Genomic DNA, 72,089 nt, shown 5'->3' on the forward strand with positions numbered 1-72,089 from the left:
GCATGCCATACATTTTGAATGTAATTTGACAATGTTTATAATGTATAAAGCATTATCAAAGTTACATCCCCTTCCTCTTCTGATTGGTTTGTCCTCTTCATCCCCGGCCTCTCTCTAGCAGGGTACCAATTGTATCTAGTAACTGCCCAGTCATATTATCTACATGGACTAAATGTCCCACAATGCTTTGCAGTTAAATATTTTAATAACCCGAACAATAGAACAGGTACATGACAATCTGCAACATTTATAATCAATTGTCAGTGTGCCCCTAGTATTGTTGCACATATATAATGATATAGAATCAATTTTCATTTTTCAACACGTCACTTTGACCAGCACCTTTAACATATAATTTAAATTTGTGTAACAGTGTTGACATATGTTGTCACAGGTTACATATATGTAAACCTTTAACCAACATGTGTAACTTATTGAATACATGTTAGATTGTGTCATAACTGTGCAAAGTTTTTAGTATTATGGTGAATAGGTATTTCTTTAAAATTCAAGATTCATTAATATGTACATTCTTTTTGTTTCACAAAATTAATATTTCTCTTTTGGTTGGGTGTGAATGTAAAGCAGCAGTTGAAACAATATACTACATGTTTTTTTTGTTTTTTTAAACATCAGTTCTGTAGTAAGCGAAAATTCTTGTAGCATTTAAATAAATTTGTATTGTATTGTATTGTATGTCTTTATTTATATAGTGCCATTAATGTACATAGCGCTTCACAGCAGTAATACACGTGGTAATCAAATAAATAACAGATAATATAAATAACAGATCATGGGAATAAGTGCTTCAGACATAAAAGTAACATTAGGAAGAAGAGTCCCTGCCCCGAGGAGCTTACAGTCTAATTGGTAGGTAGGGAGAACGTACAGAGACATTAGTTTAGACGTACATTAATTTGTAATGTATTTAATGTATTAAGCATTTACAAAGTTACAGCCCCCTTCACCTTCTGATAGGCTGTGGCTCTTCAGCCCAACCGTCTCTCTAGCAGTGCAGAAATTGTATGTAGCACTGCCCACACAATCAGATTCAAGGACTACATTGCCCACAATGCTGTGCAACAATTTAATGTAATAACCCTGATCATGCGATCGATTAGAGGAGAACGGATCGATCTTGAGCTTAGCTAATTACTTGTTATTGTGCAGGTTGTATTCATGCACATAATGAATTAAAAAAATTAAATGTTGTTTCTTTTTAAAAAAAATTAGCTTGAAATGCAGCTTTACACGTCAACATGCTTCAATGATTTTGTACCAATTATCCTTAATCGAAAAAAATGCAACTCTGATTGCTGATTGTTGCGTATGTGACAATTATTGGCATTATAAAGATCTTTTTAACTTTGGCTAACCAAGGTATATGAAACTTTACATAACAAGTTATAAAATATCACGTTATAATGATTTGAATTGTTAATAAACACATATGAATTTTTTGTAGACACTTATGTTTTTTTTTTTAACACCTTTCATTTATTGAAGTCACATGCCATAATGACATACCTACTTAAAGGAAGCTAATTGAACACTTTGAGGTAGAGATGGCGGAGGGAGAGATGGAGATGGACATGGATACTGAAAACCTAGCTTGTTGGTGACCCTTGAGGAGTTGATGAACCCCTAGCTCACGTGACCTTGTAATGTCCTTGGAGCAGGGGAGACACAAATTGGTGTATGGTGCACAGCCAAGAGAGTAGGGGATCAAAGGATGATAAAGTGCAGTCGCGAGCGAAACGCGTAGGAGGGTGGCTACACCTCTGTTTTTTAACATATTCTGAACGTCGTACAATCGGGTCGTCAAGAAAATATTACCATTACAACATTAGCATACATAGTTACAGTGGTTAAAGAGGGCCCAGCTCCAAGGAAAAGGGTTTGTAGTGGTATATGCGCTCAAGCGCTGGATGGAACATAGAATATGTTATAAATGTGATAATAAAGTAATTTTTTATTCTAGTTCTTGACCCAGTCTCTTGGCTGTGCGCCATACTCCAATTTGTGTCTGTTCTGATCCAATTACTGTCAGCACGTCGAAACTGGAGGTACAGGACAGAGGTACATCACAAATGTGGGTATATTTATATATACAGTATGAAGTGTATCTCATATTTTAATAGTGGTCCAGGGACTATCCCAATGAGGTCTTGAGGGATGGGTTCATGTCCACTAGTTCATACCTTCAGGGTTACTGTGTCTCTTTATGGACCTTTTATACTTCTTGAGAGTTTACACCCGCTGTTTCTGTTGATGATATACCACTAGCCTCATGCCCTGTGTCTCTGTTAAAGCATGATATACTAAGTGCATTTACACGTTGATCCAGCGCTTGAGCGCATATACCACTACAAACCCTTTTCCTTGGAGCTGGGCCCTCTTTACCCACTGTAACTATGTATGCTAATGTTGTAATGGTAATATTTTCTTGACGACCCGATTGTACGACGTTCAGAATATGTTATAAATGTGATAATAACAGTAATGTAGTCGTTTTCAGTATCCTTGGCATTATGAATGTGACACAGAAGAACTTTATTCATGTCGTATTAAAGAGGTTTTTGCAGAAGGTTCAAAGACAAAAAGGGTGTGACGTTCCCTCTGCCCATGTACATAATCTCATTTGGGTATTTACATGTACAAGTTGCTAAAGACTGGAAGGTTTAAAGGACCAATGAGAAACGTCCTGTGATCAGAGATATGTCAAACTATTTGCTTAGAATTTGTATCCCCATTACATCTCCAGCTCTCTTAGGAAAATACATTTAAAATATGACTATTGTAGTGTTTATTTTCCAAAAATAGAACAAAATAATAACTACGCATATAAGCCAGCTGAAAATGTCGTCAAGATACAGTAGGCAGAGAAATGACCTAAATGAAGCCCATCGAAGCAACATTCTACCAGAAACATACAGTATGCACCATTACAAACAACAACACAAGTAATATGGCTCCTTTGTTGGTTACTGAACTCTCCCTTCAGACACGAGTCCTGTTTTCTCATGATTGCTGTCCCACACTTGAGTTAATAGAAAGTACCCACATGCTCGGTCTCCCGGCATTTAATGTGAATTCCATAATGTGATTTTAACTGCTACTTTAACCGAGACCTTGTCCACAGAACAGTTCTGAAGGCATCAACTTGTCCAGGTCTTACTGTATTTTTACAACAGTACAGCCCTTGAAGGGAACATCTCCAGCACGTTTATTCCCCCACATCTGTTACCCATCATTATGCCTGCTTTCATTTCAGCTTCATTTTATGAGCATTCCTCGTGTCTGGTTTAATGTGTTTACAGCGTTCTGTGTTCTGATCAAATGGTTCTATTTAGCAAAACCTAGGAAATCACTTTGCATAAAAGTTATATTGGCATCTGAGAGATAGAATTGAGAAAGATACGACCACATACCTGCGGGAAAACTATGTGTTAAGAGAAAGGTATGGAAAGTATTTTATTTTTCCTGTCGAATTCCATGGCTCACATGAAACAACACATGTTGGAGAGATTCAAAGCTTTGTCATTTCTTTTGAACAAAGTAAAAAGTATTTATAGCAAATATCAGAAATGTACTCACAAAAAAAAATGCATCCTGTTTCATTCATCTATAACCCCAAATATAAAACGGTGGTGTGTGCCGGATACCATGACTTGCAATGGTATCCCCGGGTTAAGCTTTAGAAAGTACTTGTTATCTTCTGCAGCATGTTATCCACGTGAAGGAGCCGTTCATGGTGAAGAATGAAGCAGGATTGTAAAATGTCGATGGTCCAGTCCTCAGGGGCCACCTACAGGTCAGGGTTCAGGATATCCCGGGTTCAGCACAGGTGGCTCAATCAGTGGCTCAGTCAACTACTGCACCACCTGTGCTGAAGCAGGCATATACTGAAAACCTGACCTGTTGGTGGCCCTTGAGGACTGGAGTTGGCCGCCCCATGTATAGGGCTTTGGCTGTATAAGTAATAGAACCACATACCATGCTTGGGGCGTCACACTGTGTCACGCTCACTTTCATGTACTTTTAACATGTTAAACACTTTCTTCTTCATGTTAATTAATTGACTTACGTTTGTTACACATCTAACAGCCAAAGAGGTTAATGCCATTTATAAAGGGGCTGATTTTTATTACCAAATTATTGTAACATGTAGAAAAAAACACAAAAATGTATTGAATGTAATTACACCCCATTGTAATGTGCCAAATAGCCCAATTAAACTATGGCCCTAATTGCTCATGGATGCATGAAGGGCAAAGTACTACATATAACATAATATAGAGCAGGGGTGCGCAAACCTTTTAGTCTGCGCCCACCTGCCTGCTCGTGCCGCCCCCCTCCCCCTTTCCTTGTCACTGGCGTTTCTGACGTGACAACGTCATGTGACTCCGTGGCATCATTTGACACCGTGTTGCCATGGCGATGCTTCATCAGAAGCCGCTGGACACCAGGTAAGGGAATTTACAGGGGTCTTGCACGCGAACCTCCGGCATTTCATTTAAATGCTTTGGGTAAGAGCGCGGAACCTTTGTAAGCGCCGCGCCCCCCTCATGAAATCTCACACACCCCAGTTTGCGCACCCCTGTTATACTGAACAGGACAATAGAATCAGTCTGAAGGCCTAGCCATGTCCTGGAGTTAGGGCTACATCAGCTTATTTGTACCTTGAGGGATAGACTTGTACAGAGAAACGGCGAGACATGCAGTGAGGCACGTTCATTTTGAAGGAGGGGAATGTCTTAATGTTTTAATACTATGATATATAAACTTGTGAAAGGCTTTGCTGGTTTTTCTAACAGTGCACAAGTTACATATGCTGACTAAGCATTGTAATTAAAAGGTTTGCCATTTCCTACAAATATGCATATATTAAGCATACTAACCATGAATAAAAATAACCTGTGATTGGTCTTACTATGCATGCTGTGTGTTTGACATGCCACAAAACAACTCCTTTCACTTTAAAATGTTGATTGATATGAGTACACGAAAGGTTTAAATTTAGCTTCATACTAAAATACTCTTCTAAATCCTATGCCTTCATTTTTTTCCAACAAATATTGCACAGACAAGTTCACCCTTATCTAAGACTAATGCCAGATGGTATTTAAATTCCAAAACAGCTAAAAGTTTTGAATGCCTTTGGCAAAAAAGGTGATCAGAAGATATAAGGCTGTAATTTTTCAGACAGTAGCTGTCAAGTGATCAGCTCACCTGGGAACACTGCATTTCATTCACTATACCCAGGAGAAACATTTTGTGGAAGGGGTGTAACTCGGGTTTGATGGGTACTCTTTGTATATATTTTTCTAGTCACTTTTCTGCTCCACGAGGCAACAATCCTAAAACTATTTAAGTTACAGTGACATTACGGTCTTACAAACTATGCTTTTATGAAGAACTATTTGGTAGCTAAGCACAATTGTCAAGCACTATTGATCAAAACTGATTGGCTTTTTGGGGGATCGGTTTACAAAATTGGTTATTTAATGGTATTATTCTAGTCCCAAAGCACAAGAACACATTAAAATCAATAGCTACACCCATTCTAGGTGTAGTAAAATATTAAACCTACTCTTTGCTGTGGAGTATTGTGCTGCTGTGACTTACAAATCCACTGTCAATGAAAGTGTTAATAAGGTATTTTCCCCCCAAATATGCTAGTCATTCTCCCCCCCTCCACCGATAGTCAAACTCCAATCTAAATCCTAATATATAAAGTGTCATTATAAGAGAGTATTTTTTTCCCTGGCCTTTACACGCCATTGGAAAGGTACTTGAAATTCCTTGAATTCCTTTCCATTTAACAGCATGTTTACTTTTAATCACTGAGTTATTAGGATTAGAACCAGTCATTGCTTCAAGCTCATTTTGTGAACACAAACTACCCCCTGCAGACTCACTAATTCAGGGGAGGCCAACTCCAGCCTTCAACTGAGCCACTGATTGAGCCACCTGTGCTGAAGCAGCGATATCCTGAAAACCTGGCCTGTTAATAGGCCTTGAGGCTGGGGCTGGCCACCGCCTCAGTAATACATTCTTTTCCACACAGTTCAATTTACAAGAACAAACGGCAGAAAGGAATCTTTACCTCAGTGGCGGCTATTACAGCATGCACACGTGTCAATCATCAAGAGAGTGGAAATTGTGCTGTTTCCAAATAGATTATGAAAAAATTACTTTGCATAAATACTATTTAGAGACCTCCATGTGACTTATGAATAACTTCCAGGTAAGAACTATTTCGTTTATTAAAAATGTGACTTGCCCCACAGTGAAAATGTCACCTACAAATCAAGGTGTTTTTTGTGGAGCTGTCATCAGACAAGCGGGTCCAGCGTGCTCATGATGTCAGCACTTTGTAAAATGACATCACCTCCACGAAGAACATCTTCAGCTTTCGGTTTCATTTTCACTGGGTGCCGACTGTGTGAAAAGTGACTTTAACAAGAAAGATTTAGTGTGTGTGTGTGTGTGTGTGTGTGTGTGTGTGTGTATATATATATATATATATATATATATATATATATATAATAAAAAAATAAATAGATGATACCGTTCTGTGGCTAACGAAATGCTTTTATTTGTGCGAGCTTTCGAGATACACTGATCTCCTCTTCTTCCGGCGATGTTACAATGAATGAAGCCATTTATATAAATAAAAATCCCTCTTGTGAGCAGATTTACATGTCTCAGACAGGTCTGTAGTCCTGCTTTTCACCATTAATTCTTTGCATGCAGTGCTTCCACTGCAGCCAGGGATTCTGGGAAATGACATGCAAATGAGCACATTGTCACATTTTGCTTCTTATCATTTTGACATGGAGCCCTATATGCTTATGCCTGTCGTATTAGTTTTTCAGCACAGCCAGGGTTAAAGAAGTGCATAGCCAGTAACCTGCTCACAGACAGCTGTTTCGACCTTTTGGGTCTCATCAGTGTGAGACTGGTTATACTGGCTTTGCAATGTGAAGCTGAAAGCGCTTTCAACTATATATATATATATATATATATATATATATATATATATATATATATACATACATACATACATACATACACACACACACGTGTATCCTGAATGAGGCGATTTACCGATACAATTTTCACTCGGTCACTTTTATTAAGTGAGCCCAACATAAAATGTTGTATTCTAGTTACAAGGGTAGTTCCTGTAAAACAACCATCTTCAATTAAATAGTTTGTGTTTTACAAGTCTCAAATTCCTAATCACCTATTTTCTTGGTTTATTGGGGGTTCTGCAGATCACTGGAGGGCAATGTACTGTCAGGCCATGGTGCTAATAAAGAGGCTAGGACAGTAATAATGTATCTTCCAGCATAGCACATGTAAGGTTATTTGTCCTTTGGATTATATTTCATTTATCAAAGTAACGACTACTAACTTGTTGTGTTTACTGCAATCAAACCCTGAACCCCATTGACAAGATAGTGTTGCAATATGTGTTATACACCCTTAAAAGGTTAAAGAACACCTTTATAAAAGGCTAAATAGTGCATGGCAACTAAGTATCTTTAAAAACAAAAACCATTGTAGTAGAAATAAATAGACAGAATGAAAAATAGGTATTTTTTCTAATTGATTAATTCCATAAATAAATTCTTTAATTCATTGAATATAAAATTAAAACCATTTACAATTTATTCCAGTATTACATTTGTCACAAAAAGCTACATTTTGATAAATAAAACACATTTAATTAAAAAAAAAAAAAACACAACTGAATTCTGTTTTCTAAAGAATTGCTGGATTGTAATAGCTGCCACAGGCGAGGGTGCTCCATCAGGAAGGAATGTAACTTTCAACTTGTTTTTGTACAAGTTTACAGCGTCTCGGTCTTTCACTGACAGTATGCAGAAACAACTCTTTAAAGGACCAGAAAATACTTAACAGATAATTTACAAACAGAAAACTGTATAATATTATTATTATTATATGCTCCAAAAAAGAAGCGATTGATTTGCTCCAGTATTATGAAGCACTAAAATGTTTCAGTCTGTTGTAATGAAGTCCAGATACAATGCATGTTGTAGGTTCCAAGTACCTCAATCAGTCCATAGAAGGCATTGCACGGTTTTCACAACAGTAAATTCCCCATTGTCTCAAGTTTAGGCAACTGTCCCTTTCTTTTATAGTTTAGAGTTAATCTCGGAATTTGTGGATATCGTTGAATAATCTGTAGTAAGGATATGCTTCATTCGAATGTGGACAATTGTAGGTGCATCTACAAGACTGGATCAACATGACATTCTTGGTGAAGGACTCTCCATCTTCACAACGGAATCTGATCTTGACAGTCCTTGTCTGTTGAGGAGTGCAGCATCTTCCATCTAGGCAAGATCCACAATACTTGGGACGATACTTCTTTACACTGGAACAGCCAGCGTATGTATATCTTACTGGTGCTTGAGATTTTTTGGTCTTTGTGCATTTCTTTCCCTTCTGGAAGAAACAAAGCAATACATGCATTCTATTAGTAACAGATCACAAATGATCTATTCATAGACTTCCTTCAGAAAACATGGCAATATTGGCATCATGTAACATATCTCACCTTTAAATTGGCATAGCTTGGTTGTCCGCATGGTCGAACCTCGCAGATTCTTGTTTCCCTCACTAATCTGCAGTTACTATTGTCATTGGTGACTCTTGTAGAGATACCAGTTCCACAGGTCTTTGAACACTGGGACCATAATGTCGTTTGAACAATGCACTTTGGGTTCTCAACAGCACGACTTTGTGGGTCAGATCCAAAAACTGGAAGGAGACAAAAACGAAATGCTTAATTTCTGCACATGAGTACATGCAGTGAAATAGTTTAACTATATACTGTATTTTTAGAGGTATGCTTTCCTCGTTGCCACAAAATATTACAACTGCATAGAAAACTATACACTAAAATACAAAAGTTGACATTTAAAAATATATACATACTATCCATTAACTTTCCATAAAAAAAGGGTTATATAGTTACACTACAAACAGCACCACCATGTGAATAAACGTACCAGGTAACATTTTCAGCCCTCCTTTTACAACAGCAATCAGTTCGTTTTTGCTGGTGAGTTCTCCTTCATTAGTATCCAGTCCAAATTCCTTGCTGAAAAAGTCGTCCAACTCATCCAACTTATCTTTGACTTCATCACACACCCACTCCTCACAACACTGCCCCGGGACTTTCACCAGCCTTGGATTTGCACAGCCCAGGTTAGGCAGGGGTAATTCTTGTGGGCACAAAGGAAGGCATTGAACAGCTCCATCTATGCATGTGCACTGGTGTTTGCAGTTTGTCTGGAAACTCTCTCCATTCTGGTAGATCCTGCTGTTGTATTCACAGGGTCTCCCTTCTGATATTGCTATAAAGGGGGGAAAAAAAGATGTTGGAATTCAAACGGACTTTCCATTCCCAATAACACATACACATGCTGTGAATTAGCTCTGTTGTACAGTTTCCTATCATTCCCCAGTGAGTTTAACTTAGAACAATAAGTCAGTCAGGAATGACTTTTCCTTATGCTCTTTTAGTTCAACCCAGACATTGAATTGCATTCCAGACAGCTGAAATCATATGCCTTTCTGCCAAGCTAGCATCAACAAAGCATAACCATACATGGGCTCAAATGTACTGAACTCCTGGCTATACTAGCGGCCAGGAAGAACCCGATTTCCGTGCAGTGCTAGGGGGGTCTTCCCTGCAATGCGCTGTTACCCTCAAACACTAAAGGGTTAAGTGAGAGAAAGACACCCCAATCTTACCTCTGCAGATGCCCTTGATAGCCCTGGAACTGGCACCGAAGTTGCACTCCAGCCCCTTGGTGTGATCACAAGGCAGAATTTTGCTGCAATCTTCATTGAGCTGTTTGGCGCAGACTTTGCAGCATCCACAGCTGTCCAGCAGCAAGCCAACCCCTGGGGCACATCTGGGCACCTCAATGGGACACTGGCACACATTGGGGCATGACACCGCCTGTGAAGGAAGAAACACGTGTGATCAGGACAGCTGGCATGCTGAGGCTTGGCTGTATTAACCCTTTCACTTGGGAGCAGCTACACATGCAGCACTAGCACCAACTTAGCGCCAATTTATGCTAAAACTGAGCATTTAAAAAAAAGGAGGTGGAAACATAGATCTTGGTTTTAAAGGGAGGACTTGCCATTAAAGAACCGAACAGATTGAGAGATACCCAGCAGACCCGGGGCAGATGCATCTACTTCCAGGTGCAGCAAAGCTAGTGTACTCACCAAATGCAATAACCCAGCGAGGGTGGCAGCAGCAAGAACAGCGCTCATCGCCAAGAGACTCATTGTCCTTCAAGTGCGTGCAAAAAATCAGCCCTCCAATAACCATCAAAGAGGAGCAAGAGCTGCGGACCGGTGCTAGGAGGCGCTGTGCCGGTGCTGGGAGGCGCTGTGCACGGGTAGTCGCGGTGCAGGTGCAGGTTCCCCGGAGCGGCGCGCGCTGTGCACTCTGAGCAGCCTGTGAGCAGTCTGAGCGGCTCAGCGCGCGCCCCGCTTATATATACCCGGCCGCCGCGTGCGGCTCCCGTGACGTCACCTCTGTCCGAGCGTTCCACAATTCTGCAAACATCTCAGGAATGTGCTGGCGCGAGGCTGCTCCAAGCCCCGCCCTGTCTCTGTGTCTCCCAGGCAGAGGGAGAGGGAGTGCAGCCAAGGAGGGGGAGTGCAGCCAAGGAGGGGGAGAGGGAGTGCACCCCAAGCAGGGGGAGAGGGAGTGCAGCCAAGGAGGGGGAGAGGGAGTGCACCCCAAGCAGGGGGGGAGGGGGTGCAGCCAAGGAGGGGGAGAGGGGGTGCAGCCAAGGAGGGGGAGTGCAGCCAAGGAGGGGGAGAGGGAGTGCAGCCAAGGAGGGGGAGTGCAGCCAAGGAGGGGGAGAGGGAGTGCACCCCAAGCAGGGGGAGAGGGAGTGCACCCCAAGCAGGGGGAGAGGGAGTGCAGCCCAGGAGGGGGAGAGGGGGTGCAGCCAAGGAGGGGGAGTGCAGCCAAGGAGGGGGAGAGGGAGTGCACCCCAAGCAGGGGGAGAGGGGGTGCAGCCAAGGAGGGGGGGAGAGGGGGTGCAGCCAAGAGGGGGGGAGAGGGGGTGCAGCCAAGGCGGGGGAGTGCAGCCAAGGAGGGGGAGAGGAAGTGCAGCCAAGGAGGGGGAGAGGAAGTGCAGCCAAGGAGGGGGAGAGGGGGAGAGGGGGTGCAGCCGAGGAGGGGGAGAGGGGGTGCAGCCAAGGAGAGGGAGAGGGAGTGCACCCCAAGCAGGGGGAGAGCAGCCAAGGAGGAGGAGAGGGAGTGCACCCCAAGCAGGGGGAGAGGGAGTGCAGCCAAGGAGGGGGAGAGGGAGTGCACCCCAAGCATGGGGAGGGGGTGTAGCCCAAGGAGGGGGGAGAGGGGGTGCAGCCAAGGAGGGGGAGAGGGAGGGCAGCCAAGGAGGGGGTGAGGGAGGGCAGCCCACTCACAGAGTACACACACACACTGAGACACACACACACACAGAGAGACACACACACACACACACACACACACACACACACACACTGAGACACACACACACACTGAGACACACACACACACACACTGAGACACACACACACACACACTGAGACACACACACACACACACACTGAGACACACACACACTGACACACACACACACACACACTGAGACACACACACACACCCTCAGTGTACTTTTAGAATTTGAGTACGCAATGTCTGTGTTTCCTTTCCTTTGCAGAATTGGAGAGAGGAGTTTCTGGCCTCGCCTGGCACAGGCCCTGCACAAGCTTTGTGGAAAACTCAAAAGTGTTAATGTTCAAAAGGCTGCTGGCATATTCCGCTGGGGAAGAGCGAGCTCTGTTTTATGGCTGGCGTTTAGCAAGCACAGTTTGCATCCATTTGTTTTTACTACATAAGCAATCTATGAAAGTACCACAACAACACAGCATTTAGTATATAAACCACTACATAAACCGCATATAACAGGAGAGGCAGACTCCAGTCCTCAAGGGCCTTCAGCAGGTCAGGTTTTCAGGATATCACACACACACACACACACACACACACACACACACACACACACACACACACACACACACACACACACACACACACACACACACACACACACACACACACACACACACACACACACACACACACACACACACACACACACACACACATTATCACAGCTTTAAGAAACATTAGCTAAAAATGTGTTGTGTTAAAATGGCCATGACAGCCCCATTACATAGAAGAATGTGCATAATAAATACAGGATTATATGGGCACACTATGTATCCTTTACCATCTTACCCTCACAATGTCAGAGCAATACCATTTAACCCGTGATTGTAATAATGTGATCAACCGCCCAAAATCATTACTTAAGTGCAGAGGGATCCTTTATGATATTAGTTTAGTTCAGACTGCATTCTTTACTGTGATTTGTTTCAGTAACCTGTGAAGAGACAGAAGTGCTGTCTATCACCAAGGTGTATTTGGAGTTGGGGTAAGATACAATATGTAGTAATTCAAAGTCAAATCTCATATATATCGGTAGACAAAGGAGCAACATATGTATTTTATTACACTTTGAAATAATGATACCAGCAATCAGCTCCTGGAAGAAAGAGGGTATTCCTTAGAAGATCAAAGTTAGCTGGCATTAGTGATAACATCTCTGATAAGCCCCTAATTACTCAGTTTACAGGTTCAGTGCATTATTACTGAGCTCAGTTTGACCTCTGCCACTGAGGTTGAGTGATGGCACAGCACAGTGGTGCTTGCTGATAGCACTGTGTTCCTTGTTGTTACTTTGACAGATCAGGTGTCTTCCTCTTCCCTCTCCCACTCTGAGCTGGAAAAACCTCTCTACTAGTGAACTGGTTAACACCTTCAGTACCTGCAGACCATATGTAGTTAAATAACTATTATAATTGTGTAGTGGATATAATAATTGCTAAGCATGTAATGTGTAATCACCGGTTTGATAACCCAAATATTTACCCTAGGAATATAGCCACATTTTTACCTTGTAAGTAGAAAGCCTTCTCTGACTTTTGATATTTTTAATGTGATATTCCATGAGCAAATGCCTCACATTTGTACCTAAATCTATATTCTGGAAGTATGATGATTTCATAACAATCATCATTGTTGCCATAATTCACCAAAAATTATATAAAGGCTTTCATCATAATAAGCACAACAGGGTTAATGGGCAGAAGCATTAAAATGCCACTCACATATTATATTATTTATATATGTTAAATTATACTATGCACAATGTATGTCACAAAAGTTCCAGTAAATCAGATTAATATAATTTGAATGAAAAATAAAAAATGAAAAATAATGCTAATTTACATATTTTTTTTTTTTTTAAATCCTCATTGTTATATGCACTTTTACCATTTTAAGTCAATTTTATTTCAAATAAAAACTGTTTTCTCAATGAATAGAAGTTGGGGTATTTAGACCCCGTCTTTACATCTGTGTAATTCCCAATGTCACACACAGAAGATGGGGTTTGGGGCGAGGTTTGGGGGCACACTGAGGATTGGGTCTGTTTGGTGCTGTTGCTGCTGCATGCAGTAACTGTTTCCAGATGGGGCAGACCCAGACGTGACACTATTTCCATATTTGGTATAGCAGTAGCCTGCGTTTTTCACATTTTTCTGCCCCTGTTATCCAACCACAAAACATTCTTGACAGCTTTAGATGCTGTTAAATATAGACTCGTCTTCTGTTCCAGGAGGAGGAAATTCGGAGGAATTCTTGTTTTTTTCACGCAATGTGTCTATAATGATTTATTTGAAAATAGACTTTAGACAATACAAGTGACCGTATGGGTGGGGGGGGGGGGGCGGGGGGGGGGAAGCCATGGGCTCAGGCTCGTGGCCCACAGCCTGAAATAAGTAACATACCGGAGATTTCTCAAAACCAGATTACAATTCAGGTTTCATCACCGATTGAATGTAGACTCATCGCCAGCTTACATGTTACCCAAACCTCCACCCATTAGCCACGAGGAGGAACCCACCACGGGCTGCAGTCCTGCTCCTGCCCCTGCGTGGGAAGCACCGGGCTGGGCTCACCAAGGACACGGGGGGAACCTGCCTGGTACCCACAGGGGAGCCCAGGGGAGCAGTGCCCAGCCTGGCACCCACAGGGGAGCAGCGCCCAGCCTGGCACCCACAGGGGAGCAGCGCCCAGCCTGGCACCCACAGGGGAGCAGCGCCCAGCCTCGTGCTGTCTCTTTCTACCTGGCGACACCTGAGCCCCCCGCCCTGTGCTGGAGCCTGGGAGGAGCACACCGGGGGCAAGGCGAGCCCCTGCCCCTGCACGGGAAGGGATCCCAGGTATTCTCCTCTCACTGACAGGTAACTAACCCGGGCTGTGCTGCTCTCTGTGTCACTTTGCTGAAGGCTGAGAATGCACCGGGAGGGGGGGGGGGGGGGGGCTGACCTTTATTGTTGCACTAGGAATGCAAAATAAGAGCCGTCAACTGTGTGAGCGGCGCAGGGCTGGGTAAGGGCAGGGTAATGGGGCAGTGCTGGGTAATAGGGCAGGATAATGGGGCAGTGCTGGGTAATAGGGCAGGGCAGGGAATGGGGCAGGGTAATGGGGCATGGCAGGGTAATGGGGCATGGCAGGGTAATGGGGCAGGGCATGGTAATGGGGCAGGGCAGGGTAATGGGGCAGGGCAGGGTAATGGAGCAGGGCAGGGTAATGGGGCAGGGTAATAGGGCAGGGCATGGTAATGGGGCAGGGCAGGGTAATGGGGCAGGGTAATAGGGCAGGGCAGGGTAATGGGACAGGGCATGGTAATTGGGCAGGGCTGGGTAATGGGGCATGGTAATGGGGCAGGGCTGGGTAATGGGGCATGGTAATGGGGCAGGGCAGGGTAATAGGGCAGGGCATGGTAATGGGGCAGGGCAGGGTAATGGGGCAGGGCATGGTAATGGGGCAGGGCTGGGTAATGGGGCATGGTAATGGGGCAGGGCAGGGTAATGGGGCAGGGCTGGGTAATGGGGCATGGTAATGGGGCAGGGCAGGGTAATAGGGCAGGGCATGGTAATGGGGCAGGGCAGGGTAATGGGGCAGGGCAGGGTAATGGGGCAGGGTAATAGGGCAGGGCAGGGTAATGGGGCAGGGCATGGTAATGGGGCAGGGCTGGGTAATGGGGCATGGTAATGGGGCAGGGCAGGGTAATGGGGCAGGGCTGGGTAATGGGGCAGGGCAGGGTAATGGGGCAGGGCATGGTAATGGGGCAGGGCTGGGTAATGGGGCATGGTATTGGGGCAGGGCAGGGTAATGGGGCAGGGCATGGTAATGGGGCAGGGCATGGTAATATGGGGCAGGGCTGGGTACTGGGGCAGGGCTGGTTAATATGGGGCAGGGCTGGGTAATGGGGCAGGGCTGGGTACTGGGGCAGGGCTGCGTAATAGGACAGTGTTGGTTACTGGGGCAGGGCTGGGTAATAGGGCAGTGTTGGGTACTGGGCAGTGCTGGGTAATAGGGTAGGGCTGAGTAATGCGGTATGTACAGTGATGCACTGGGTGCTTTTGCCACCTTACATAACCCTACCTACTAACACCCCACCGTACATAAGTAACTCACTGGAGGTATTTTCTTTGATGTGGTCTACAAGAACCCAGGCTCATAATACCCCTCGGACCCTGGGAGGGGGCCCTGCTTCGCAGAAGGACACAGTGTATCTTTGTGGGGTGCATGGAACCTTTCCTGCTGGCTGGGACCATATGGGGGGCTTTCCCATCCAGCCAATGGAAAGGGTGAGACATTGTGGACAAGGTGTGTATATGGAAGTTACATATAGGGTTAGGATGATGATCGCATGTATACAGAGGGTGGTCCTGGGTCTCGGCACATGGAGGGGCTGATCCTCTTCCTATCTCCGCCTTCCCACCCCCTCCTATAAGGTCACTTTAAGAACTTTCCCCCGTCTATGAGGATTAACCTCTTCCTTGCTGATCCCATGTGAGGCATGGAGTGGGCTGATCTATAATATCCCGGCCCCCATACTGGGATTTCTACTGGTAAACATACCTTTAACTCATTAAAGTGCTGTCAGTAAGAAGTAGCAAGTGGTCTGATTCTGCGGAATAAGGGGGGCAGCTCGATGACCTGTCACAAGTGTGTGCTCTTATTGCACTAAGGACAGAACAACAAAAAGCAGGAATAAATATTTACTGCGGAAACCATTACAGTTGCAAATAAAAAAGAAATAACCCGATAATCAGTGTTATCACACTGCTTGAACCCCTTCAGAGTTAGATTGTAAACTCTTTGCGACAGGGTCTCCTTTTGCCTTATTTTGTCATGTTGCACTTATTCCCATTGTTTGTCATCTATTTACCTTCTATTGTAATGTTGCAAAGCGCTGCTTACATTGTTGCCGCTATATCATTAAAATGATACACACCCCATTGCTGGCCTATACCCTGCCCTTCCGTGAATGGGGTTAAGTCAGAGGGCGAGTCCTTTGCATCATCCAGTGAATGGAACAATCCGCACACACCGCCACACTGCCATCCCGCCGCACACTGCCATCCCGCCGCACACTGCCATCCCGCCGCACACACTGCCACACTGTATCCCGCCGCACACACTGCCACACTGCCATCCCGCCACACACTGCCATCCCGCCGCACACTGCCATCCCGCCGCACACACTGCCACACTGCCATCCCGCCGCCAGACTGCCATCCAGACGCCAGACTGCCGTCCCGCCGCACACTTCCATCCTGCCGCACACTGCCATCCCGCCACCACACTGCCATTCCGCCGCACACTGCCATCCCGCCGCTCACACTGCCACACTGTATCCCGCTGCACACACTGCCACCCCGCCGCCAGACTGCCATCCCGCCGCACACTGCCATCCCGCCGCACACACTGCCACACTGTTTCCCGCTGCACACACTGCCACACTGCCATTCCGCCGCACACTGCCATCCCGCCGCACACTTCCATCCCGCCGCACACTGCCATCCCGCCGCCATGCTGACATTTCGTCGCACACTGCCGTCCCGCCGCACACTGCCATCCCGCTGCCATGCTGACATTTCGTCGCACACTGCCGTCCCGCCGCACACTGCCATCCCGCCGCCACGCTGCCATCCCGCCGCCACGCTGCCATCCCGCCGCCATCACGCTGCCATCATATGTATTATTTGTTTTACTCTGTGCCCAGGACATACGTGAAAACGAGAGGTAACTCTCAATGTATTACTTCCTGGTAACACATGTTATAAATAAATAAATAAATCCCGCCGCATCCTTATTCCAACAATGCTCCTTTTTTGGTGAAACCCTGGGACGCGTCACTGCTGCTGATGCAGTGGGATTCAGCTAAGGAGAAAAGGAAATGAGAGGTCAGCGACCCACATTCCAAACAGTACGGGTCATGGAGGAGAATCCGTGGGCCGTTCCTTCAATGTTGGTGTGTGGGGGCTGCGTGTTTGTGAATGGAAGGGGGGGGGGGGGGGAGTCCCATCTGAACGTGTGAGCTAACGAATTTTTTTTTTTGCTTTTTCTATTTTCAAATGGCATATACAGGACGGGCAAATAAGTTATATCAGGGTTGCGCAAACTGGGGTCCGCAAGATTTTCTGGGGGGGCACGCTGGTTACAGAGGCCCCGCACTTCTCCGGAGGCATTTAAATTAAATGCCGGGGATTGTGCAAGGCCTCTGTAACTTTGCTTGCCTTAACTTTCCAGCGACGCAACGTGAAGTCACATGACCCCCCACGCGTCATTTGACACAAGAGCCGAGCAGGGGGGGGGGGAGAGCGCGAACTGGGGGTGAGAGCAGGCAGGGGGGCGCAGGGAGAAGAGTATGCGCACCCCTGAGTTAGCTCATTGTTTAATAATTGAACCATGCTGCGGAATATGTTCGCGCTTTACAAATAAACAATAATAATGGTTGTACACCTATGGGGGGTCCCAGCGTTGGCGGGATAACCCCTCACAGGAACCGATACACAGTAGTAAGTAATACACCACACAATGTATATAACTAAGCTTTACTGTACACACACTAACAGAGATAACACACAATGTATATAACAAAGCTTTACTGTACACACACTAACACAGATAACACACAATGTATATAACTAAGCTTTACTGTACACACACTAACACAGATAACACACAATGTATATAACTAAGCTTTACTGTACACACACTAACACAGATAACATACAATAACTGTACCCACAGTATGAACCCAGTGACCCAACACGTGGTGTTTCCCCCAAAGTACTGAGGGTGCTGTAGCACCAATACCCCTGGTGTCCTGTCCCAGCAATTCCCACCCAAATGTGAGGTAGCGCTACCCCCTGCGGATGCAGGTGCACGTTGGGTACCTGCCTGGGTACTCCAGTACCCAGGTGCTGCTTGTCGCGATGGGTTGGAGCGGGTCCCACGTAGCGGGGCCTCCAACACAAAACCCCTCTCCCCTAAGGGTCCACAGCCTCCTCGTGAGGTGAGCTCCCTAGGTGGAGGGTCTCACCTGAATGTTCTGGGGTACTGTGGCCTGATCGCAGGTCGCAGAGCACCGCGTGGCCTTCCAGTGACCGGTGCAGAAATATCAGTAAAGAGTAGAGGCTTCCCTGCAACACTCCTCTACTATGGCTTGAGGCCTACGGGGTAAGATCTAGGCCTACGCCAGGGAGCACTGCTCCCTGGACACTAATTTCTTCTTTGTCTCCTCCGTCCAGACTGGCGCGCGTGCTCCTTGCACGCGGAGGATATCCTGTTCCCCCCTTGCTACAATCCTATTGGCTGGGCAGACTCATGTGGTACAGTCTCTCGGTCTAGGGATTCTGGGACTTGTAGTTCCGTGGCTGCATATGTGGAGCCATCCTAAGATGGCCACCTCGCTATTCTCGCAAAGCACTCCTGGGGGATTCTATTCTCTATGGGCTTTTGAAGCCATTTAAAGATGGCCACCGCTCCAGTCACAACTGCGCATGCGTGGCAGTCTGAAGCGGCCGCCGCCTCTCCCCTCTCCCGCGAAGCTCTGACGGGCAACCATGCAGTTCCCCCTCAGGTAAGGAGAGGGACTCTGCTACATATATAAGGTGCCAACATTGTCTGATGCACAGTACAATTAAGGTAAAAGGTAAATTACCATACACAAATAATGACAGCCATTTCCTCTAGAAGAGGACTGCACAACTCCAGTCCTCGAGGGCCGCAAACAGGCCAGGTTTTCAGGATATCCCTACTTCAGCACAGCTGGCTCAATTAGGGACTCAGTCATACTGAGCCACTAATTGAGCCAGCTGTGCTGAAGTAGGGATATCCTGAAAACCTAGCCTGTTTGCGGCTCTCGAGGACTGGAGTTGTGCAGGCCTGATTTCTAGAAGAAGTAATGCTTTGTAAGTTGTAAATGTTTTTTTTAATAGAAAGGTTAAAAGTAATTGAGAATGTTTTAAAAGCTGCTTCGATTTCTTGTGTGTTTTTTTGGGGAGGGGAATATATATATATATATATATATAAAATATATATATATATATATATATATATATATATATATATATATATATATATATATATATATAAGATATAGGTAGGAATAGCTATTTTAACCCTTCAATGCGAGAGCGCTCTGTGGGGGTGAGATGAGAAGACTGCCTCCATTCTTCTAGTTGAATTCCTGTAGGTGGCCAGCATTTCCGTGGGAATGTCTCCTGTCCTAGGAAGTAACTGCTTGGGCTGGGATGTGCGTCAGCCTCTAGGAATGTATCAGACACAGCAGAGACATTTTCAAAGATTCTTTGTACTGTTTCATGGCTAATATGAACCAGACATAGCCGCAGAATGCCACAGGAATTTGGAAGAGGTGACCATATAGTTTTGATAGAGTTACAGCTCGATCGGAAGCACAACAAGCATCACACAAACCAGGCCCTGTTTGAGTTTCATCTCGTAATATCGGTCCCCTGAGGGGATCTCACAGATGATTATTTGTCCTTCGGAGTGAGCTCTGACAGTGTTTAGTGAGAGGGCAGTAATCTTCCTTTATTTGCAGCTATGTACAGAACGTTCAGAGTTTTGTCGTTCTTCTGACAGGTCTCCGCTGTGCAAACACCTGCAGGGTTAGGTGCTCATTGTAGCAAACCCATTGAGTAGATAGTACTTACAGATGTATTCCTTATGTGTGCGTGCATATATATATATCTTTACTTTCTGTTTAGAGTTGCACATTTTATGGCTATATTATTTCGTTTAAATGCAGAAGCTAAATCTGCAAATGTACACGTAAAATATGCAATATAACCATAATCTTTTACAACTAAACGTGTGCAATTCATGGCTGTTTTGTCCCCATGTGTCTTAACGGTCCTTCCAGTAGTGGCAGCAGTGAAGGGGGTTCAGGATATATTTTACGTGTACTTTTTTGCATTTCATCTCAGATACTTACATTGAGTATGTTAAATGTAACATATTTGTGTGAGGTAAAATATTTTTTTGTGGTAGTTCGAGCATGTATGAACAATATCTATACACACACACACACGTGAATAATTTGCTATATTGATTGTCAGCTTAGTTAAGCACTATATTTGTATTTGATATTCTTTGTGTGTTGTTTTAAAGGTGTAGGTCAGTGTTTTTTTTTAACCTTTTTTTGTTTAAGGAAACCTATAATTATATTGTGAAATTCTGAGGAACCCCAACCCTCTCTAATAGCGTGTATAGCCCCCTTTCCCTATGCCTAAGGGAACTATGCGGGCAACTACTCATGCTGCTGTACCTGTTGCTCACAGGAGGCCTAAGCCTCAGCCTCTGGGAGCCTGGGGGGAGCTCTTTCTCCTTGCAGTGCAGCGCCTCCACCTCTGAGGGATCCCAGCGTTGGCGGGATAACCCCTCACAGGAACCGATACACAGTAGAAAGCAATATACCACACAATGTATATAACTAATCTTTACTGTACACAACACTAAACACACATAACACACAATACATAGGTACCAACAGTATAAGGCAGTAACCCCAAATGTGAGGTAGCGCTACCCCCTGTGGATGTAGGTGCACATTGAGTACCTGCCTGGGTACTCAGTAACCAGGTGCTGCCTTGCGCGATGGGTTGGAGAGGGTCCCATGTAGCGGGGCCTCCAACACAAATTCTCTCTCCCCTAAAAGGGTCAGGATCCTCCTAGCCGTGTGAGCTCCAGCCAGAGGGTCTCACAATATGCCAATGGGTCCTATGACCCGGCAGGGACCGCGTGTGCGTCCGGTCACCGGTGTAACTACACCTATGGTGCTAAAGAGGAAGAGTCCCTATCTGGGGCCTTCCCTGCAACACTCCGCTGGGGTAACTCAGGGCCTAGCTGGGGCCTAAGGGGCAAGGTCTAGGCCTAGCCCAAGGAAGCACTGCTCCCTGGACACTACCTTCTGTCTTGCAGCCCTCCATCCGACTGAGCACGCTGGCTCCTGTCATGGAGGATATCCTGTTCCTCTTGGCTGCAGTCCGTAAATGTGGTATCCCTCCCCCCGAGGATTCTGGGACTCGTAGTCCTGCTGTAGTCCTTGCAGAGCCACAACTAAAATGGCCACCACACTCCTGACTGCGCGTGCGCCTCGCTGCACTGCGCATGCGCCAATAACCATATGGCGGCCCCCACACTCCCTATACTGCGTGGAGCTCCGGCAGGCAACTCAGCAGTTCACCCTCACCGGAGGTAAGGAGGGGGACTCTGCTACACGTATCTGAGATCAGATGCGTTGTAAGGAACCCCAACCCTCTCTAATAGCGCGTCTGAGATCAGATGCATTGTAAGGAACCCCAACCCTCTCTAATAGCGCGTCTGAGATCAGATGCATTGTAAGGAACCCCAACCCTCTCTAATAGCGCGTCTGAGATCAGATGCATTGTTAATTCCTCAGTATTTGCTACTACTTTCAAATGACCTGAAAATTGCAGGGAACTCTTTTAGGGGATGCCCGGGGAACCCAAGGTTTCCTAGGAACCCCTGTTGAAAAACTGCTTTAGGTAGTGATAGTGATTTGTAATAACAAAAGAAACACATTTTTGCTTATGAGGCCTTTAATATCTTGCCATCTGGATAATTTATTTTATAATGTAGCTTTGCAGAGATATTTTCTTGTGTATCGTAAAACAGCAACAAAAAAACCTAAATAACCTCCCGGTACTGCCGATATACTCACCGGGGAAGTTACTGGCATTACTTCCTGCTTTTTAAAGCGGATTTAAATGGGCGTCCTGCTGGCCTGATATTTGGCAACGTTCGGCTGTCCTCCTCAGGGGCGACGCAGATGTAGGCTGAAGGGGTTCAGAATAAATCCAGCCGTGATTTGAGAGCCCTTTGTCCTCCTGGCTAAATAGCAATATGAGTCCATTTCGGTAGTAAATGTCCCACTGTTACTGTTTAGGAGGGTATCATGGGCAAGATTTAAAGGTCAGAAGTTGCAGGACAGGTTTATAGTAATGTTGTTTTGATCTTTGTTCTATCAGGAACAAGAAATGCCTTATAACTCAGTTCTTCTTACTTCAACTTGGAATTCACTACATCCTTCTTTACTTAAATAGGCCTATGACCTGAAGTAACCTCCAACACACTCCGTATGTACTGTATTTTCTGTACTATTTATTGTTTGTGGCTCAGTTTGACGTTCGGTTAGTTTGTCAAAGAAGTTAAACTTGTTAAATTCTTAACTGAGCAATTAAAATGGTTATATGGGTGAGTGCTTTCGCTTCCAGGCATCGCCAATATACAGTATGTTACTAAGTTGAGTATACTTTTAAGTGGAGAGTAACCGAAGACTGCGAAGCTGTAGGAAAAGGGGCGTATAACTGTAATTTATGTAAACATGTCGTGTGTCTTACAGCAGGGATAATATAATAAAGTGAAAACCTCTTCAGGGACAAGACATATACGGTAAATGTTGTGGATCCGCTACCAAGTAGAACCCGGGATTGTGGGTGACTAGACAATCTTTGTCCCGCCGCTCGTGATGATTGGCCGTCACGGGGACAGTATGCTCAGTAAACATGCAAAACATGCAAAATGTTTATTCAGGACATGGTAACGCGTACAAAAACAGGAAAGTCCTTCCACGCGTTTCACGCCAAGCGGCACTTTCTCACGGAGTTGAGAAACGCGTGGGAGGTTTTCCTGTTTTTGTACGTGTTAACATGTCCTGAATAAACATTTTGCATGTTTAGATCGATTGAGTTTCCATGAGATCTGTTGCTAGCTGTGACTATGAACGTCTTGGACTATTTGTCTATACCAGGGTCGTCAAACGCACAGCCCGGCCAACAAAGTATCGCCATGCGGCCCACAGCCACGCTACCGACAGACCCTGTGAGGAGAGCGGGGACATGAGTCCCTGCGCCTGCCGTGGGCCGCCCGGCACTGGAAGTTGCGTCATGATGCCTGACCTCTCCCTCCGCTGGTCCTCTCCCCCCGCTTGTTCTCCTCTGCCCTCGGCTGGGGTTTGTCGGGGTATTGTGAGGGTAGGGGTTTTTAAGGGGTGGGTGTTTTGTGGGTAAATTGTAGGGGAGGGCGGTTTTAGGGGGTTATTATGAGGGAGGGAGATCTTCGGGGGGGGGGGTATTGTGGGGGAGTGGGGTATTTGTGTGTGTGTTGGGGGGGGGGGGGTGTGGGTGGATTTGTGCAGGTTTTGTGGGGAAGGAGGAGTATTTATATTGTGAGGGAGGGGTTTTTGGGAGGGTATTTTGAGGAGGTTTTTTTGATGGGGTATTGTGGGGGAGTGGGGTATTGTGTGGGGGGAGTATTTATATTGTGAGGGAGGGTTTTTTGGGGGGGTATTGTGAGGAGGGTTTTTTGGAGGGGCATTGTGGGGGAGTGGGGTATTGTGGAGAGGGGTCTTGTGGGTGGGTTTGTGCAGGTTTTGTGGGGAAGGAGGAGTATTTATATTGTGGGGGAGGGGGGTATTTGGGGGGATTGGTATAAGGATAACAAGAAGTGGGGAAATGCATTGAAGCCAATGCTTGGCTTTGTGGAGCTTTATTGACTATATTTGGGGTATCTGTGCGGGTATGTGTATATATAGGGGTATAGAAATCAAGGTTCAGTGTTTGTGAGGAGAAAGCTGTGTGTGTGTCTGTTTGGAGGCGTACCTCTGTGTCATTCCATTTGGAGGGAGAGTAGGGTGACCAGAAGTCCCGGTTTAGCCGGGACAGTCCCGGTTTTTGAATGCCTGTCCCAGCTGCCCAACATTATTTAAAATGTCCAGTTTTTTGTGGCTGTCCCGGTTTTGACCAACAGAGCAGGGGGGGGGGGGGGCAGCAGAGAGCACAGAATGCATGCAGAGAGGAGAGCAGAGGCCGGTCTGGCTGCAGAGGGTGGGGGCGGGGTCTGGCTGCAGAGGGTGGGGGCAGGGTCTGGCTGCAGAGGGTGGGGGTGGGGTCTGGCTGCAGAGGGTGGGGGCGGGGTCTGGCTGCAGAGGGTGGGGGCAGGGTCTGGCTGCAGAGGGTGGGGGTGGGGTCTGGCTGCAGAGTGTGGGGGCGGGGTTAGCAGCAGAGGGTGGGGGCGGGGTCTGGCTGCAGAGGGTGGGGGCGGGGTTAGCTGCAGAGGGTGGGGGCGGGTCTGGCTGCAGAGGGTGGGGGCGGGGTCTGGCTGCAGAGGGTGGGGGCGGGGTCTGGCTGCAGAGGGTGGGGGCGGGTTTAGCTGCAGAGGGTGGGGGCGGGGTCTGATTGCAGAGGGTGGGGGCGGGGTCTGATTGCAGAGGGTGGTGGCGGGGTCTGACTGCAGAGGGTGGGGGCGGGGTCTGGCTGCAGAGGGTGGGGGCGGGGTCTGGCTGCAGAGGGTGGGGGCGGGGTCTGGCTGCAGAGGGTGGGGGCGGGGTCTGGCTGCAGAGGGTGGGGGCGGGTTTAGCTGCAGAGGGTGGGGGCGGGGTCTGATTGCAGAGGGTGGGGGCGGGGTCTGGCTGCAGAGGGTGGGGGCGGGGTCTGACTGCAGAGGGTGGGGGCGGGGTCTGATTGCAGAGGGTGGGGGCGGGGTCTGGCTGCAGAGGGTGGGGGCGGGGTCTGGCTGCAGAGGGTGGGGGCGGGGTCTGGCTGCAGAGGGTGGGGGCGGGGTCTGGCTGCAGAGGGTGGGGGCGGGGTCTGGCTGCAGAGGGTGGGGGCGGGTTTAGCTGCAGAGGGTGGGGGCGGGGTCTGATTGCAGAGGGTGGGGGCGGGGTCTGGCTGCAGAGGGTGGGGGCGGGGTCTGGCTGCAGAGGGCGGGGGCAGGGTTAGCTGCAGAGGGCGGGGGCGGGGTTAGCTGCAGAGGGTGGGGGCGGGGTCTGGCTGCAGAGGGTGGGGGCGGGGTCTGGCTGCAGAGGGTGGGGGCGGGGTCTGGCTGCAGAGGGTGGGGGCGGGGTTAGCTGCAGAGGGTGGGGGCGGGGTCTGACTGCAGAGGGTGGGGGCGGGGTCTGGCTGCAGAGGGTGGGGGCGGGGTCTGACTGCAGAGGGTGGGGGCGGGTCTGGCTGCAGAGGGTGGGGGCGGGGTCTGGCTGCAGAGGGTGGGGGCGGGGTTAGTGACAGCGGAGCCTCAGCAGTGAGAGCAGGAAGTGAGGTGCCTGCTTCGAGGGCTCAAGATGGCTTCCCCCCCATGCTCCACAGTGAAAGGTAGGACACCCCCCCCCACCCCAGCTCCTCAGAGCTGGTGTGTGTGTGTGTGTGTGTCAGTGTCAGTGTGTGGCTGTGTGTGTGTCTGTGTGTCTGCAGGTCAGTATGTCTGCAGGTCAGTGGCTGTGTGTGTGTCTGTGCAATAAAGTGGCTGTGTGAGTGTCTGTGTGCAGGTCAGTGTGTCTGCAGGTCAGTATGTGCAGGTCAGTGGCTGTGTGAGTGTCTGCAGGTCAGTGGCTGTGTGAGTGTCTGCAGGTATGTGTGTATGTCAGTGGCTGTGTGCAGGTCAGTGGCTGTGTGAGTGTCTGCAGGTCAGTGGCTGTGTGAGTGTCTGCAGGTCAGTGGCTGTGTGAGTGTCTGCAGGTATGTCTGTAGGTCAGTGGCTGTGTGCAGGTCAGTGGCTGTGTGTCTGTGCTGGTCAGAGAGAGAATGGGGGCTAGAGAGAATGGAGGAGGGTGGGGAGAGAGAATGGACAAGGCATGGGGGAGAGAATTGGGGGGGAGAGAGAATTGGGGGTGGAGAATAGAGGAGGGGAGAGAGAGATGATGGAGGTGGGAAGGGAGAGAATGGGGGGAGGGAAGGGAGAGAGAGTGGGGGGGGGGAGGGATGGGAGAGAGAGAAAATGGGGGGAGGGAAGGGAGAGAGAGAGAAAATGGGGGGGGGCAGAGTTTAGGGGGGAAGGTAGAGAGAGAATGGGGGAGAAGGTAGAGAGAGAATGGGAAGAGGTAGAATGGATAATAAATAAAGCATCAATGGTGACACTATTAGATAAATATTCTAATAATTTTTTAGTAATAATATAAAAAAATTGTGTCCCGGTTTTTCATTTTCAAAATATGGTCGCCCTAAGGGAGAGGGTTGTGTATTTTAGCTTACTGTATGAGTGTGTTTTCCTGAATACTAAAATAAGTGCATGTTGTTACAAAGCTTTATGTCTATCATGACAGTCCCTCTCATTGGAAAAGTTTAGGAACTATTATCTAGCTTAATTGGCTACGTATTACTGTTTAATTCAGTTATCTATTGTTAATACGTCTATTGTTAATAGACTCTTTCTTTATGTGTAAGAAAAACGATTTATACACTGAGCTACACATGAATGGAAAATTGAGCTTTTGCCCAAAACCCTAAGCCATTCTTGCACATGGATATTATAAGAACTGTGTTTTACTTAAATAAGGATATACCTGAAAGCGTATAAGCAGAAGGAGAGAAGTTGCTTGAAAAGGCTTAAGAATTCTAGTTTCTAAACCATAATAAAACAATAAAACTGGCAGATGCCTGTAGAACCCAGAACTGCCCAGGACGGGTAGGCAGTGAGAGGAGCCCACCCCTTAACCTGGCATTGCTGGTAGGAGAGAGTTACCCAGAAACTACCAAGCACAGTCCATGTCTTTTTTTTTACTTTGATTTTTTTTTTAATTGAGTTTTCAGGAAGGAGGGATACAAAAACCCCGCGGCTTTCTTGAGAAAAGCTTATCTATAAATGCCAAAACGTTTATTAAATAAATGACTATTTTGAATTTGTTTAAAGTCCTGTGGGGTGGCAGAATTATTTCCACTTTTTGACTATCCAATTCGTGTTGTGTAAGGCCGAGTTCAGGGTAGATGCTACTGACGCTTGCGTCCGTGCGCGCCTCCCCCGCGTGCTCCTGCAGCTCAGCGATCTGTGCCTTGGCTGCAGGAGTTGGGTCGGGGCGTGGCGGGGAGGCGTGGCGAACGTGTCACGGAGCTGGTTCGCTGAACCAACTCATGTGACGCGACTGTAGCCCGAAATTGCGACTGACGTGCGCGCACGCAAGCACACGCGTTGCAGCCCCCCTGAACTCGGCCTAATGGACAAACTTTACACAACACGTTCCAGCTGTAAACAGCTGCAAGGTATATTTCATTAATATTATCCCACAGACCGTTAGAGGAAAATATATCAAAGATATCTCTATGAGAATCACTATACGAGGAAGTGATGTAATATGTATACACTGTATGGAAGTATACTTTGACTAGAATTGGCGTACAGGAGAGAAGTTTACCTACTTTATGAGAGCATAAAAAGTGTGATATTCACAGGAATTAAACTATGGGAATTGAAAGATTTCTCTAGTAGACGTACATTGCACTGGCGTCGCGTCACACCAGGAAAGCTTTGCTACTAAATCTCTTTCCTCCATGTCTCTCTAAATTTTGGGCTGTAAGATTTCCTCCGCGTCACACGAGACATAGCACCGCTGTGTGACCGCACCTTCCCCTCTCTGTACCGCTGTGTGACCGCACCTTCCCCCCTCTGTACCGCTGTGTGACCGCACCTTCCCCTCTCTGTACCGCTGTGTGACCGCACCTTCCCCTCTCTGTACCGCTGTGTGACCGCACCTTCCCCCCTCTGTACCGCTGTGTGACCGCACCTTCCCCTCTCTGTACCGCTGTGTGACCGCACCTTCCCCTCTCTGTACCGCTGTGTGACCGCACCTTCCCCCCTCTGTACCGCTGTGTGACCGCACCTTCCCCCCTCTGTACCGCTGTGTGACCGCACCTTCCCCTCTCTGTACCGCTGTGTGACCGCACCTTCCCCTCTCTGTACCGCTGTGTCACCGCACCTTCCCCTCTCTGTACCGCTGCGTGACCGCACCTTCCCCCCTCTGTACCGCTGTGTGACCGCACCTTCCCCTCTCTGTACCGCTGTGTGACCGCACCTTCCCCCCTTTGTACCGCTGTGTGACCGCACCTTCCCCTCTCTGTACCGCTGTGTGACCGCACCTTCCCCTCTCTGTACCGCTGTGTGACCGCACCTTCCCCTCTCTGTACCGCTGTGTGACCGCACCTTCCCCCCTCTGTACCGCTGTGTGACCGCACCTTCCCCTCTCTGTACCGCTGTGTGACCGCACCTTCCCCTCTCTGTACCGCTGTGTGACCGCACCTTCCCCTCTCTGTACCGCTGTGTGACCGCACCTTCCCCTCTCTGTACCGCTGTGTGACCGCACCTTCCCCTCTCTGTACCGCTGTGTCACCGCACCTTCCCCTCTCTGTACCGCTGTGTGACCGCACCTTCCCCTCTCTGTACCGCTGTGTGACCGCACCTTCCTCCCTATGTACCGCTGTGTGACCTCACCTTCCCCTCTCTGTACCGCTGTGTGACCGCACCTTCCCCTCTCTGTACCGCTGTGTGACCGCACCTTCCCCTCTCTGTACCGCTGGGTGACCGCACCTTCCCCTCTCTGTACCGCTGGGTGACCGCACCTTCCCCTCTCTGTACCGCTGGGTGACCGCACCTTCCCCTCTCTGTACCGCTGGGTGACCGCACCTTCCCCTCTCTGTACCGCTTGGTGACCGCACCTTCCCCTCTCTGTACCGCTGCGTGACCGCACCTTCCCCCCTCTGTACCGCTGTGTGACCGCACCTTCCCCTCTGTACCGCTGTGTGACCGCACCTTCCCCCTTCTGTACCGCTGTGTGACCGCACCTTCCCCTCTCTGTACCGCTGTGTGACCGCACCTTCCCCTCTCTGTACCGCTGTGTGACCGCACCTTCCCCTCTCTGTACCGCTGTGTGACCGCACCTTCCCCTCTCTGTACCGCTGTGTGACCGCACCTTCCCCTCTCTGTACCGCTGTGTGACCGCACCTTCCCCCCTCTGTACCGCTGTGTGACCGCACCATCCCCTCTGTACCGCTGTGTGACCGCACCTTCCCCTCTCTGTACCGCTGTGTGACCGCACCTTCCCCTCTCTGTACCGCTGTGTGACCGCACCTTCCCCTCTCTGTACCGCTGTGTGACCGCACCTTCCCCTCTCTGTACCGCTGTGTGACCGCACCTTCCCCCCTCTGTACCGCTTGTGACCGCACCTTCCCCTCTCTGTACCGCTGTGTGACCGCACCTTCCCCCCTCTGTACCGCTGTGTGACCGCACCTTCCCCTCTCTGTACCGCTGTGTGACCGCACCTTCCCCTCTCTGTACCGCAGTGTGACCTGCACCTTCCCCCCTCTGTACCGCTGTGTGACCGCACCTTCCCCCCTCTGTACCGCTGTGTGACCGCACCTTCCCCCCTCTGTACCGCTGTGTGACCGCACCTTCCCCTCTGTACCGCTGTGTGACCGCACCTTCCCCTCTCTGTACCGCTGTGTGACCGCACCTTCCCCTCTCTGTACCGCTGTGTGACCGCACCTTCCCCTCTCTGTACCGCTTGTGACCGCACCTTCCCCTCTCTGTACCGCTGTGTGACCGCACCTTCCCCTCTCTGTACCGCTTGTGACCGCACCTTCCCCTCTCTGTACCGCTGTGTGACCGCACCTTCCCCTCTCTGTACCGCTGTGTGACCGCACCTTCCCCTCTCTGTACCGCTGTGTAACCGCACCTTCCCCTCTCTGTACCGCTGTGTGACCGCACCTTCCCCTCTCTGTACCGCTGTGTGACCGCACCTTCCCCTCTCTGTACCGCTGTGTGACCGCACCTTCCCCTCTCTGTACCGCTGTGTGACCGCACCTTCCCCCCTCTGTACCGCTTGTGACCGCACCTTCCCCTCTCTGTACCGCTGTGTGACCGCACCTTCCCCCCTCTGTACCGCTGTGTGACCGCACCTTCCCCTCTCTGTACCGCTGTGTGACCGCACCTTCCCCTCTCTGTACCGCTGTGTGACCGCACCTTCCCCTCTCTGTACCGTTGTGTGACCGCACCTTCCCCTCTCTGTACCGCTGTGTGACCGCACCTTCCCCTCTCTGTACCGCTGTGTGACCGCACCTTCCCCTCTCTGTACCGCTGTGTGACCGCACCTTCCCCTCTCTGTACCGCTGTGTGACCGCACCTTCCCCTCTCTGTACCGCTGTGTGACCGCACCTTCCCCCCTCTGTACCGCTGTGTGACCGCACCTTCCCCCCTCTGTACCGCTGTGTGACCGCACCTTCCCCTCTGTACCGCTGTGTGACCGCACCTTCCCCCCTCTGTACCGCTGTGTGACCGCACCTTCCCCTCTCTGTACCGCTGTGTGACCGCACCTTCCCCCCTCTGTACCGCTGTGTGACCGCACCTTCCCCTCTCTGTACCGCTGTGTGACCGCACCTTCCCCTCTCTGTACCGCTGTGTGACCGCACCTTCCCCTCTCTGTACCGCTGTTTGACCGCACCTTCCCCTCTCTGTACCGCTGTGTGACCGCACCTTCCCCTCTCTGTACCGCTGTGTGACCGCATCTTCCCCTCTCTGTACCGCTGTGTGACCGCACCTTCCCCTCTCTGTACCGCTGTGTGACCGCACCTTCCCCCCTCTGTACCGCTGTGTGACCGCACCTTCCCCTCTCTGTACCGCTGTGTGACCGCACCTTCCCCCCTCTGTACCGCTGTGTGACCGCACCTTCCCCTCTCTGTACCGCTGTGTGACCGCACCTTCCCCCCTCTGTACCGCTGTGTGACCGCACCTTCCCCCCTCTGTACCGCTGTGTGACCGCACCTTCCCCTCTCTGTACCGCTGTGTGACCGCACCTTCCCCTCTCTGTACCGCTGTGTGACCGCACCTTCCCCCCTCTGTACCGCTGTGTGACCGCACCTTCCCCTCTCTGTACCGCTGTGTGACCGCACCTTCCCCTCTCTGTACCGCTGTGTGACCGCACCTTCCCCTCTCTGTACCGCTGTGTGACCGCACCTTCCCCTCTCTGTACCGCTGTGTGACCGCACCTTCCCCTCTCTGTACCGCTGTGTGACCGCACCTTCCCCTCTCTGTACCGCTGTGTGACCGCACCTTCCCCTCTCTGTACCGCTGTGTGACCGCACCTTCCCCTCTCTGTACCGCTGTGTGACCGCACCTTCCCCTCTCTGTACCGCTGTGTGACCGCACCTTCCCCTCTCTGTACCGCTGTGTGACCGCGCCTTCCCCTCTCTGTACCGCTGTGTGACCGCGCCTTCCCCTCTCTGTACCGCTGTGTGACCGCGCCTTCCCCCCTCTGTACCGCTGTGTGACCGCGCCTTCCCCCCTCTGTACCGCTGTGTGACCGCGCCTTCCCCCCTCTGTACCGCTGTGTGACCGCACCTTCCCCTCTCTGTACCGCTGGGTGACCGCACCTTCCCCTCTCTGTACCGCTGTGTGACCTGCACCTTCCCCTCTCTGTACCGCTGTGTGACCGCACCTTCCCCTCTCTGTACCGCTGTGTGACCGCACCTTCCCCTCTCTGTACCGCTGTGTGACCGCACCTTCCCCTCTCTGTACCGCTGTGTGACCGCACCTTCCCCCCTCTGTACCGCTGTGTGACCGCACCTTCCCCTCTCTGTACCGCTGTGTGACCGCACCTTCCCCTCTCTGTACCGCTGTGTGACCGCACCTTCCCCTCTCTGTACCGCTGTGTGACCGCACCTTCCCCTCTCTGTACCGCTGTGTGACCGCACCTTCCCCTCTCTGTACCGCTGTGTGACCGCACCTTCCCCCCTCTGTACCGCTTTGTGACCGCACCTTCCCCTCTGTACCGCTGTGTGACCGCACCTTCCCCTCTCTGTACCGCTGTGTGACCGCACCTTCCCCCCTCTGTACCGCTGTGTGACCTGCACCTTCCCCTCTCTGTACCGCTGTGTGACCGCACCTTCCCCCCTCTGTACCGCTGTGTGACCGCACCATCCCCTCTGTACCGCTGTGTGACCTGCACCTTCCCCTCTCTGTACCGCTGTGTGACCGCACCTTCCCCCCTCTGTACCGCTGTGTGACCGCACCTTCCCCCCTCTGTACCGCTGTGTGACCGCACCTTCCCCCCTCTGTACCGCTGTGTGACCTGCACCTTCCCCTCTCTGTACCGCTGTGTGACCGCACCTTCCCCCCTCTGTACCGCTGTGTGACCGCACCTTCCCCCCTCTGTACCGCTGTGTGACCGCACCTTCCCCTCTCTGTACCGCTGTGTGACCGCACCTTCCCCTCTCTGTACCGCTGTGTGACCGCACCTTCCCCCCTCTGTACCGCTGTGTGACCGCACCTTCCCCTCTCTGTACCGCTGTGTGACCGCACCTTCCCCTCTCTGTACCGCTGTGTGACCGCACCTTCCCCTCTCTGTATCGCTGTGTGACCGCACCTTCCCCCCTCTGTACCGCTTTGTGACCGCACCTTCCCCTCTGTACCGCTGTGTGACCGCACCTTCCCCTCTCTGTACCGCTGTGTGACCGCACCTTCCCCTCTCTGTACCGCTGTGTGACCGCACCTTCCCCTCTCTGTACCGCTGTGTGACCGCACCTTCCCCTCTCTGTACCGCTGTGTGACCGCACCTTCCCCTCTCAGTACCGCTGTGTGACCGCACCTTCCCCTCTCTGTACCGCTGTGTGACCGCACCTTCCCCCCTCTGTACCGCTGTGTGACCTGCACCTTCCCCTCTCTGTACCGCTGTGTGACCGCACCTTCCCCTCTCTGTACCGCTGTGTGACCGCACCTTCCCCTCTCTGTACCGCTGTGTGACCGCACCTTCCCCTCTCTGTACCGCTGTGTGACCGCACCTTCCCCTCTCTGTACCGCTGTGTGACTGCACCTTCCCCCCTCTGTACCGCTGTGTGACCGCACCTTCCCCTCTGTACCGCTGTGTGACCGCACCTTCCCCCCTCTGTACCGCTGTGTGACCTGCACCTTCCCCTCTCTGTACCGCTGTGTGACCGCACCTTCCCCTCTCTGTACCGCTGTGTGACCGCACCTTCCCCTCTCTGTACCGCTGTGTGACCGCACCTTCCCCCCTCTGTACCGCTGTGTGACCTGCACCTTCCCCTCTCTGTACCGCTGTGTGACCGCACCTTCCCCTCTCTGTACCGCTGTGTGACCGCACCTTCCCCTCTCTGTACCGCTGTGTGACCGCACCTTCCCCTCTCTGTACCGCTGTGTGACCGCACCTTCCCCTCTCTGTACCGCTGTGTGACCGTACCTTCCCCTCTCTGTACCGCTGTGTGACCGCACCTTCCCCCCTCTGTACCGCTTTGTGACCGCACCTTCCCCTCTGTACCGCTGTGTGACCGCACCTTCCCCTCTCTGTACCGCTGTGTGACCGCACCTTCCCCTCTCTGTACCGCTGTGTGACCGCACCTTCCCCTCTCTGTACCGCTGTGTGACCGCACCTTCCCCTCTCTGTACCGCTGTGTGACCGCACCTTCCCCTCTCTGTACCGCTGTGTGACCGTACCTTCCCCCCTCTGTACCGCTGTGTGACCGCACCTTCCCCTCTCTGTACCGCTGTGTGACCGCACCTTCCCCTCTCTGTACTGCTGTGTGACCGCACCTTCCCCTCTCTGTACCGCTGTGTGACCGCACCTTCCCCCCTCTGTACCGCTTCGTGACCGCACCTTCCCCTCTGTACCGCTGTGTGACCGCACCTTCCCCTCTCTGTACCGCTGTGTGACCGCACCTTCCCCTCTCTGTACCGCTGTGTGACCGCACCTTCCCCTCTCTGTACCGCTGTGTGACCGCACCTTCCCCTCTCTGTACCGCTGTGTGACCGCACCTTCCCCCCTCTGTACCGCACCTTCCCCTCTCTGTACCGATGCGTGACCGCACCTTCCCCCCTCTGTACCGCACCTTCCCCTCTCTGTACCGATGCGTGACCGCACCTTCCCCTCTCTGTACCGCTGTGTGACCGCACCTTCCCCCCTCTGTACCGCACCTTCCCCTCTCTGTACCGATGCGTGACCGCACCTTCCCCCCTCTGTACCGCACCTTCCCCTCTCTGTACCGATGCGTGACCGCACCTTCCCCTCTCTGTACCGCTGTGTGACCGCACCTTCCCCTCTCTGTACCGCTGTGTGACCGCACCTTCCCCTCTCTGTACCGCTGTGTGACCGCACCTTCCCCTCTCTGTACCGCTGTGTGACCGCACCTTCCCCTCTCTGTACCGCTGTGTGACCGCACCTTCCCCCCTCTGTACCGCACCTTCCCCTCTCTGTACCGCTGCGTGACCGCACCTTCCCCTCTCTGTACCGCTGCGTGACCGCACCTTCCCCCCTCTGTACCGCTGCGTGACCGCACCTTCCCCTCTCTGTACCGCTGCGTGACCGCACCTTCCCCCCTCTGTACCGCTGCGTGACCGCACCTTCCCCTCTCTGTACCGCTGCGTGACCGCACCTTCCCCTCTCTGTACCGCTGTGTGACCGCACCTTCCCCCCTCTGTACCGCTGTGTGACCGTACCTTCCCCCCTCTGTACCGCTGTGTGACCGCACCTTCCCCCCTCTGTACCGCTGTGTGACCGCACCTTCCCCTCTCTGTACCGCTGTGTGACCGCACCTTCCCCCCTCTGTACCGCTGTGTGTGACCGCACCTTCCCCTCTGTACCGCTGTGTGACCGCACCTTCCCCCCTCTGTACCGCTGTGTGACCGCACCTTCCCCTCTGTACCGCTGTGTGACCGCACCTTCCCCTCTCTGTACCGCTGTGTGACCGCACCTTCCCCTCTCTGTACCGCTGTGTGACCGCACCTTCCCCTCTCTGTACCGCTGTGTGACCGCACCTTCCCCCCTCTGTACCGCTGTGTGACCGCACCTTCCCCTCTCTGTACCGCTGTGTGACCGCACCTTCCCCTCTCTGTACCGCTGTGTGACCGCACCTTCCCCTCTCTGTACCGCTGTGTGACCGCACCTTCCCCTCTCTGTACCGCTGTGTGACCGCACCTTCCCCTCTCTGTACCGCACCTTCCCCTCTCTGTACCGCTGTGTGACCGCACCTTCCCCTCTCTGTACCGCTGTGTGACAGCACCTTCCCCTCTCTGTACCGCTGTGTGACCGCACCTACACCCCTCTGTACCGCTGTGTGACCGCACCTTCCCCTCTCTGTACCGCTGTGTGACCGCACCTTCCCCTCTCTGTACCGCTGTGTGACCGCACCTTCCCCCCTCTGTACCGCTGTGTGACCGCACCTTCCCCCCTCTGTACCGCTGTGTGACCGCACCTTCCCCTCTCTGTACCGCTGTGTGACCGCACCTTCCACTCTCTGTACGGCTGTGTGACCGCACCTTCCCCCCTCTGTACCGCTGTGTGACCGCACCTTCCCCTCTCTGTACCGCTGTGTGACCGCACCTTCCACTCTCTGTACGGCTGTGTGACCGCACCTTCCCCTCTCTGTACCGCTGTGTGACCGCACCTTCCCCTCTCTGTACGGCTGTGTGACCGCACCTTCCCCTCTCTGTACCGCTGTGTGACCGCACCTTCCCCTCTCTGTACCGCTGTGTGACCGCACCTTCCCCTCTCTGTACCGCTGTGTGACCGCACCTTCCCCTCTCTGTACCGCTGTGTGACCGCACCTTCCCCTCTCTGTACCGCTGTGTGACCGCACCTTCCCCTCTCTGTACCGCTGTGTGACCGCACCTTCCCCTCTCTGTACCTCTGTGTGACCGCACCTTCCCCCCTCTGTACCGCTGTGTGACCGCACCTTCCCCTCTGTACCGCTGTGTGACCGCACCTTCCCCTCTCTGTACCGCTGTGTGACCGCACCTTCCCCTCTCTGTACCGCTGTGTGACCGCACCTTCCCCTCTCTGTACCGCTGTGTGACCGCACCTTCCCCTCTCTGTACCGTTGTGTGACCGCACCTTCCCCTCTCTGTACCGCTGTGTGACCGCACCTTCCCCTCTCTGTACCGCTGTGTGACCGCACCTTCCCCTCTCTGTACCGCTGTGTGACCGCACCTTCCCCTCTCTGTACCGCTGTGTGACCGCACCTTCCCCCCTCTGTACCGCTGTGTGACCGCACCTTCCCCTCTCTGTACCGCTGTGTGACCGCACCTTCCCCCCTCTGTAACGCTGTGTGACCGCACCTTCCCCTCTCTGTACCGCTGTGTGACCGCACCTTCCCCCCTCTGTACCGCTGTGTGACCGCACCTTCCCCTCTCTGTACCGCTGTGTGACCGCACCTTCCCCCCTCTGTACCGCTGTGTGACCGCACCTTCCCCCCTCTGTACCGCTGTGTGACCGCACCTTCCCCCCTCTGTACCGCTGTGTGACCGCACCTTCCCCCCTCTGTACCGCTGTGTGACCGCACCTTCCCCTCTCTGTACCGCTGTGTGACCGCACCTTCCCCCCTCTGTACCGCTGTGTGACCGCACCTTCCCCCCTCTGTACCGCTGTGTGACCGCACCTTCCCCTCTCTGTACCGCTGTGTGACCGCACCTTCCCCCCTCTGTACCGCTGTGTGACCGCACCTTCCCCTCTCTGTACCGCTGTGTGACCGCACCTTCCCCCCTCTGTACCGCTGTGTGACCGCACCTTCCCCCCTCTGTACCGCTGTGTGACCGCACCTTCCCCCCTCTGTACCGCTGTGTGACCGCACCTTCCCCCCTCTGTACCGCTGTGTGACCGCACCTTCCCCCCTCTGTACCGCTGTGTGACCGCACCTTCCCCCCTCTGTACCGCTGTGTGACCGCACCTTCCCCCCTCTGTACCGCTGTGTGACCGCACCTTCCCCCCTCTGTACCGCTGTGTGACCGCACCTTCCCCTCTCTGTACCGCTGCGTGACCGCACCTTCCCCTCTCTGTACCGATGCGTGACCGCACCTTCCCCCCTCTGTACCGCTGCGTGACCGCACCTTCCCCCCTCTGTACCGCTGCGTGACCGCACCTTCCCCTCTCTGTACCGCTGCGTGACCGCACCTTCCCCCCTCTGTACCGCTGCGTGACCGCACCTTCCCCTCTCTGTACCGCTGCGTGACCGCACCTTCCCCTCTCTGTACCGCTGCGTGACCGCACCTTCCCCTCTCTGTACCGCTGCGTGACCGCACCTTCCCCCCTCTGTACCGCTGTGTGACCGTACCTTCCCCCCTCTGTACCGCTGTGTGACCGTACCTTCCCCCCTCTGTACCGCTGTGTGACCGCACCTTCCCCCCTCTGTACCGCTGTGTGACCGCACCTTCCCCTCTCTGTACCGCTGTGTGACCGCACCTTCCCCCCTCTGTACCGCTGTGTGACCGCACCATCCCCTCTGTACCGCTGTTTGACCGCACCTTCCCCTCTCTGTACCGCTGTGTGACCGCACCTTCCCCCCTCTGTACCGCTGTGTGACCGCACCTTCCCCTCTCTGTACCGCTGTGTGACCGCACCTTCCCCCCTCTGTACCGCTGCGTGACCGCACCTTCCCCTCTCTGTACCGCTGCGTGACCGCACCTTCCCCTCTCTGTACCGCTGTGTGACCGCACCTTCCCCCCTCTGTACCGCTGTGTGACCGTACCTTCCCCCCTCTGTACCGCTGTGTGACCGCACCTTCCCCCCTCTGTACCGCTGTGTGACCGCACCTTCCCCTCTCTGTACCGCTGTGTGACCGCACCTTCCCCCCTCTGTACCGCTGTGTGTGACCGCACCTTCCCCTCTGTACCGCTGTGTGACCGCACCTTCCCCTCTCTGTACCGCTGTGTGACCGCACCTTCCCCCCTCTGTACCGCTGTGTGACCGCACCTTCCCCTCTCTGTACCGCTGTGTGACCGCACCTTCCCCCCTCTGTACCGCTGTGTGACCGCACCTTCCCCTCTCTGTACCGCTGTGTGACCGCACCTTCCCCTCTCTGTACCGCTGTGTGACCGCACCTTCCCCTCTCTGTACCGCTGTGTGACCGCACCTTCCCCTCTCTGTACCGCTGTGTGACCGCACCTTCCCCTCTCTGTACCGCTGTGTGACCGCACCTTCCCCTCTCTGTACCGCTGTGTGACCGCACCTTCCCCTCTCTGTACCGCTGTGTGACCGCACCTTCCCCTCTCTGTACCGCTGTGTGACCGCGCCTTCCCCTCTCTGTACCGCTGTGTGACCGCGCCTTCCCCTCTCTGTACCGCTGTGTGACCGCACCTTCCCCTCTCTGTACCGCTGTGTGACCGCACCTTCCCCCCTCTGTACCGCTGTGTGACCGCACCTTCCCCTCTCTGTACCGCTGTGTGACCGCACCTTCCACTCTCTGTACGGCTGTGTGACCGCACCTTCCACTCTCTGTACCGCTGTGTGACCGCACCTTCCCCTCTCTGTACCGCTGTGTGACCGCACCTTCCCCTCTCAGTACCGCTGTGTGACCGCACCTTCCCCTCTCTGTACCTCTGTGTGACCGCACCTTCCCCTCTCTGTACCGCTGTGTGACCGCACCTTCCCCTCTCTGTACCGCTGTGTGACCGCACCTTCCCCTCTCTGTACCGCTGTGTGACCGCACCTTCCCCTCTCTGTACCGCTGTGTGACCGCACCTTCCCCTCTCTGTACCGCTGTGTGACCGCACCTTCCCCTCTCTGTACCGCTGTGTGACCTGCACCTTCCCCTCTCTGTACCTCTGTGTGACCGCACCTTCCCCCCTCTGTACCGCTGTGTGACCGCACCTTCCCCTCTGTACCGCTGTGTGACCGCACCTTCCCCTCTCTGTACCGCTGTGTGACCGCACCTTCCCCTCTCTGTACCGCTGTGTGACCGCACCTTCCCCTCTCTGTACCGTTGTGTGACCGCACCTTCCCCTCTCTGTACCGCTGTGTGACCGCACCTTCCCCTCTCTGTACCGCTGTGTGACCGCACCTTCCCCCCTCTGTACCGCTGTGTGACCGCACCTTCCCCTCTCTGTACCGCTGTGTGACCGCACCTTCCCCCCTCTGTAACGCTGTGTGACCGCACCTTCCCCTCTCTGTACCGCTGTGTGACCGCACCTTCCCCCCTCTGTACCGCTGTGTGACCGCACCTTCCCCTCTCTGTACCGCTGTGTGACCGCACCTTCCCCCCTCTGTACCGCTGTGTGACCGCACCTTCCCCCCTCTGTACCGCTGTGTGACCGCACCTTCCCCCCTCTGTACCGCTGTGTGACCGCACCTTCCCCCCTCTGTACCGCTGTGTGACCGCACCTTCCCCTCTCTGTACCGCTGTGTGACCGCACCTTCCCCTCTCTGTACCGCTGTGTGACCGCACCTTCCCCTCACTGTACCGCTGTGTGACCGCACCTTCCCCTCTCTGTACCGCTGTGTGACCGCACCTTCCCCCCTCTGTACCGCTGTGTGACCGCACCTTCCCCCCTCTGTACCGCTGTGTGACCGCACCTTCCCCTCTCTGTACCGCTGTGTGACCGCACCTTCCCCCCTCTGTACCGCTGTGTGACCGCACCTTCCCCTCTCTGTACCGCTGTGTGACCGCACCTTCCCCCCTCTGTACCGCTGTGTGACCGCACCTTCCCCTCTCTGTACCGCTGCGTGACCGCACCTTCCCCCCTCTGTACCGCTGCGTGACCGCACCTTCCCCCCTCTGTACCGCTGCGTGACCGTACCTTCCCCCCTCTGTACCGCTGTGTGACCGTACCTTCCCCCCTCTGTACCGCTGTGTGACCGCACCTTCCCCCCTCTGTACCGCTGTGTGACCGCACCTTTCCCTCTCTGTACCGCTGTGTGACCGCACCTTCCCCCCTCTGTACCGCTGTGTGACCGCACCATCCCCTCTGTACCGCTGTGTGACCGCACCTTCCCCTCTCTGTACCGCTGTGTGACCGCACCTACCCCTCTCTGTACCGCTGTGTGACCGCACCTTCCCCTCTCTGTACCGCTGTGTGACCGCACCTTCCCCTCTCTGTACCGCTGTGTGACCGCACCTTCCCCTCTCTGTACCGCTGTGTGACCGCACCTTCCCCTCTCTGTACCGCTGTGTGACCGCACCTTCCCCTCTCTGTACCGCTGTGTGACCGCACCTTCCCCTCTCTGTACCGCTGTGTGACCGCACCTTCCCCTCTCTGTACCGCTGTGTGACCGCACCTTCCCCCCTCTGTACCGCTGTGTGACCGCACCTTCCCCTCTCTGTACCGCTGTGTGACCGCACCTTCCCCCCTCTGTACCGCTGTGTGACCGCACCTTCCCCTCTCTGTACCGCTGTGTGACCGCACCTTCCCCTCTCTGTACCGCTGTGTGACCGCACCTTCCCCTCTCTGTACCGTTGTGTGACCGCACCTTCCCCTCTCTGTACCGCTGTGTGACCGCACCTTCCCCCCTCTGTACCGCTGTGTGACCGCACCTTCCCCTCTCTGTACCGCTGTGTGACCGCACCTTCCCCCCTCTGTACCGCTGTGTGACCGCACCTTCCCCTCTCTGTACCGCTGTGTGACCGCACCTTCCCCCCTCTGTACCTCTGTGTGACCGCACCTTCCCCTCTCTGTACCTCTGTGTGACCGCACCTTCCCCCCTCTGTACCGCTGTGTGACCGCACCTTCCCCTCTCTGTACCGCTGTGTGACCGCACCTTCCCCTCTCTGTACCGCTGTGTGACCGCACCTTCCCCTCTCTGTACCGCTGTGTGACCTCACCTTTCCCTCACTGTACCGCTGTGTGACCGCACCTTCCCCTCTCTGTACCGCTGTGTGACCGCACCTTCCCCTCTCTGTACCGCTGTGTGACCGCACCTTCCCCTCACTGTACCGCTGTGTGACCGCACCTTCCCCTCTCTGTACCGCTGTGTGACCGCACCTTCCCCTCACTGTACCGCTGTGTGACCGCACCTTCCCCTCACTGTACCGCTGTGTGACCGCACCTTCCCCTCACTGTACCGCTGTGTGACCGCACCTTCCCCTCACTGTACCGCTGTGTGACCGCACCTTCCCCTCACTGTACCGCTGTGTGACCGCACCTTCCCCTCTGTACCGCTGTGTGACCGCACCTTCCCCTCTCTGTACCGCTGTGTGACCGCACCTTCCCCTCATTGTACCGCTGTGTGACCGCACCTTCCCCTCTCTGTACCGCTGTGTGACCGCACCTTCCCCCCTCTGTACCGCTGTGTGACCTCACCTTCCCCTCTCTGTACCGCTGTGTGACCGCACCTTCCCCTCTCTGTACCGCTGTGTGACCGCACCTTCCCCTCTCTGTACCGCTGTGTGACCGCACCTTCCCCCCTCTGTACCGCTGTGTGACCGCACCTTCCCCTCTCTGTACCGCTGTGTGACCGCACCTTCCCCTCTCTGTACCGCTGTGTGACCGCACCTTCCCCCCTCTGTACCGCTGTGTGACCGCACCTTCCCCTCTCTGTACCGCTGTGTGACCGCACCTTCCCCTCTCTGTACCGCTGTGTGACCGCACCTACACCCCTCTGTACCGCTGTGTGACCGCATCTTCCCCCCTCTGTACCGCTGTGTGACCGCACCTTCCCCTCTCTGTACCGCTGTGTGACCGCGCCTTCCCCTCTCTGTACCGCTGTGTGACCGCACCTTCCCCTCTCTGTACCGCTGTGTGACCGCACCTTCCCCCCTCTGTACCGCTGTGTGACCGCACCTTCCCCTCTCTGTACGGCTGTGTGACCGCACCTTCCACTCTCTGTACGGCTGTGTGACCGCACCTTCCCCTCTCTGTACGGCTGTGTGACCGCACCTTCCCCTCTCTGTACCGCTGTGTGACCGCACCTTCCCCTCTCTGTACCGCTGTGTGACCGCACCTTCCCCTCTCTGTACCGCTGTGTGACCGCACCTTCCCCTCTCTGTACCGCTGTGTGACCGCACCTTCCCCTCTCTGTACCGCTGTGTGACCGCACCTTCCCCTCTCTGTACCGCTGTGTGACCGCACCTTCCCCTCTCTGTACCTCTGTGTGACCGCACCTTCCCCCCTCTGTACCGCTGTGTGACCGCACCTTCCCCTCTGTACCGCTGTGTGACCGCACCTTCCCCTCTCTGTACCGCTGTGTGACCGCACCTTCCCCTCTCTGTACCGCTGTGTGACCGCACCTTCCCCTCTCTGTACCGTTGTGTGACCGCACCTTCCCCTCTCTGTACCGCTGTGTGACCGCACCTTCCCCTCTCTGTACCGCTGTGTGACCGCACCTTCCCCCCTCTGTACCGCTGTGTGACCGCACCTTCCCCTCTCTGTACCGCTGTGTGACCGCACCTTCCCCCCTCTGTAACGCTGTGTGACCGCACCTTCCCCTCTCTGTACCGCTCTGTGACCGCACCTTCCCCCCTCTGTACCGCTGTGTGACCGCACCTTCCCCTCTCTGTACCGCTGTGTGACCGCACCTTCCCCCCTCTGTACCGCTGTGTGACCGCACCTTCCCCCCTCTGTACCGCTGTGTGACCGCACCTTCCCCCCTCTGTACCGCTGTGTGACCGCACCTTCCCCCCTCTGTACCGCTGTGTGACCGCACCTTCCCCTCTCTGTACCGCTGTGTGACCGCACCTTCCCCTCTCTGTACCGCTGTGTGACCGCACCTTCCCCTCACTGTACCGCTGTGTGACCGCACCTTCCCCTCTCTGTACCGCTGGGTGACCGCACCTTCCCCCCTCTGTACCGCTGTGTGACCGCACCTTCCCCCCTCTGTACCGCTGTGTGACCGCACCTTCCCCTCTCTGTACCGCTGTGTGACCGCACCTTCCCCCCTCTGTACCGCTGTGTGACCGCACCTTCCCCTCTCTGTACCGCTGTGTGACCGCACCTTCCCCCCTCTGTACCGCTGTGTGACCGCACCTTCCCCCCTCTGTACCGCTGTGTGACCGCACCTTCCCCCCTCTGTACCGCTGTGTGACCGCACCTTCCCCCCTCTGTACCGCTGTGTGACCGCACCTTCCCCCCTCTGTACCGCTGTGTGACCGCACCTTCCCCCCTCTGTACCGCTGTGTGACCGCACCTTCCCCCCTCTGTACCGCTGTGTGACCGCACCTTCCCCCCTCTGTACCGCTGTGTGACCGCACCTTCCCCTCTCTGTACCGCTGTGTGACCGCACCTTCCCCTCTCTGTACCGATGCGTGACCGCACCTTCCCCCCTCTGTACCGCTGCGTGACCGCACCTTCCCCCCTCTGTACCGCTGCGTGACCGCACCTTCCCCTCTCTGTACCGCTGCGTGACCGCACCTTCCCCCCTCTGTACCGCTGCGTGACCGCACCTTCCCCTCTCTGTACCGCTGCGTGACCGCACCTTCCCCCCTCTGTACCGCTGTGTGACCGCACCTTCCCCCCTCTGTACCGCTGTGTGACCGTACCTTCCCCCCTCTGTACCGCTGTGTGACCGCACCTTCCCCCCTCTGTACCGCTGTGTGACCGCACCTTCCCCCCTCTGTACCGCTGTGTGACCGCACCTTTCCCTCTCTGTACCGCTGTGTGACCGCACCTTCCCCCCTCTGTACCGCTGTGTGACCGCACCATCCCCTCTGTACCGCTGTGTGACCGCACCTTCCCCTCTCTGTACCGCTGTGTGACCGCACCTACCCCTCTCTGTACCGCTGTGTGACCGCACCTTCCCCTCTCTGTACCGCTGTGTGACCGCACCTTCCCCTCTCTGTACCGCTGTGTGACCGCACCTTCCCCTCTCTGTACCGCTGTGTGACCGCACCTTCCCCTCTCTGTACCGCTGTGTGACCGCACCTTCCCCTCTCTGTACCGCTGTGTGACCGCACCTTCCCCCCTCTGTACCGCTGTGTGACCGCACCTTCCCCTCTCTGTACCGCTGTGTGACCGCACCTTCCCCCCTCTGTACCGCTGTGTGACCGCACCTTCCCCTCTCTGTACCGCTGTGTGACCGCACCTTCCCCCCTCTGTACCTCTGTGTGACCGCACCTTCCCCTCTCTGTACCTCTGTGTGACCGCACCTTCCCCCCTCTGTACCGCTGTGTGACCGCACCTTCCCCTCTCTGTACCGCTGTGTGACCGCACCTTCCCCTCTCTGTACCGCTGTGTGACCGCACCTTCCCCTCACTGTACCGCTGTGTGACCGCACCTTCCCCTCTCTGTACCGCTGTGTGACCGCACCTTCCCCCCTCTGTACCGCTGTGTGACCTCACCTTCCCCTCTCTGTACCGCTGTGTGACCGCACCTTCCCCTCTCTGTACCGCTGTGTGACCGCACCTTCCCCTCTCTGTACCGCTGTGTGACCGCACCTTCCCCCCTCTGTACCGCTGTGTGACCGCACCTTCCCCTCTCTGTACCGCTGTGTGACCGCACCTTCCCCTCTCTGTACCGCTGTGTGACCGCACCTTCCCCCCTCTGTACCGCTGTGTGACCGCACCTTCCCCTCTCTGTACCGCTGTGTGACCGCACCTTCCCCTCTCTGTACCGCTGTGTGACCGCACCTACACCCCTCTGTACCGCTGTGTGACCGCATCTTCCCCCCTCTGTACCGCTGTGTGACCGCACCTTCCCCTCTCTGTACGGCTGTGTGACCTCACCTTCCCCTCTCTGTACCGCTGTGTGACCGCACCTTCCCCTCTCTGTACCGCTGTGTGACCGCACCTTCCCCCCTCTGTACCGCTGTGTGACCGCACCTTCCCCCCTATGTACCGCTGTGTGACCGCACCTTCCCCCCTCTGTACCGCTGTGTGACCGCACCTTCCCCTCTCTGTACCGCTGTGTGACCGCACCTTCCCCTCTCTGTACCGCTGTGTGACCGCACCTTCCCCTCACTGTACCGCTGTGTGACCGCACCTTCCCCTCTCTGTACCGCTGTGTGACCGCACCTTCCCCTCTCTGTACCGCTGTGTGACCGCACCTTCCCCCCTCTGTACCGCTATGTGACCTCACCTTCCCTTCTCTGTACCGCTGTGTGACCGCACCTTCCCCCCTCTGTACCGCTGTGTGACCGCACCTTCCCCTCTCTGTACCGCTGTGTGACCGCACCTTCCCCTCTCTGTGACCGCACCTTCCCCTCTCTGTACCGCTGTGTGACCGCACCTTCCCCTCTCTGTACCGCTGTGTGACCGCACCTTCCCCTCTCTGTACCGCTGTGTGACCGCACCTTCCCCTCTCTGTACCGCTGTGTGACCGCACCTTCCCCCCTCTGGCCTGCGGTAGAGGCATTGCTGATCAGTTCTACAATTCCAAGGCTTCTGTCGTCTTTGTTAGTTCTGTCCTCAGCATCTCCTAGATCAGCGGCGGGCAATTTTGTGCTTCTAGCGCAGGAGCGGCCAACTCCAGTCCTCAAGGAGAACCAACAGGTCAGGTTTTCAGAATATCCCTGCTTCAGCGGAGGTGGTGCAGTCTTTGACCGATCGACTGATTGAGCCACCAGGATATCCTGGCCCTTGAGGACTGAAATTGGCCACCCCTGTATTAGCTCCATCTTCATAAACAAATTCCAAATGTTGGAATATCAAACAGTACGTGTCCTAGTGTAAGAGTCACGTTTGTGCGGTGTTATCTCTATCCGGACTTGTAGCCCACGGAGAAAAGCCATACGATGAATACCAACCAGAAGCGGCAACAACACGATAATTGTCCTGTTGAAAAAATAATTAAAGAAGACAAATTTGCTCGAGGAATTCTATATCCTTTCACAGGATATCAGAAATATTATGGAAATGGTTGAGACAACACAGAATATTGTAATGACTTCGCTTCACACTCCTATTGAATGGGTGATGTAGGCTGATATATTCAAAAGTTTAATTAGTAAAACATTCAGATTTTAATGAGTAAATCTTAGATTCAAATTTGACGTGCTGCCTGGAGCTTTAATCCAACAAATTAGTTGGGTTTTTTGTACCTTTTTTAAGATTGCTATTAACTTTTGCCGTTAAATCCTTATCTCTTTATTAGCAATATTCCCCTTTCTGTAAGCGGTAACCTATTATTGCACGTGAGCTCTCCGGGCAGGACCCAGCGTATGTTCTTAGTTGCTCGCTGCTTTTCTCCCCATTGTTTGTGATGTATTTTACCTATATTGTCATTTGGTAACGTGCTACATACACTGTTGGCGCTATAGAAATACAATTATACATAAATATTCAAACTCTGGGCGCAAAGTGAATATTTTATCGCGACTCGTGCTGGAATATAGATGTGCCCGCCAATGTCTGTGCAGCAATGTTAGTTACGCTGTTTTGGGGTAAGTCTGCGTCTGTATGGGACGAGGTAAGGGGGCGGAGTTAGGGCGGAGTCACATTTGCATACTGGCGCTGGTCTATGCATTAAGACGTGCGCTTGTGTTACTTTTCTTGACCGTTTCCTGCGTTGATTTTCAGTGGTGTCGGTTTTTAGCCTGGAATACAAGCACAGCGTGCGCCAAATTCAAGCGGAATAGAAATACTGATAATAAATAAGCTGCGTTGCGGTCAGCTTTCTTGCTATATAGATCACCCAGCTTGGAGAATGCTGGGTAGTGCTGGGCGCTTGTGCACGGTGCAAGCCTATGACCCATAGCGTTGTCATTCAGTAATCCGCTTGCACACGTTTTATTCTCATCGTATTCTCCCAAAATATCGGCGCCTTCCAAGCTTATAACCGGACAGGTCTTTATTTATAAAAATTCCCACATTTAAAAATTCTGGAATTGTGGGGACCACAGAGTTGTGATTTATATTATTATACCATAAGGACCCTCTTTGTTCTGATTATGTAATATATAAGTACTAATAATTTTATATATATATATATATATATATATATACACACACACAAGGGATGCAGCGCGCAAAGTGTTAAAATGTGTACCAGTGCTAAAAATAATTTATTTCTAAATGTGTATAACTGCGTAGGTGTGTGTGTAACCAATGTACTGAACATGTGATACCAGCAGCTAGTGTTACGGTGAGTGAACACTATGGGCCTCATTCAGAGAGGGTTGATAAAAATTATCACCCGGGCATTTAAAATGACACTTTTTTGGGCGTTGCTATCATGTTATTCAGAAAGCCTCGATTAACTGTGATAGCAAAATTCCCAAAACGGGCGAGTTGCTGCCAGCGAGAGCATCGAGCCTCTGAAAATGCCTAACACGGCGATTCATTTCTGCTGCAGAGAGAGCAGCTCTGAGAGAGCCGCCTCTCCCAGCGGAAATGTCGCCCGAAAATTATTTATTTAAATATACATTTCGTTCATAGTGTAGATGTGCAGGGGGTCTCCGGAGCTGAACCGCGTTGGTTTTATGTCCGGGGACCCCCTGCTTCCCGAGATACAGGCCCCTTTATGGGGTGCCGGTATCTGCTATGCAAGAAAATGTCCCGGTCACGTGACGCGGGACATTTCAATGCAGAGGGATACCGGCACCCCATAAAGAGGCCTGTATCTCGGGAAGCAGGGGGTCCCCGGACATAAAACCAACGCGGTTCAGCTCCGGAGACCCCCTGCACATCTACACTATGAAAGAAATGTATATTAAAAAACATTTTAATAAACATCAATACACCCCCCTTCCACCCAAACCCATACAGTACAGTAATGGGCAAAATAACTATTATCCAGATATGGATAATATATTATTTGCCCATTATTAAACACTGCATTAGCATACATAAATAAAGTAAATAAATACAGTTATACTTACCACAACAGCAGGGCCACCGCTTCTAATGGTAAGTAATATATTGAATGTTTGTAAATGTATTTTTTTACAGGTTTTTTCATTGGATGTGTTTTTTGATTTTTTGGGGGAGGCACATTGACTGATAATATATTAATCTGTACCACTTTAGGGTACAGATTAATACATTATTATGACAATATTTGGGGGGCATTTCTGGCTTGGTATTTCTGTTGGTTTTTTTAATTAATTTAGTTTCTTATGTGGATGTCATTGTTTGTTTTTTTTCCTGCTTAATGGTAATCAAATGTTTGCGATTGGTGTTTGTTTTTAGTTCATGTTGTATTATGTTAGCTAATGCGTTTCATGGTTATTTCAGATATTGTTTGAATTAATTTATTTGTATTTTAATGTTTAAATGAATTCATTAATGTTGTAGTAATTAATTGGTTTGATTGGTTACTGTTTCTATTAATTTTGAGTTGGTTTAGTAATTATTTGGTTTGATTGGTTACTTTATAAAATAATTCGGAGTTGTTTTAGGAATTAATTGTTTTGATTGGTTAATGGTTTAATTAACTCATTGTTGATGTTATTGCTTGTATTCATTGGACTAGCTGGCTACTGTTTTTATTTAGTGACGTGTGGTTTTTTTTGAGTTTAGTTATGTTTTATTATTGTGTGTCTTGTGTATTAATGTATTGTAATTAGGGTGCCCATTGAGTGCTATAGGGGCTTATCATGCCCATATTATTATTATTATTATTATTATTATTATTATATGGGTATGATGTACCACTATACTACTCAATGGATACAGGGTGGGTATAGTCAGTCCGGGGTGGGTGCTTAGGCCTCACGGGTGGGTGAAGGGTGTATTAGCCCTAATGATGGGTGTCTAGACATTGCGGATGGGTTAACCCCTTTATTACAGCTCCGGAGACCCCCGGCATCAATCCGAGGCAGGAAAAGGGCCTGATTTTTTTCTGTCCCGACATATCGCAGCTCATCGAGGCATCTCCCCACCAATTTACCTAAATTTTGAGGTGAATTGGATTTGGGGAGAAGATCGTCTTTTAGGACTGCGATAGGCCGCGACAGCCGACTCGCGGGTACTAGAATCGCACGACTTTATGATCCTTCCGAAAATGGTTGATAAGCGGCTGATCGCCGCTCAATTGGCGATTTTCTTTTGGTCATAAGATTTTGCGGCGATACAGGCCGTTATCGAGCACTTATCGAGGCTTACTGAATACGAGTAGCCATTTTGGTCGATAAGTGCTCGATAAGGGCCTTATCGACGCTCTCTGAATGAGGCCCTATAAGTGTACAACTAGTGAACCAAAGGATACAATTAAATATGCGAATACATTGTGCACGGCGAGAACGTCACTATTGGTGCGCTGCTGTTCCGAGGCGCGGGCGCCACATCGCAGAACTATATAACCACTCAGTGTAAAACAGGGGTGCACAAACGTGGGGGTGCGCGTGGACTCTGTGACCAACTTACCTCAGCTTCAGGTGACGCGGCACCATGGTAACGCAGCGTCAAATTAAGCCGCGGGGTGATGTGATGTCACATGACCCCGCTGCGTCATTTGACGCCGGAACCAGGGTAAGGGAGGGCGTGAGCAGCGGGGGCGAGCAGGCAAGGGGGCGCAGACTGAAAAGTTTGCGCACCTCTGCTCTAGTGTGTTCATTACTCAAAAATGTTAATTAGATTAGGAAATGAAGGTTTCCTTAAAAACTACTAGTGTTTCCTTCCTGAGCCGTCTTTACACAATATTATGACTCGGCTCATGATGTCACTGCTGCAGCTCACGTCTGACTACAGTACATGCCTTTGTGCTTACACATCAAGTAAGAAGTTCCTTTACTATGGCCGCCCCTTCTGCCCTAAAGTGCTGTAAATACCACACACAGGACACACCCTTCACCTCTGGCCTCAGCTAAAAATAAAAGTGACAATGAGCGTGCATTCTCATGAAACTGGTACACACACAAACCTGCGGACGTGCTACAGAATATTCCGCTTCTATGTTCTTCAACATGCAGTCTTTCCAGTTATCAGAGTCCCGCCTCTCAATAAATATAACACCATCAATTCTGGCATTTGTCGGGTGTCCTAGAAAGGAGGAAAATTGATGCAAATAATATCACTTGTAACGTAGCCGCTCTGCGTCAGTGTACCTAGATCTCTCTGTCCCAGGTGTGTTTGCGTTACACAGTATATGCATTAATAAAAGCGAGGGCTGGTTCAGTGACGTTACTGGGTCCTAAAAAATACCGGCCGGGTAGCTTTGGAGGGTGGCAGAAGAGGGCGGTAAGCGCAGGTGGTAGAGGTGGTAGAGGAGGAGAACAGCAGCCGGTGGCGGCGGGAGAGGAAGAGGATGTGATCAGCCTGCAGAGGAGGGAGAGGAGGGCAGCAGCCTGCAGAGGAGGGTAGCCTGCAGAGGAGGGAGAGGAGGGCAGCAGCCTGCAGAGGATGGAGAGGAGGACAGCAGCCTGCAGAGGAGGGAGAGGAGGACAGCAGCCTGCAGAGGAGGGAGAGGAGGGCAGCAGCCTGCAGAGGAGGGAGAGGGCAGCAGCCTGCAGAGGAGGGAGAGGGCAGCAGCCTGCAGAGGAGGGAGAGGAGGACAGCAGCCTGCAGAGGAGGGAGAGGAGGACAGCAGCCTGCAGAGGAGGGAGAGGAGGACAGCAGCCTGCAGAGGAGGGAGAGGAGGACAGCAGCCTGCAGAGGAGGGAGAGGAGGACAGCAGCCTGCAGAGGAGGAAGAGGAGGACAGCAGCCTGCAGAGGAGGGCAGCAGACTGCAGAGGAGGGAGAGGAGGACAGCAGCCTGCAGAGGAGGGAGAGGAGGGCAGGCTGCAGAGGAGGGAGAGGAGGGCAGGCTGCAGAGGAGGGAGAGGAGGACAGCAGCCTGCAGAGGAGGGAGAGGAGGGCAGCAGCCTGCAGGGGAGGGAGAGGAGGGCAGCAGCCTGCAGGGGAGGGAGAGGAGGACCATTTGAGCAGAGCAGGAGCAGCACAGGACGGGAGGAGGAGCGCGCCCCAGCGGTGCTACCCGGAAGTCTTCTCTGACTTCCTGTGTCTGCCGCTGCTACAGCGCGCTCCTCCTCCCGTCCTGTGCTACTCCTGCTCCACTCAAATGGTCCTCTTCTCTCTCCTCTGCAGGCTGCTGCCCTCCTCTCCCTCCTCTGCAGGCTGCTGTCCTCTCCCTCCTCTGCAGGCTGCTGTCCTCTCCCTCCTCTGCAGGCTGCCGTCTCTCCCTCCACCGCCCGCTGTCCTCTGCTGGCCGTTCTCCGTCCTCTTCTCCCGCCGCCCTTGAGGAAGGTGGGTGATTGAGGAAGACGAGGGGGCAGAACGGAAGTACCTGGCACCAGGTTCCAGTGCCCTGGGCTGGGTCCGAGTAATTTCCGGGTAGATTAAATATGGCCTAATATGCCGGGTACTGGGTCATTTCTGGGTACCCTGTACACTACTAGTCTGTGCAGCGTCTAAGGTCAGATGTAATCCAAACATGCTACTTATGATATCATAGACTTGGTGACATAGGCCTTGCCTATCTTTACATTCCCACGAGGTGTGTAACATACTGGCTGTCTGTCCACATCCTGTGAAGCATAACGGGTCCATGTGGGTTAATCTTGCCGGGGTACAGTGCGATCGGAAGAGTCGCTTGCATGCCATGTAAGCCGGACATAACATTCACTTTGCCTCTTTGTGAATTTAGAAGAATTTTGCTGGGATTATTTAAAAGATGGAGGCCGTTGTTTCTTCTTGCTCTCTGCCTATTAAAATGTTTGGGTTATTGCCTCTGCGCTTTGTGCAGCAAAGCATTTGTAGCTTAAGAATTTTCCTGTCATAACCACAGAAATAAAAATGAAAATAATCTTCCTGCTTGTTGTGTGTAGGATTAGCAAACGGAAATCAAATGCAGAGGAACTGTAACGTGTGATATTACATAATGCCTCATGAACGCATAAATATTTAGTCTGATTTCTGATGAGTTTCTGGCAAGCATGATAGTTAAACATTAAGCTCACCACACATCACCGTGGAGAGTTTCCACATTCCTGCTGTCTGAGGGAAATGTACTTGGAAGAAACATCTTTAAAGACTTTGAAAAAAGTGCATCTGTATTTTTTCAAAGTCGCTTGGTGGAAGTCTTCAGATGTGGCAAACAGATTTGGGCAAACTGTGTATGGATTTGTAGAGATTCTTTATGAGACAAGTCAAGCATACCAGGGGTGCAGCACCCATATACACAAAAACACACAGGCTTACGCTGTTAGTGGTGTATAACAGTGTATACGCCTGTGTGTATCTTTGTGTGTATGTGAGTGAGCATGAGGAAATCTACGTATATACTGATGCAGCGGCCGTTATTCGAACACATCACAGCGCCGATTTTGAGTTCTCTGCTGTTCCCCACGCAGCATTAACGCGGCCAATCGCCCCAGGCACCCGCGCTTATCCCAGGCACCCGCGCTTATCGCGAATGTTTTGTTTGAATTTCATGGATTCTGTTTCTTCGTTTGCAATAAAATGTATGAATTGTAATGTGTAAAGTACTGTGCTACTGTGTCACTGTGTTACTGTCACTGTGCTACTGTGTCACTGTGTCACTTTCATGTTTTTAAAAGCCAGAACACTAAAATGCGTTTTTCTGCACTCGCCGCGCTCGCATCTTAGTGCGGGAAGGCTGGAATTCATCCCGCGGTTTCAAGTCGGGATTCCGATGTACATGACGCGCGAAGTGTTCGAATAACGGCCGCTACATCAGTATGTATCTGTTTTTTTGCATTCCAGTACCGTTGTGTGTGTGTGTATCTCTGTGTGTATCTCTGTGTGTATCTGTGTGTGTGTCTGTGTGTGTGTCTGTGTGTGTGTCTGTGTGTATCAATGTATTCATGTGTGTGCATCAGTGTATCTGTATATGTGTTAGTGAATGCGTGCAGGGGGTTTAACGAGCGCCAGAGGCTGGCATTGGGAGTCGGCAGCCAAAAATAGCAGAGGGTGCAATTAACCCCAAGGGGTGAAATTCCCTGCTCACAAAATATTGACTCTGTCTGGACACAGAAGTGGGACGTTTGCTTTGTTCCAGGAGCTGTGTAGCTTCTGCTTATGGAAACGCCGGCTGCCTTGCCAGAAAAATAAAGCACTATATCTAAGCATTGACTAAACTCTGAAAATGGAAAGGTTTCTAGTTTGTAACTGACCGCACAGTCCGCTGACTTTTTAAAAATGACACAGTACATTCAGCCAGGGGAAGAACGCGCTTTCTTTTAATATAATGGTGGTTGGATCTATTGTTTAAGTCAATTAAAGCTATCGGAGAAGTATATGTAAATATGCGCCTGTTCGTGAAAAGTATAATGCTCGTTTTTATAAATACAGTACAGTCAGCACACACCACACTGACTCAGTGCTCCCAAAACATTATACACTTTGAATACCTGTGGTTCAGGAAAATATATGTAGCCGGGTCCCCGCTTACCTCCATAGCGGATGGGAAGAAGGCTTCAGGTGATCCAGAGTGGGGGGCGTCGCCATTTTAATCCTCACGGATGCGCAGTGTGTGCTGTGCGCATGCGCAGTGAAGGAGAGTTGCGGTGGCCATTACAAGGGTCCGCACGGGACTACGTGTCCCAGCAGCCCCAGGAATTGCTAACACATGGGGCAGCAGCAGCCAATAGGATGCAAGTACCCACGCAGAGCAGAGAGAGGAGTTTGGCGCGAAGCAGAGCCGCACGCCTGTCGGAGCAGGGACAGCAAGGGGTGAGGGTGTGTTCAGGGTACCAGTGGTCCCTGAACTAGGTCAGAGATCCCAGCTAGACCACGACTTATCTCAGCTTGTGGGTGCTGCAGGGGTTGCCTGTAGAAAGGGACGCTTCCCCAGCGGCACTTAGCTATCTAGTATTAGTACACCGGTGACAGACGCCACGCGGTGTGAGCGGCCTGCGATCTGGGACCAGACCACAGGCAACTATAGACATTAAGGGACACCCTCCAGCGGGAGCTCCCTCAATAGGCAGACTCCTGCGGACAGGAGAGGATCTGGTAGACACGTCGTGAGATCACGTTGCGGTTCTGCGGATCCACTATCCCAAGTCGGCCTGGTCTGGCCTAAGATCAGGAAGGTGCCCAACGTGCACCAACGGCCACACACAGGGGGTAGCGCTACTCCACACACTTTGGGTGGGCTTGACTCTGTGGACACTGGGTTGGTTAGGTGCCCAGGGCACCCTCAGTACTTTGGTGGTTCCACCGGGGTGGTGTATATATATATATATATATATATGTATATGTGTGGGTATTGTATGGTGGGGCCTGTATTGTTATTGTGTATTAAATTTGTGTAAAGATAAGTTTGTTATACCAGTGTGTGTATATTTATTCTCTGACTGTATTGGGTCCTGTGAGGGGTTATCCAGCTGCGCTAGGATCACCCCCAGGTGGAGGCGCTGTCACCAGAGAGAACGCTATCCCCCCAGGCTCCCAGTGGTGGAGGATTAGGCCTCCTGTACGCTAAACAGGTTCTCAGCACGCATAGTTCCCTTAGGCACAGGGAAAGGGGGCTACGTATAGTTATTCTCCAACATACTGAGGAGCGGCTCCAGGGTACCGCACATTCTCTGCTTGATTGGTGCTTGTATTTGACTTGATGAAATGTAATTGTCTTAAAGCAGCAATCCCACCTAAGTGATCATTTTTTTCACAAAGGTTACATGGAGGGGGGGGAAGGTGGGGGAAGTCGGGGGCGGGTTCCTCTGTGGGGGGTTCCTCGGGGGAGTGGTGGGAGGTTTCCTCCTGAGCTGAACCGTGCTACGTTTAGCTCCAGGGAGCCCCCAGTCCCTGAGGTAGATACCGGTGTATTCACCTGTGCCTGTCACCCCACCAGGGGCAACAACATGGCTGTGAAATCTGGTTCGCTGTTTCCTATGGGACAATGCTGGTGGACATATTGATTTCACCATAGAAGACAGTGACACTAAAAATGTTATGCTGGGGGACACGGAGCTGAAAATAGAGGGGGTTCATCACCCGAGGCCCCCGCTCTTACAATTATGTAAATGAATCAATGTATGTTTTTTTGGCAAGAGTGCTAATTTAATATTTAGATTATTACTAATTGTTGTGTTTTCTTTTTTCCTAGGCAAATGACAAATGGAAGAAAATGGACAAAGGCTATTTTACTGGATTCTACAAATGTTATAGATATAAAGGGAGTCACACGGGGGAACGGCAGCCATTCGCGTTGTAATGCGGTTTACAAGTAATTTACCCGACCATGAATTATCACACCAACAATCCTATACTGGCCACTCATCTGCCCACGAATCCAGTATCTACTTAAAGTAAGTAATGCACTAGATATGTATTATAATGATGAGATATGTGACATGATGAGATATGTAACATGACGAGCTGTGTGACATGATGAGCTGTGTAACATGATGAGCTGTGTGACATGATATGTAACATGATGAGCTGTGTGACATGAGATATGTGACATGATGAGCTGTGTGACATGATATGTAACATGATGAGCTGTGTGACATGAGATATGTGACATGATGAGCTGTTTAACATGATGAGATGTGTAACATGATGAGATATGTGACATGACGAGCTGTGTGACATGATGAGATATGTAACATGATGAGATATGTGTCATGATGAGATGTGTAACATGATGAGCTGTGTGACATGAGATATGTAACATGATGAGATGTGTGACATGATGAGCTGCGTGACATGATGAGCTGCGTGACATGATGAGCTGTGTGACATGAGATATGTAACATGATGAGCTGTGTGACATGATGAGATGTGTGACATGATGAGATGTGTGACATGATGAGCTGTGTGACATGATGAGATGTGTGACATGATGAGCTGTGTGACATGAGATATGTATCATGATGAGCTGTGTGACATGATGAGATGTGTGACATGATGAGCTGTGTGACATGAGCTGTGTGACATGAGATGTGTGACATGATGAGCTGTGTGACATGATGAGCTGTGTGACATGATGAGCTGTGTGACATGATGAGCTGTGTGACATGATGAGCTGTGTGACATGATGTCATATATTTAGGTTGTTGGTTTGTTAGCAGAATGTGAACTATGTTCAGTTTCCTATAAACAATCCATAGACATGAGAATGAGGGACCATATATACTGTGCTAATCTGTGCTGGGCCATAAAACACCTTTACGACCTTACACGACCTTGAATGAGCCAGGGGGTATGTGTAGGTGCCAGGAGGTGTCTCATGGCGTCGCACTGCTTAGCAATGTGCACACACTGTGTGATACTTCCAGTGCTTATGCATTCTTATTTTACTAAACTATGTGAACTGTATGAATTAAATATTAGGGAGATGTGATTTTTCCCATAACTATAAATAAAAGGCTTGGTACTCATTAATATAAATAAGGTAGACTGCATTATATAATTGCCCCCTCTTAATCTAATAATGGCCTAATTCAACTAAATGTGCTTATGTCATAAAGTATAAATTGCCCAGCCCCATTGTCCCAATGAGTTCTGAGTTCCAGTTACGTAAACAGTTCCTGTTCCAGATTGGAACTGGCTGTGGGGGGCCAAGCTATACATTCACCTACAGCCCTCTGGAAGTGATACTTAAATGTGGGAAGTAAATCCTACATGGAATTAGCAGAAGAGGCGACCTAACTTTAAGTGTGTTCCTAAATCTGGACGATCCCTGGCTAAGGGACAACGAGAACAAAGGGCATGAAAAAGAGAGAGACTGAAAGACTTACATTTAGTAGGGTCCCCAGGTGTGTGTGTAATATGTATGTGTATACCATGTTAAAAATGGTTTTTGAGGCAAAAAGTGACACACTGTGCTCATTTGCATGTCATTTCCCAGAATCCCTTGCTGCAGTGGAAGTGCTGTATGCTGGGTGATAATGGGGAAAGGCGGGGTTGCAGACCTGCCTAAGACATGCAGATGAGCATACAGTTGTATTTGTGTGTATATATATATATATATATATATATATATATATATATATATATATATATATATATATATATATATATATATATATATATATATATATATATTGTGATGCCCACACCACGTTGAGTCTCTTTTGTCCCAATTTAAGGCCGGAAACACTGTATTTTCTATGCAGGGGTTTATTTCCAGGGATTAAATCATACAACAGGCCCACCGTCCCTTTAAGAAAACCAAATAATAAAATGAAATCCTATTCCCGTTAGGGAAACTAACTGACTTTTCTTCAGCCCTCGCTGAAGACCGCTAGCCAACTATACTGGTTCCCAGCTAAAGCATGCCCTGGCACAGGCAATAAAGTAACAACACAGTCTTTGCCTATATTAGAAAGGATTTTGCATATCTTAGTCCTTGTGGAGAAGACGTCCCTGCTTCAGCACAATCTCTCCTCCTTTTCTTCCTTAGGGAACTCGGCCCCGTGTGAGCTCAGAGAAACTCCTGTAGGTCCTCTGTAACCAGACGTCACTGCTTCAGCACGACTCTCTCAGAAGTGTCTCTCATCCTCTACCAGCTTCTTTAACCAGCTTCCATTAGCTAGGGAGCGCCTCTGTCTTTTTTTTAAAAAGCCCTCAGGGTGAAACGCGTAAGAGTTGCGGGGGGTGCCTTCCCCTCTCTCTTTTTTAAACTTCCATGATGCAATAAAGAATTTCTACGCCCAGCCCAGCCTCCGTTATCTGTTGCGCGGCCGTGCCCGCTGTTTTTTCCTCCCCGGTGAGGTTTCCCTGTCTGTACCTCCATACAGCCTGGTGCACGCAAGAATCAAAAACCGGATGAACTGTGAAGACAAATGTGAGTTCATTCATTTATTACTCTTGGAGCATCCCCAGGCTTTGTGGGTCATATAGTAGCGGGACTTGTATGGGGTCTGGGTGGGTTTTAGGACCTCTCCCAGACAACCCTTTATAGTCAACGCCAGAACCACATTCCAACTATGGGTTTATTCATTTATATGCTCCTGTATACAGTTGTTCTTCCGGATAAAGCAACATATGTTCATTATTTAAGTGGAAACCAACTCTGCAGCATTGGTTAATTGGGGAAGCAACACCCTAATGTTCTCTCTATAAGATTAGCTTCATTAGTTAGCAGCTGATGGTTTCTCTTTGAGGAATTCACTCTGCGCTGCAAAAGTCCTATAGCTGCCCTATTCAGCCTCTAGAGGACAGCGATGGCACCACATATCCCTCCCCCCAGCGAAACATTGTCCTGTGAGCGGCCCGTGCACTATTCCCGTGCACCAGCCTCTTTGTCAGAGACATCTGACATCCATCTTTTCTTTTTCCTTGCCTTCCAGTTGAGTCTTTCCTTTGGGGTAAGTACTAAGCCTTCTGGGCCTGCAGACTGGTACCTCGTTGCCTCTTTGCCTTGTGCCAGTTTGAGTTTAAGGTTGAAGCTCCGCTTTTGTTGTGTCCCTCCTTGCAAAGGTTCCTGAGCATCCTGCTGTCTATTAGCTCTCTCTGCCAGGACTCTTTGCCACTCTGTGACCTTGATCTGCAAATCCTGAAGAAGCATCTCGGCCATCTTCCTCTTGTTCTCAGAGTCTCCCATACTCTGTAGAAGAGCCTTGACCTCGGTCAGCTCATTCGTACACTCGCCCGTGACAGTTTGGCCTTCTCTTGTGAAGACAGTAACTCCGCTTTTGGACCGTTTCTCCATGAGCGTACCTGCAGTGTTGGGTTCCACACCCTTTATCTTCAGTACTTCAACTTGGGCGGGACCAATGGGGTTAAAACCTAATACAATACAAATTCCTAAATTGTGACATGTGATTTATAATCTTAATATATAAAATCGAATGGTTAGTGAGGTTAGTGCTATCTGCGGTGAATCTGATTGGTCCGTGACTCATTGGCCAAGAGGTACGTCCCACTGTGACATCACCTCCTTCACTCTCACACACTTGCAGTCACACCACACGCCCAGAACCTCTGAGGACTCCTTGGTACACAGTCACCCCCTCACACTCACACACTCAGTGTCACACTCAACACTACACACACTCACACTCAACCCTGTACACACACACACACACTGTCACCCCTGTGTACACACACATTCACAGTCACCCCTGTGAAACAACAACCTGTACACACACACACACACACACACACACTCTCAGCCCTGGTCACCCCTGTGTACACACACACACCCCCTATGCTCACCTCTCCTGGCGCTCCCGCTCCCCTCATCTTCATCCCCGGCGGGGGAACAGGCAGCGGACCTCGCGGCGCCTCATCTCCATCCCCGCGCAGCGGACCCCCTTCCTCCCTCGCGATGCGCCTAAGATGGCGGCGGCGCCGAGTGAGAAGATGTCCCTGTGCACACGCGCGCACATTACACCCCCTCCGCTCACCTCTCCCGGCGCTCCCGCTCCCCTCATCTCCATCCCCGGCGGGGGAACAGGCAGCGGACCTCGCGGCGCCTCATCTCCATCCCCGCGCAGCGGACCCCCTTCCTCCCTCGCGATGCGCCTAAGATGGCGGCGGCGCCGAGTGAGATGTCCCTGTGCACACGCGCGCACATTACACCCCCTCCGCTCACCTCTCCCGGCGCTCCCGCTCCCCTCATCTCCATCCCCGGCGGGGGAACAGGCAGCGGACCTCGCGGCGCCTGATCTCCATCCCCGGCGGGGGAACAGGCAGCGGACCCCCTTCCTCCCTCGCGATGCGCCTAAGATGGCGGCGGCGGCGCCGAGTCAGAAGATGGCGGCGGCCGGAAGTACTTCCCTCGCGGCGCCGAGTGAGAAGATGGCGGCGGCCTGAAGTACAGGTAGGTGTCGCGTGTGTGTCGCTCTAGGTGACGTGTGTGTGTGACAGTGTGTGTGTGTGACACTGTGTGTGTGTGTGTGTGTGTGACACTGTGTGTGTGTATGTGTGACACTGTGTGTGTGTGTGTGACACTGTGTGTGTGTGACACTGTGTGTGTGTCTCACACTGTGTTGCCTTTCACGCCCCCCCCCCCCGCCTTTCACGCCCCCCCCCCGCCTTTCACGCCCCCCCCCCCGCCTTTCACGCCCCCCCCCGCCTTTCACGCCCCCCCCCGCCTTTCACGCCCCCCCCCCGCCTTTCACGCCCCCCCCCCTGCCTTTCACGCCCCCCCCTGCCTTTCACACCCCCCCTGCCTTTCACGCCACCCCCTGCCTTTCACGCCACCCCCCTGCCTTTCACGCCACCCCCCTGCCTTTCACACCCCCCCTCACGGCCTCCGGGCAACGCCGGGTATATCAGCTAGTATGTATATAAATATATACTAAGTGATACATGTGCGATTAATATAGTGAAGATATAAGTGATGGGATATATATTAAAATCATATCAATCATATTAGTCCTTCCCGCTTGCCGTCTGGACTCTTTAGAATGTCCGCCCCTGAGAAAATCCCAAGTGACTAGTTTTAATCTATCTCTCTATAAATATTTTTTCTAATACTCTTTTTGAGGAAGTATATGTGATCTGTGACAGGACAAAATAAAATATGTATTAAACTTCATATTTAGGACACTAGTACATCGTTTAGGCACAGCAAAAGATAAACATGGATCTCACAATGCTGAGGAATGCCTATATACATGGCAGATACTTATAGTAGTGAAATGATAACAGCAAACGGGAATTTCATGTGTGACTTAGAAATGATTGTAAAGTCTGACTTCATTTCTTTCCTATACTTGTGCAAACTAAAACATATATCTGCCTTTCAAATGGTTCACTCCATGTGTGTCTGTGTTGACATTCTATAAATAACTTAAATTAGACATCAGAAGAAAGCTATATAAATATAACTATAAATATGGGATGAGAATATGTCCTTCAATAGAATTTAATAAAGGTACATCCTTGCCTCTGTGTACCTATGTTTGTAACTGACACCCATACATCATAAATCTAACTTAACACAAAAGTACCAACATTTCTGTACCTGATCCTATCAGAAACCCTATAACTAAGGATACCAAATGGCTCAAAAGCCAACAGAATTGATCATTGGTTTCCAACCTAGGGTCCTGTCACGGTAAGACCCGCTTATTACCACTTTTAATTACCGGGATCATTGATTGAGCAAGCAGAGAGATAAAAATAAATTGCGTTTATTCACCTAATGAATGCACACAACAATGTTACACAAAAATACAGTAAAAAGACATACTTACTTTGGAAAACTGGGATAACAAAACTAATCTTTCCCAATTGCAAACACACAGCAAAATATTCCAGGCCACTTCTCCAATGGGACTGAATCTCCGGTGAATCACACAAGATGGAACTGATGAAACTCTTAGATGGAACTCTTAGAACACTTAGAACCGAAAAATCTGACCTGTGTCAGGGCTTTTCAAACCTCTGGTGTCCAGGTCTGCAGCCCAATCAAAAAACCTTAGCAACCGCATAACGACCAATCTACAACACTCATACAGGGTTTCCCACCCCTGAGCCCTTTCCCCGGGCAGGTGAAATAGCCCCCTCTGCCCCCCCACGGTGCGAGGCTCCACAGCGGCTGGCTGTTTAGCAAAGGGTGTTAGGTTGCCTTGTTTGATGCCAGGATATGGGTGCTCTATAATAATTGCAGGGCCCATATGGCCTCACACCTAGGCATCTCTGAGCCCTTTCAAGTATGGCCCCTGGACAGACACACCGGAGCCGAGCCTAGTAACCATCGGTGCCTTCCAGAGTCTATAACTTAGAAAGCCCTGCAAATCACTAGCCTCATTCCTGGCACACATTAGAAACATACTTTTAAACACTGCAAATCTGCTCAGCTTCATAACCTTAGCGTGAGCACCTTCCTGAACCCCTACTCTAGGCTCAGGATACCTGGGCATGTACAGTATGGGGGTACCTCTGCTATACTGGGGAGTCCCATGCTATACTAAGGACTCTGTGTATACCTGCAGATATCTTTTAACCCCTTCATACCCATTTACCTTGTCTGGAAGATGCTGCAGCAGGGACTCTAGCAGTGAGTCGTAAGAGCGTTTTCAGGGTACAAGGTTGGCGGAGTAATGCGCTTAGCTGTATCAGAGGATATCACTCAATCTCCGTATACAACTTTTGGGGTATCCCATAACCCGGAACCCCGCTACATAGACGCATTCTGCAAAGACTTTCTCCACCAAACCCAGCCTGAAACTTACAGCCTAGAAATCTCCCGATCCCAGCATCCCCGGAAAGGAAATAAAATCACTCTTTAATGTCGCAAAATCAGTATACAGTTGCAGTAATACATTTTTGACATCTGGGTCCCAGAGCTGACACTCTAAGACCCTAACACACGGGTCAGGGTTAACCAAGTGGGCCTGAACTTTATTATAAGCCCAGTTAACCCCTTCACCGCCACAGGTCCCCAGACAGACTCTGAATGACTTGGAAAAAGTGAGAAGCCTGCTGGCTGGTCCCCCAACATCTGGCAGAGTCTCCCTCCCGCCTTCTATCCGCGTTAGTACAGCGCCTCAGTCTGCGGGGTGAAGGAGAAACGGGGATGGGTGACAGTCATCGCAAGTGGACAATAGATTTCCAAAGGGGTTCGCACATCGATTCGAAAAAAACATGTTCAAGATCCCAAAGGATCTTGCTATTTATTCATTTTCTTTTTGCAATCAGGCTTTAAATCCCAGTTGTTCAATGTATTCTCAGCAAGCTGTGACCTTACCCACCACGCTGTATACAACCTACATCAGGGAGAATAGCCAGTGCGTAATAAGAAGGGTATATATAAGGACTCAGTTAAATAAGTTTCCGTGTACTTTGTGTAATTGTAAACAATAATCTTACAGGTATGTGCCTGAAATGCTTATGACATAAAAAGGTATTTGGTGGCACAGTATATGTTTACATATTGATCAGTATACTCTCGTTAAGATGAGCTCATAAGACATGCATGTGTTTGCAGTTGGGGATGAGTTGTTTTGTTTGGATTAAACCCAGTATTTACTTTTGCAAAACAAAGCAATTATGAGACGTGCATTAATGATATAGGAACATTTAACATTAACGGAGCAGTTCCTCCTACTCATGTGTTTAGCCCCATTTCTTTACAGGGTGGAAACTGGGGGTCTACGTGAGCCAAACACCGCTAATTTCAGCGCGAGAATCCCCCTGGTTCCAGAGATACTTACAGATAAAGTTGCCAGGTTTAAATCTTCCTCCTGGGAAACAAAATGGCGGTCACATCTCATGCCAACGGGAAGCTGTAACATCATTGGTTGCGACTTCCTATTGGATGGCCATTTAAATCTAAAAAAAACCCCAGTAAGTAATACCGGTTACTCTTCACCAGTAACTAATACCGGTTACTCTTCACCAGTAACTAATACCGGAAACTCTTCACCAGTAACTAATACCGGAAACTCTTCACCAGTAACTAATACCGGTAACTCTTCACCAGTAACTAATACCGGTAACTCTTCACCAGTAACTAATACCGGAAACTCTTCACCAGTAACTAATACCGGTAACTCTTCACCAGTAACTAATACCGGAAACTCTTCACCAGTAACTAATACCGGTAACTCTTCACCAGTAACTAATACCGGAAACTCTTCACCAGTAACTAATACCGGAAACTCTTCACCAGTAACTAATACCGGTAACTCTTCACCAGTAACTAATACCGGTAACTCTTCACCAGTAACTAATACCGGAAACTCTTCACCAGTAACTAATACCGGTAACTCTTCACCAGTAACTAATACCGGAAACTCTTCACCAGTAACTAATACCGGTAACTCTTCACCAGTAACTAATACCGGAAACTCTTCACCAGTAACTAATACCGGTAACTCTTCACCAGTAACTAATACCGGTAACTCTTCACCAGTAACTAATACCGGTAACTCTTCACCAGTAAGTAATACTGGTTACTCTTCACCAGTAACTAATACCGGTAACTCTTCACCAGTAACTAATACCGGTAACTCTTCACCAGTAACTAATACCGGAAACTCTTCACCAGTAACTAATACCGGTAACTCTTCACCAGTAACTAATACCGGTAACTCTTCACCAGTAACTAATACCGGTAACTCTTCACCAGTAACTAATACCGGAAACTCTTCACCAGTAACTAATACCGGTAACTCTTCACCAGTAACTAATACCGGAAACTCTTCACCAGTAACTAATACCGGAAACTCTTCACTAATAAGTAATACCGGTAACTCTTCACCAGTAACTAATACCGGTAACTCTTCACCAGTAACTAATACCGGTAACTCTTCACCAGTAACTAATACCGGTAACTCTTCACTAATAAGTAATACCGGTAACTCTTCACCAGTAACTAATACCGGAAACTCTTCACCAGTAACTAATACCGGAAACTCTTCACCAGTAACTAATACCGGTAACTCTTCACCAGTAACTAATACCGGTAACTCTTCACCAGTAACTAATACCGGAAACTCTTCACCAGTAACTAATACCGGTAACTCTTCACCAGTAACTAATACCGGTAACTCTTCACTAATAAGTAATACCGGTAACTCTTCACCAGTAACTAATACCGGAAACTCTTCACTAATAAGTAATACCGGTAACACTTCACCAGGATCTAATACTTGGAAACTCTTCACTAATAACTAATACCGGAAACTCTTCACTAATAAGTAATACCGGTAACTCTTCACTAATAAGTAATACCGGTAACACTTCACCAGGATCTAATACTTGGAAACTCTTCACTAATAAGTAATACCGGTAACTCTTCACCAGTAACTAATACCGGAAACTCTTCACTAATAAGTAATACCGGTAACTCTTCACCAGTAACTAATACCGGAAACTCTTCACTAATAAGTAATACCGGTAACTCTTCACCAGTAACTAATACCGGAAACTCTTCACTAATAAGTAATACCGGTAACTCTTCACCAGTAACTAATACCGGAAACTCTTCACTAATAAGTAATACCGGTAACACTTCACCAGGATCTAATACTTGGAAACTCTTCACTAATAACTAATACCGGAAACTCTTCACTAATAAGTAATACCGGTAACTCTTCACCAGTAACTAATACCGGAAACTCTTCATTAATAAGTAATACCGGTAACGCTTCACCAGGATCTAATACCGGAAACTCTTCACCAATATGTAATACCAGTAACTTCAACAGTAATTAATACCGGTAACACTTCACCAGTAAGTAATACCGGTAACTATTCACCAGTAAGTAATACCGGTAACTATTCACCAGTAAGTAATACCGGTAACTTCACCAGTAAGTAATACCAGTAACTCATCACCAGTAAGAAATACTTGTAACTCTTCACCAGTAAGTAATACCGCTAACTTCACCAGTAAGTAGTACCGGTTACTATTCACCAGTAACTAATACCAGAAACTCTTCACTAATAAGTAATACCAGTAACTTCAACAGTAAGTAATACCGGTAATACTTCACCAGTAAGTAATACCGGTAACTATTCACCAGTAAGTAATACCGGTAACTATTCACCAGTAACTAATACCGGTAACTTCACCAGTAATTTATTATTCAACTCCAGTAACTCTTCACCAGTAAGAAACACGAGTAACTCTTCACCAGTAAGTAATGCCGGTAACTCTTTACCAGTAAGTAATACAGGTAAATTCACCAGTAAGTAATACTGGTAACTTCACCAGGACGTAATACCGGTAACTCTTCACCAGTAAGTAATTCTGGTAACTTCACCAGTAAGTAATACCAGTAACTTCACTAGTAAGTAGTACCGGTTACTATTCACCAGTACGTAATACCAGCAAATTCATCAGTAAGTAATACCATAACTCCACCAGTAAGTAATACCGGTAACTTCACAAGTAAGTAATACCGGTAACTTCACCAGTAAGTAGTACCGGTAACTATTCACTAGTAAGTAATTCCAGTTACTCTTCACCAGTAATACTTGTAACTTCATCAGTAAGTAATACCGGTAACTTCACCAGTAAGTAATACCGCTAACTTCACAAGAAAGTAATACCGGTAACTTCACCAGTAAATAATACCGGTAACTCTTCACCAGTAAGTAATATCGGTAACTTCACCAGTAAGTAATACCGGTAACTCCACCAGTAAGTAATACCGGTAACTCTTCACCACTGATATCCAAATGGTACCCGATGGGAACGGGTGGGTGCAGAGACCCTACTTATCTCCTCTGGTGGTAAAGGGGGGCGGTGACCATGCCCTTACCGATACTGCAATAAGGGTGGGGTAGGGACGCAACTGATACCCCCACTGGGTTGGATCGAGTGCCTTTGGCCGTGACACAACTCCCTAGTAGTTACAGGAGGGGTGGGCCAAGGCTGAGTTACCGCCTATAATAGGGGCGCCGACCTGGGACCCTCCCCTGGTAACAAAAAGGGGCTGCAGCTCCAAATTTAGGTTCCCTCTCTCTGTAAGGAATCCGGTCCTGGGTTTGGCTGGATCCCTCTCACAGGGATATAGAGTTCCAGACAAACTCCTCCCTGCACTGAACAGTCAGAATCACCTGCTCCTGCAATTAGACTGCAGCCTGCTTCTTGCTGCCTCCTATGCAGCTCTGTCCCATTGGCTGCATGTGCTATTTAACTGCTGCCATTCCCCCCAGGAAGTGCTGAACATAGACTTTACTTTATCAAAGTAACTTGCTTACCACAAGCAGCTCTGTTTGGCCTGTCTTAGCCTCCTTGTGTCTTCGTTTCTTGCTCCTAACCTCCTGCTTCCCAAGGCCTTCCTGCACAGTAGCCCCGGCACCCTTGGTTTCCCATGGCCTTCACTCTTCTTTGTTCCTGTTCCCTCCGTCCAGAAGCCATCTACGCTGAAGCGGCTTCTCTGAAGTTTTTCCTGCTTTCTACGCTGAAGCAGCTTCACTGAAGATTTCCTGATGACGACCCCAACCCATGACCTCTACTACGCCCCTATGCCGCCCGCCTTGACCTCATCTCGTGACCATCGCTCCTATGCCGCCTACCCTGACCCTAGCTTGTCTACGGATTACCCTGCCTTCTCCACGGCGGGAAACGCGTCAGAGTTTTTTTAATATTAGTGTGTTTGTCCTTTTTGGCTCATATGCCCAATAAATAATCATTATTTTTGCCCCAGCCCCTTTTTTTGATTCTCTTTTGTTGGCAGTGCTCTACTTTCTCGCTACGTTCCTGATTTTCTACTATAGTATAGCAGCACGCCACGGTACTATCATTGCGGATCAGCTGTTACCATCGAGAGGATTTCCTCTACAAGCTGCTGAGTGGATTGGGTTCAGCCAATGTGTAGCCGACAACCCAGCCCCTCACCTGCACCGGGAAGCAACATAGCTGACAGAGACAACACCGAGGAGTGGATCGTGCTCGTTCTTCAACCAGCAGCCACCACCCCCCCGACAGCACCGGACCGGTACATCGTGGGATATCCATCTGGCACCCGGTAAGGCGGCGGGAGACTCTGCTTGCAGGTCTCTACTACCATCTGCTTGTCCACTCATACCGGGTTGCCGCACGTTCGGCTGAGGAGGTTTCTACCCCATCTGTCATCTGGGGGGGTGTGTACCATCGGCGTGGTTGGAACTTTTCCCTGGTTCTACACAGGTGAGGTGGGGGTGATTCAGGCCCCCACACGCCATCGGCTATACCCACGGGACACTCGGATAACGCTTTATCCTTCATACCGGCTTACCCAGGCATTTTTTCTAAGTACTTTATTTATACCTTGCACATTTAGAGCATCACCTGGGGGTTATCCCCCTTTTTTCTGCTATGCTGATGTATGCTGTACAGAATAAAGATCACTGTTATGTTCTACTCCTGCCTGAGGCTGCAGTCTTTCAGGGGGAGGGGAAGAGGGTATCTGGCAGGGACTGCACCTATCTCTGATAGGCCCTGTTGGAATGGAGGCGCTGCACCAAGATGAGAGCTACAGATCCAAAAGCCAGTCCTGTCTATTCCCACTAACACCGGCAGACACTCAGTATCCTGTAAGCCTTACAGGTGAGCAGCACTACACCGGTAACCAGAACCGAATCTTCCTTAGGGCGGGAGAAAAGGGGTTACACTTTTTTCTGGGATTAAGACCCAGTCAGTCCCAGCAGACTCCCCGGCCACCGTCCAGCGGGTCTCGGGGACTGTGCCAGCCTCTTCTTAGCTGGGGAAAAGCAGTTTCTCTCTGAACAAGCCATTTCCTGACTTTTAACCCCCTGTGCAATGAGGAGTCCAGAAACAAAAAATGATCGAGTGGACTACCGCTTGCTATGAAAAGAAGTTGGGGAACTCGCCAGATATGAAGGTTAAAAAAGTCTTTAATGAAAACTACATAAAATGACAAAACTCCTCCTCCCACATGTTCCACGCCCACTATGGCGCTTTTTCAAGGAGTGTGGAATGAGGAGTCCAGCCTGCTCAGCTGTAGCAAGCTTCTACAGAGGACTTTAACCTCCTGCACGCTGGAAAGTCCACTAGCTGCACTATTCCATGACCTAGCGCAAGGGTCTCCAAACTACGACCCGGGGGCAACATCAGGCCCGCAGCAACTTGATATATGTTTTTGCTCATAATATATAATTTCCCAGTGTAAGCACAGTATCCTTTCCTTGTAATTGTCACATTTCTCTTTTGTTCTGAATCATATCATGCTGATTACCCCAAAAAGATCCAAATAAAACGTATTCATTCATTTATAAAATATATAAAAATATTTTTTTCTTTCTTTGGCCCACGAAAATGTGTAGAATATACGATGTGTCTCGCGTACTGGAAAGTTTGTAGACACTGAGCTAGAGACAGTGATTATATCACAATATATAACTGTAGTGTACACAATGCTGCACAGACATTTTCAGACCCTACCCTGGATCTTACAATCTCGGTTTTCAGTGCCACCGGAAGATAGTAACTTGCCCACGGTGACGATGAGTTGACCATGCGCTTCATAACTGAACCAGCTGACCGTGTACTTCAAAGGGTCCAGACCACTCCTAATGGCACTCTAAGAATGAGGGCAATAAATACTTTCCCCTTATAGTGCCTTTATGATGCACATGTCATGCCCTGGCACGCCAGGTGCCCTGTTGTCATGCCAGATACGTCATGGAGGGCATGCTCATTTTCTAGAGGATAATCGAAGCGGTCGAGCCTCCCCCCCCCCCCCCCCAGGGGGCTAAAGTGATCACATGACTGGAAATGCTGGAGGTCCGGTTTCCCCACTTTAAGGGTTAAAGCAGCAATCCCGCCCATTTGACCCTATCCTTTTTTTGGATGGGAAGCAGGGTACCCGGAGTCTTCATAGGATGTACCGGGGTTTCATTTGCCCAGGAAGGGACTGACCACCGGCACAGTTACAGGTTCATATCTCACGAACCCCCTGGAGCTGAAAATATCTCTATTCACCATGGCACAGCCTCGCACAGCCTTGCAAGCCCTGGCACAGCCTTGCAAGCCCTGGCACAGCCTTGCACACAATGGCAAGCTATGGCACAGCATTGCAAAACCTGGCACAGCCTCACAAACCCTGGCACAGCCTCGTACACCCTGGCACACCGCCTGGCACAGCCTCACACACTCTGGCACAGCCTCACACACTCTGGCACAGCCTCACACCCCCTGGCACAACCTCGCACACTCTGGCACAGCCTAACACCCCCTGGCACAGCCTCGCACACTCTGGCACAGCCTAACACCCCCTGGCACAGCCTCGCACACTATGGCACAGCCTCACACCCCCTGGCACAGCCTCGCACCCCCTGGCACAGCCTCACACACTCTGGCACAGCCTCGCACCCCCTGGCACAGCCTCGCACACTCTGGCACAGCCTAACACCCCCTGGCACAGCCTCGCACACTATGGCACAGCCTCACACCCCCAGGCACAGCCTCGCACACTCTAGCACAGCCTCACACCCCCTGGCACAACCTCGCACACTCTGGCACAGCCTCACCCCCTGGCACAGCCTTGCACCCCCTGGCACAGCCTCGCACACTATGGCACAGCCTCACACCCCCTGGCACAGCCTCGCACACTCTAGCACAGCCTCACACCCCCTGGCACAGCCTCTCACACCCTGACACAGCCTTGTACACCCTCTCATACCCTGGCACACCTCACACACTCTGGCACACCCGCACACACCCTGGCACACCCTCACACACCCTGGCACTTCCAGGCTCCCACTCTTTAAAGAGAAAAAAAAGGGGTGGGGCATTTCTGATTTAAATACTAATCTTAATCTGATAAATATGACATTTTGATTGCAATTGCACCATACCTATATGAATAGCTTTTTGTTTTATGTCAGGTCTATCATCTAGAATAAACATATCTTCTGTAAGCTGTCATTGGTATTCATTTCAAAGTACTGGCTTTTGATGGATGAAATGACTGAATGTTTTCTAAGACTTTTCTTTACATTCTTGTAACAAGAACATTTGCATTATATTCACTCTAGAACACACAGTTGCCTTATATTCACTCTAGAACACACCGTTGCATTATATTCACTCTAGAACACAAAGTTGCATTATATCCACTCTAGAACACACCGTTGCATTATATTCACTCTAGAACACACAGTTGCCTTATATTCACTCTAGAACACACCGTTGCATTATATTCACTCTAGAACACACAGTTGCCTTATATTCACTCTAGAACACACCGTTGCATTATATTCACTCTAGAACACACAGTTGCATTTACACATTGAAGGGGGTAAATCACTATCAGCGTTTTGTTTCTTCCTTGGCATTTAAGTATACAGAACTGAAGCCTCTGGAGTGTATTGCAGACACCTCCACCAGTGAATTGGCGAATGCTTTTGGAGCCAGTAGGCAATCTCATGCCAAAGCCGGGTTGGGGAACAGTACAGTATATTAACACAGGTTTGGTACAGCCTGAAGGCTTATTACAATAACCTTTTCAGTGTCCAGAAATACTGGAAAAACATGTCAGCCTAAACATGTACATTTATGTCAAAGATGAGATGAATTACTTTCCTATTTGCTATAGAAGGGAAAAACTTAAAGGAAAATCATTTGAAATTGAATGGAAGGAAAAATAAAAAATATCCTGAGAACCTTCCAAATTTCCGAGCCTAAATGTGCCTGTTATTAGACAGATATGTTATTGGCTAATGAGGATATAATTCACCCACCACCTAGAAACAGAAGTAAAAGGCAAATTCATTTTCTGACAAGGAATATTTTTCCGTAAACACCTAGATTTATTTTCCTTGCACTTACGGTATTAAAATGTTGCGTGATTTTGCCCACAGCTGCAGAATCATTCCTCACACGGTTCCTCTTAAATCTCTCTTCAGTGGCTGCGGAATTGCAGTTTAATTTATAGTTTTGTGTTTGAGGTTGGGGTACAGTTTTCATTTCAGCTTGCTTGAAACTGTAAAGGAAACATGATTAAACAAAATCAAATGACATGTGTCGTGACATGTGTCGTGACGTGTCGTGACATGTGGTATCTTGCAGATCGGAGCTGAAACATTTGATTTCATTTAACACCGTGCAGAAATCTGATGCTATTCAATTTGCTGACAGGTAGCAGTCAAATATGTGAAAATGTTTAATTATAAATATAAAACTACATATATTAAGGACTTTTAATAAATACTTAGCATTCCATTGGCAATGTGAAGCTTAGGCCACATTTACTTTGTAAGAAACCTATAAACCATTATTGAAACTATGTGTACAGTGTGAATTTATGCATTGTAAGGAACCCCAACCCTCTCTAATAGCGCGTCTGAGACCAGATGCATTGTAAGGAACCCCAACCCTCTCTAATAGCGCGTCTGAGATCAGATGCATTGTATGGAACCCCGACCCTCTCTAATAGCGCGTCTGAAATCAGATGCATTGTAAGGAACCCCAACCCTCTCTAATAGCGCGTCTGAGACCAGATGCATTGTATGGAACCCCAACCCTCTCTAATAGCGCGTCTGAGATCAGATGCATTGTAAGGAACCCCAACCCTCTCTAATAGCGCGTCTGAGACCAGATGCATTGTATGGAACCCCAACCCTCTCTAATAGCGCGTCTGAGACCAGATGCATTGTAAGGAACCCCAACCCTCTCTAATAGCGCGTCTGAGACCAGATGCATTGTAAGGAACCCCAACCCTCTCTAATAGCGCGTCTGAGATCAGATGCATTGTAAGGAACCCCAACCCTCTCTAATAGCGTGTCTGAGATCAGATGCATTGTAAGGAACCCCAACCCTCTCTAATAGCGCGCCTGAGATCAGACGCATTGTAAGGAACCCCAACCCTCTCTAATAGCGCGTCTGGTACAATCT

At 50.5% G+C, this 72,089-nt stretch overlaps 1 protein-coding gene and 1 long non-coding RNA gene across 2 annotated transcripts; one reads left to right on the top strand and one right to left on the bottom strand.

The window, feature by feature from the left end:
- Positions 1 to 7,605: 7,605 nt before the first annotated feature.
- Positions 7,606 to 10,536, bottom strand: CCN1 (cellular communication network factor 1). The gene is made up of 5 exons (XM_075615630.1): positions 10,282 to 10,536; positions 9,796 to 10,006; positions 9,048 to 9,395; positions 8,594 to 8,796; positions 7,606 to 8,481 (listed from the first exon to the last, which is right to left on the bottom strand). The coding sequence occupies exons 1-5, from the start codon at positions 10,342 to 10,344 to the stop codon at positions 8,182 to 8,184; spliced, it is 1,125 nt and encodes a 374-aa protein (XP_075471745.1). The 5' UTR covers positions 10,345 to 10,536; the 3' UTR covers positions 7,606 to 8,181.
- Positions 10,537 to 13,932: 3,396 nt separating this feature from the next.
- On the top strand, positions 13,933 to 57,623 carry LOC142503457 (uncharacterized). The gene is made up of 3 exons (XR_012804024.1): positions 13,933 to 14,427; positions 54,945 to 55,146; positions 57,246 to 57,623. It is a non-coding gene; the product is annotated as an uncharacterized LOC142503457 (long non-coding RNA).
- The last annotated feature ends 14,466 nt before the right edge of the window (positions 57,624 to 72,089 follow it).

The sequence above is a fragment of the Ascaphus truei genome, chromosome 10 (assembly GCF_040206685.1).
Source record: "Ascaphus truei isolate aAscTru1 chromosome 10, aAscTru1.hap1, whole genome shotgun sequence".
In the NCBI taxonomy this organism is placed as follows: Eukaryota; Metazoa; Chordata; class Amphibia; order Anura; family Ascaphidae; genus Ascaphus; species Ascaphus truei.

Bases quoted from the DNA above. Each gene is read 5' to 3' on its own strand.
- CCN1 (XM_075615630.1), bottom strand. From the start codon at position 10,344: ATGAGTCTCTTGGCGATGAGCGCTGTTCTTGCTGCTGCCACCCTCGCT. The intron at 10,007-10,281 runs GTGAGTACACTA...CTTCCTTCACAG, and splicing joins TCGCTGGGTTATTGCATTTG to GCGGTGTCATGCCCCAATGT. The intron at 8,482-8,593 runs GTGAGATATGTT...TGTTTCTTCCAG, and splicing joins CAAGCTATGCCAATTTAAAG to AAGGGAAAGAAATGCACAAA.